The sequence below is a fragment of the Chenopodium quinoa genome, unplaced genomic scaffold, assembly GCF_001683475.1.
Source record: "Chenopodium quinoa cultivar QQ74 unplaced genomic scaffold, ASM168347v1, whole genome shotgun sequence".
NCBI lineage: Eukaryota > Viridiplantae > Streptophyta > Magnoliopsida > Caryophyllales > Amaranthaceae > Chenopodium > Chenopodium quinoa.
The window spans coordinates 355,681-427,119 of NW_018743555.1; the positions used below are offsets into that span (position 1 = coordinate 355,681).

The window sequence follows — 71,439 nt, forward strand, 5'->3', positions numbered from 1 at the left end:
CTTTCTAGTTGATAACACATCAAACCATGCACTCCTATCGTTCATGGAGGGCTACGCTGGATATAATCAAGTATTAATGGCCGAGGAAGATATGGAGAAAACAACATTCATCACACAATGGGGTACATATTGCTATACGGTAATGCCATTCGGGTTGAAAAACGAGGGTGCCACCTGAAGGAGTTATGTCTTCGTCGTGTGCAATTACTAGATATATAAATGGATCAAATTATGGAGATAATTAAGTTCGTACATTTGGGTCGTTGTTTTTCCATAGCTAGAGGTACTAACGATCTTTGGACTAGTAAAATAGCCCAATTGGTCGGATCCTATAAGGCCACACAAAGGGGCTAGATCAAGCAGTACAGGACAAGGCCCATCATGGGCCTCATCATTGATCGTGGGTAAAAGTAGGTCGTTGGGACTACTAACCCTAACCAAATTAGAAATTTATAATAATTAAACTTACACTAAACTAGTTAGTGGCAAGTAAAGGGTCGAACCTAGAAGGACTAAGTGTATTAATTTGTGCTAACTAGACTACTAGGAAAGGTTGTGAGATAGAGAGAGGTTAAACTAAACACGACTAAGAACAAACAACTAAAACTAGGGGAAGTGGAATCCAATCACATCAATGTATTAAACAACATCATACAAATAGATGAAAATGACCTCGATTAGGAACATCAACACATTTAACTCACTCTCGCACAATTAAGCATGTTAATTATCCTACTAAACTAATTCACTCTCGTGCAACTAGCCTAACAAAGGTATGGAAGAATTTAGGGCTCTCAACCAACTCACTCTCGCACAATTGATTGAAAGCACAATTAAGAGCATGGAATCGATTAGCTAGAAAGATTCTATTCCATAAAAGCATCACCCATACACAATAATTAAGAAACAATTTCATACTAATCACAATCAATCATTCAATTCATTAATATAACCTTCATCTAATTCCCTAGAACAAGACCTAAGCTATCATAATGAAGAAAGACTTGGAAAACAAGGTAAAATAAGAATACAAACAAGATTAAACAAACAAACTAATTAATCTACTCAAATCAACAAACAAAAAGCAAAAACTAAGAATTAAGAAAAGAAATAAAGATGAGATAAAGTTAGAAAATGCTCATTGAATAGATCAGATGAAGTTCCACAAAGTTGTTTCTTCAACATCTCAAAAACTCCATGGAAATCAAAGCTTTCTCTCTCTACAACTACTCCTAAAACTAGAGAGAGAAAATCCTAATCTAACCCTAAGGAAGAGAAAAAATTCTAAAACTACTCTAAAACTAGGTAAAATAATGTTGGAGAAAATAATCCCAAAGTATAATACAAGTTAAACAAAATAAAATAAAAATAAATAAAACTAATTAAAACTAAATTAAGAAAAACGAAACTAAAATCCCTAACCCCTAAAATGTAAGAAGTTCGTCTACTGTTCATTTCCAGTTACTGTAGCTTAGTAACAGTAAAATTCCTGATATGCCCTCGCGGATAATAACGCATTAGAGTAAAATACCCGATATGTCCTCGCGCATATGGAAGTGTTTTAGTAACAGTAAAATACCCGCTGTACCCTCGCGCAAAAGCCACTTGTTTGAGTTTGTCAGCTATTTTGGTCCACGTGTTTTTCCATTGTCTTCTCCGTTTTACTGGTTATTAGCTTGCGTTTTGGTAGTTAATTGCCAGCCTCTTTTTATTGTGGTTTGCAGAGTTTATTGAAAATTACTGTGATATTCGTTTGTGATTTTGATATTAGTGGTTATTTGTTATTGTTTAGGATGGTTTTGGGGGTGGTGTTGTTCCAGGTTACTGTTGTAATGACGGCTGCCGATGACCGCATAGGCGACGGCGGCATTATTGTTCGAGTAGGTGATTATTACCGTTATTACATTGTTGATTCTTGATATTATTATTATTAGTGTTTATTTTGCTCTGGTTTTTGTTATTAGGATTATTGCATTTCTCATTATTTTAAAAAAATTTCTTGGTTTTGGTTTAGTTGCTGTGGTGTTTTTAGCTGCTAAAGGTTGTATTTCTTTTTTGCTGTCATGTTTTGTGATGCTAAAGGTTGTATTTCTTTTTTTTTTGGCTGCATTTAGAGTTGAATTAGGAGGGATATTGTTTGCCTTTGTTAGTGAAGGTTATTTTGAGTTGCACAGTAAATTTATATATAGGTACAATAAGTGTTCAATTAAGAGGGGTAAACTTATGTATTGTTGCTTAAAGTTATTTTAATATTGGATGGGTTTTTGTGTGGGTTTGAGGTGGTAGTGGGGGTAGTTAAACTGTACTTTGTAATTCCTTATTATGGGGGCTAGAAATGTGGTACTTTAGTTGATGGTTTCAAGAATTTGTCTTTTATGAGGAAGGCTTTAACTCTGGGATTTGGAGGTTATATTATATACAAGTGTTGTATATATATGTGCTATTTCTTTGGAGTTTCATTTTATGGTTGTTTTGTCTTAGAGAAGTTTGGTTAAGGTATTCAGAACTTAATGGTTGTTAAATGGTTGTTTTCATTGGACTTGAACTTAATATTGCTGAATTTAAAAACGCTTTTGCCTAATACAACGTGTACCTTTTTGATAAATGTTATATTCAGACGTACTGTTGATTTAGAATTTCATTTTTTGGAGTTGTTTGAAAGCTCCATTATGTTGGGTGATTTTTTGGCGGGCTTAAACTTAATATTAAACGATTCTTTTATGTTCTGTGTTTTTTAAAGTGTGTCTGTTGTAGTTTTGTGCAGGATAAGATGGCACATCAATTTGAGTGTACTGTGTGGTGCTATTTATGTTAAGATTATGCCTTTGTAATGTGGAGGATTATAATGGTGTTGTGTGGGAATTTTATGTTTTTAATGGTGGCTGCAAATTGGTTTTATAGTGTATTCATTGTTGGGTTGTTGGGGTGCGGGATTGCTTATTGGATTGTGCTTTTGATGATATTTTGATCACTGAATTAAATTGTATCCTGATCTTGCACAGGTTATTTGGTTGCTTTTGTTGGACTGTTTTTGCTGTTGCTGTCTGCACAAGGTGCCTAATGTTTTTATTCTGATTGTGTTTTTTTATAAAAAATATTGTATGTGGTTGGATATTTACTGATGTTTGGATATTGCTCTGATGGTTGTGTGGCCTGTGTTCCTTGTTTTTGCTGTTTTGTTGAACTGTTTGTTTGTTGTTTGATTTAGCTGGTTAAAGTTACAGGTCATGGATTGTGATGCGACCACTATCTTTATTCCCTTTGTTCCGTTGTTGGAGCGTGTAACTGAATGCTTGCGATTTCCAAAGCCTGTCTATGGTGTAAGCCCTGGAGGGAGAAATAGCGTCTATGTGCGTGTCCGGTTGGAAACTGGACCTGGATGTATTTATTATTTGGGGGGGGGGGAAGAGACTACTATGGAGGCATCGCGTGAAAAAGCGGCTCAGAAAGCTGTTCAAGGTTTGATGAAGCGGTATGGGGTTTGTGTTGATGATTTTACGTTTGAGAAAGTAAAGATGTATGAGCTTTGTGGGAGTTTATTTGCTCGTAAGTGTGGTGTCCTTGACCATGACGAGAAAACCACATTTAAGTGTTTTAGGGAGGAAATTATTTATGGGGAAGCTTTAAATGGAGTTGTTCATGTGTCAATGGACTATGTTAGTTTCTTAACTGATGTTGTTAAGAAGACTGCTGCTTTGATTGTGTCTTTTGAAACTGTTTCAGTTGAGTGCAAGGGTTTTATGTGTTGGATCATGATAAGTTTCTGTTGCAATGGAGGAGATATTGAGTGTATTTTTAGTGACACTTGTTATGAGGTTGGTGTTGCTGAGCTGCAGGCTGCTAAGAAGGCTATTTGTTTTCTAGCTCACCGGTTCAACTTAGTGATTATTGATGCGAATTATGGTAATGAAATGGCTGCTCATGTTGGTGATGTTATGTGGAGTGAGAGATGTTTGTATGCAAGAGCATCATTGATGGTTGAGGAAAATATTAGATCAGATGTGTCTGCAGAAAGCAGCTGTGAGTGTTTTACTCCGATAGCTGATTGATCACAAATTCCAGTTTTAGATGTTCCTCCTCCACCTCCAGTGAAGCAGAGGGGGAATGGCAATGGACAATTTTCAGCACCTGTTATTTCTTCATGCACCAGAGTTTCAGCTGATGATTTGGAGGGTTTTTTCAAGCGTGCAAGGATTTCTTAGCTGCTGTGCTCGGATGTTTTTTGCTGTGAACTTTTATTAGGAGGATTTTGGACTAACTTTTGTCGTTTCAGGAATTTATGTTTGTATTCTTGACTTGACTTGCTTTGATGTAGCAATACTTTCTTTATCAGATTTTGCTTTGTCACTCTAGGAATATTAGAGAGTATAATTGCAGTGGCAATTGTTTTGTTCATTGTACCTGATGAAGTTAGTGTAACTATCACCTATTCTATATCTATGTATATAAATATTATTTGTTGATATTATTTTCTTTGCTACATTGTATTTATTGTGGAAATATTTGGCTGTTGTCATTGTCTGCGGAACAGGTGCTTGTTTATGGGTTAGCAATCACTTAGTTTGGAATTTGGTTTTGAAAGAGATTGTTTATGTGGCCTTTTGTTTGTGCTTTGTTTTTGGGTTTGCCTTTTACAGATTGTGTGCCAGGTGATTATATCAACTGGAATATATGGTAATATCCATTTTTGGAGATGGATGATGTATGGACACGTATGTGAGCTAGGTGTTGGGATCATTTGGATTTTGCTTGTTCAGGCTGCTTTGTTGTTTAAAGTATGGCGAATTTAATCTTATGATGGGTAAGTTGTCTAACCTCTTTTTTTTTTTCTTTGGGGGGTGTTGGTTATTGTTGTGTTGGTTGTTTGTTTTTTTTTAAGCTCGAACAGTGAGTACGTTTTGTGTTTTATCAGATAAACAGAGCCCAGTACAACGATGTCCTCAAACTAGAGTGACGAAAAAAAAGCAACTTATGAATGGGATGCCCGAGCTTACAGTTGTTAGGTACGAAGTTATCTCATTACTATGTTATAGCCAATATTCTTTGAATGTTTCTAAATAAGAGGCCCTTTTGCCAGTGATTTGGGGAACTGTCGGCGGAAGAAGCCTGCATGTGAAGGTAAATGTTTGGTTTGGCAGATGCGCTTGTTTTTTTTCTTTTGGTTATGCGGCGAAAGTTTTTAGTAATTTAGTAGTTTAGTGGAGTTTGTGATATAGTATTCGTTAATTAAGTATGGCTTTGCTGTTTGTGACGGAAAATTTTAGTTATTTGGTGGTTTAGTGGAGTTTGTGATATAGTTTTTGTTAATTAAGTATGCCTTTGCTGTTTTGGGGTGTTAACTAGTGTTTGTGTATTAGCTGTGCAGAGTCAGACTACTAAAAGGCGTCGTGCTTTTGGTGCGGTTCGTCAGTCTGCAACAAAGAGGTTTTTGCTTGTTTAACTGTCATTCTGTGGTTGTATCCATTGTAAATTTCACTGAGTGTTCTGGTGTTTTTGCAGTGTTGTGGGTAGTGTTTCGGGGTTTTCTGATGTCCTGCGGAAGAGTTACAATTTCGAGACTGGAACCGGACGCCTGTACCTGCAAAACAACGGAGACTCCTGGTGGTGGGAGCTCCGCCTCCAACGGTCAAGTTAGTACTTGATTAAGGAGTAATTAATGCGGAAATTAAAGTGATTGGGTCTCTCTAGGTGAGAGTGTTTAATGTATGTAATCTGCTTTTTTAGCGTGATCAGCATGTAAATCATGTAATCTCCCTTAATGAGGATTAAGGGAGGTATTTATAACCTTGGGAAACGTGCCAATCCTAGGTTTAGGTTAACCTAGGGCTGATTGGGCTTCCCTCGGAAGTTGGGCCTGGGTGGCCGGTTTCTCCATTAGGCATGGAGTATGCCACGTGTCATGACATAATAGGTCCAAGGTGGACGAATAAGCGTGTGCCACATGGCAAGCCCTGACAGTTCCAACTGGGGGACACTTGGCAGGACCTGATTGGCCCACGTGGCGCATTCCGATTGGTGGGAGCAAAATCCCCTAATCATTTGCCCCTCACAGGTGGCACGTGACTGGTCACGTGTGACCTGTGACAGGTGTCGCACAGGCGACACCTGCTACAGGTGTCACTCGGCGAAAGGCCGAGAGATTCTCCCGCCCAAATTATGAATTCTGGAAGTGACCCTTCGCCTTCTCACTTTGCCTATATAAAGGAGTGTTGACTTCAGTCATTTTCACACTTGAGAACTTTGTGAGAGAACATTCGGACCCCTGAACTTGCTCTGACATTTTGGACCCTTTCTGCCTACCGCCTGCTCTGACAAGCCGACTGCACAGGATTTTCAGAACTTCATCAATCGTCACTCGTTCAGGTAACCGTCGGTTCTCTTACTCTTAATTTTCTCTTTACTTTATTCTTTTTTGAAATGGCACCACGGAAGCACACGACACGACCTAGGTTAGTGACCAGCCGGTCACCGGGGACGGCTGAATCTAGGACTAGGAGTGCCGCCTGCCCTTTTCTGGACCCATCTTTTCCCTTTATACAAAGTCCGACTGTATCTGTGTCTATGCAGAACATGATGGCCAGAACAAAAAAGACTGCCAGGATCTCAAATTCAGACGGCTCCTCCCACAGGGTGCCGATTAGTGAAACATCTGACCAGGCGCCAGATGTGGAAGTGAAACAAAGCGGCTTGAAAGCCGGCAGTTCTGAGGGAGGAGTCAAAGTGACCCCTTCCCATTTTACAGTTGACAATTCTTCATTCTCTCCGGCTCCTTTTAAAGGAGAGGAGGCGGGCCCCTCCGGGAGAGGGGAGGAGTCGTCTTCTTCGGACTCGTCAGAGGACGATTCCGAGTCTAGCTCTTCTGGCCATGCTTCTCTGGACACAGAAGAGAAAAACAGTCGCCTGCAAGAGGCGAGGCTTTCTCACGCAGTTGAGAAGGGGGACGATTGGGCGGAGCCATCCGCCTCTCACCGAGAGCAAAATACCCCCTACTACTGCACGGTACCTCGGGGCCGGATCACAGCCATGCAAGAGAAAGTGGAGAGCTTTATCGCAAACCACACAATGGGCCCCAGCTTTTTAGTGTTCGTGCCGGATCCAGAAGACACAGTCGTCTGGCCGGCTGGTACCAGTTATGATAGCGCCTGCTTTGGCTGCTACGAGGCGGCCATCAAGGCTGGGCTGCGCTTCCCACTACATCCGGTTGTCCAACGGATCTTGGATGGGTATGAGTTGGGGTTATGGCAGTTGGCCCCGAACTCCTGGGTCAACGTACTCGGCTATGTGGCCGGGTGCGAACTGCACGGGGTGGAGCCGAGCTTCGAGGCTTTCGCCCACATGAACTACCTCAGCCGGACCCCTAACCGGCTGGTATCAATTGACGAGCCACAGGGGCTACCTCATGACGAGAGGTAAAGCAAATAAATGGAAGGACTGGCGGAGCACCTTCCTCATCATCGAGAGTTCAGACACAGAGCTGAACAAGCGCTTCAACAGGTGGAACAGTAATCTGCCCCTTCTTGCAGGCGGCCGCAGCATGCCGCCTGTTCCCCCCAAGGCTAAGAAAGAGATCCTAGATAAAGGACTCTTCAAAGTAGAGGCGAAGGTGAACTCTACTTCAGGGGTACGAGAGCAAGTACCCCTGCACTGCGTCCCGAGCTTCAAATGGCTCTACGACGAGTACTTTTTGGCCGCCTGTGGCCTCAGCAGTCGGTGCTCAAGAGGTAGCCGGCCTGTCGAATACTCTGTTGTTCCATGCATTTCTTGTTATGACTTATTAACTTTGCTATTTGTTTTTGCAGCGGACGCTATGAGCAAAATTACCGCCTCCAAGACTGCGGCGGCCATGTTGCGGGCCTCCATCATGCAACAGTCTTCAACCGACTCCCCCAACAAGGGGGCACCCTTGGTGGGCTTCGAACCTTTCACCCTCCTTTTGGAGTTGTGTTTATGCATATACTGACTTCTTCTTTTTTAGACGGGCGCTCCAAGAGCTTCTTCTTCCCAACAGCCGGACCCCAAGGCCCGGAGGACGACTGTTGCGAGCTCTCCTGGTTCTGCCAGGAAACATGCGGCGGCTGAGAAACAGCCGGCCACTTCTTCTAAAACTCCAGCTGGGCCGCCTAGAAGTATGAAGTTGTCTTTGTAAATTTTAGACTTGCTCCCTTTTTTACTAGGTCTAATCCGTTTGTTTATGCTTGATGCAGCCGGCCCTCAGGAGCCTGACTTGGTCGAGGTGGCCAAGTCTATGATCAAGGCCGTTCCTCCAGCTGAAAGAGAGGCGGTCAGACACCCCCTTGACCTAGACGGGATTGCAGGGGTCCTTGCTGAGGTATACTTAGCATATTTTTGAGTATTTGAATTCCAGGACGCCTGTTTTCTTTTTTGTTTGGAAACTGACGCCTGTTCCCCTTTTTACTTAGGCCCTGCTCCGAGTGAACGGCCTTCGCAAGCCGCTTGACCGGAAGAACAAAGAGGTAAAGGCTGCAAAAGCTATGGCCGCCTCTGACTGTGATAAGGCAATGTTTCAAATTGCCCAAAATGAAGTTCTGACCATTGATATTCTTTATTATCAGGCGCAGGCTACCGCCGCTATCCGGGCTCAGTTAGAGGCGGCCCAGAAGAGGAATAGCGAGCTGGAGGCGACCATCAACAGCCTCAAGGCCGAGCTGAGACCTCTTCGCCAAAAGATGTCCTCATACGAAACCTTGGAGAAATCCTTGGTGAGTGTAAAGGTACGCCTGGTGACCCAGGAGAAGAGTCTTACTCAGGAGCTCTCGGAAAAGGCCGAGCAAGAAAAGAAAGAGCTGGTCCGGGAGATGATGGAAGACTCTGCTCAAATCCAGCGCATGACTTGGGGCCGCCTCTTCCCCAATGCCGACTTTGCCTCATGGGAAAAAACGTACCGCCAGTGTTCTGATAGATATAATCAAGAGATCCTGGCGGCTGCTAAGGAAGAGGCGTTGGAGGAGGCGTTGGAGGAGGAGGAGCAGCCGGTAGTGGCGCTTGTGCCGCTTGGGGGTAATGCATCAAAAAAGGATGCAGCTGAAGCCGAGTCCAGCAAGAAGAGTGCTGACCAGGCGGCAGCTGCTAATATTGAAGATCTGCCCCCTTCTTAAGCTTTATGTCTTCTTTCCACGGCCTGCGTGCCGTTTGTTTTGTATTTACCCGGCCAGGGGGCCGGGGCTCTGAATATTTTGCCGGTCTTTGATGACCGGCTTCTTTTTAATGAATTTTTTTGTTTTGCTTCAAATTTGTTTAAGTATTGAATATTCTGATATCCAATTGTACACTATACCGACTGTTTTACATGGCCGATAGTTGCAGACAGGTACGGATAGTTAGTCACGCCGCCTATGCCCCTGGACGACTGGTTGTCTGTTTCCAGGCTAGACGATCAGTCGGCCATTTATCCAATCGGTATTCGAACCATTTTAAAGACTAGATCCCCTTTAGGCAGGCGGTCCTGTCATTTGTAAAATTAACCAAGTAGGAAAGTGGTTTGACCAAGTAAACATGATTGTTACCTAGTCGCCAAGTAACTGAGTAGTAGAGGTATCAAGCGGTTGGTACCCGTTGTTCCCCTTTATTCGCCAATGTTCGTTGGCTTTTAACTCATAGGTTGTTAACCTAGCAGGAGTAGTGGTTGAGAGCCCCTGTTTGCTAAAAACAGGCGGACGACTCATACCTTTTAGGCTCCATACTAAGTTTGAGAGAGTGACTATGAGTTAACTTTGGAGTTACTCAGTCGCCGTCACTCCTGCTTGAGTAGTAAAGGTACCAGGCGGCGGAGACCGGCTGATCCTTTTGATTCGCCAATGTTTGTTGGCTATTAACTCAAGAGGTACCCCCTGCATTTATCCCAAGTAATACAGGCGGTCATCTGACTCAGATTTCAACTGCTACCACTGGTTTGGTTAGTGATAGAGTTATCCTTGTCTCAAAAACGGCTACGTGGTTGCCCTTGGGGACAGTCGTATAGGTGCCGTGTAATTAGTTTATAGAGCAATGTTCCACCCAAAAGGGAGCTGCTCTCTGCGACGAATTTCATCTGGAGGGATGCCGCCGGACGCCTGCTATGATGTTGGGACAGGTTGTATTAGTTTTGAAGATTTGATCAGTTGGCTTGGCGCCTGGTCTGATCATTCGACCTGTGGCCTTGGTTAGTTCTTGGTGAACGTAGGTGCTAAGTAAAAGGAGGGTAGCCGCCTGTTAGGCACAGGGTCGGCCAGGCCCTGATCATTTTTAGTTAAGTATAAGGGGGGTGGCCGTGTGTTTGGAACCAGTCGGCCCTCTTTTATGGAGAGTAGCCGACTATATGTCCAGACAGCATGCCCCTATGGTGAGTAAAATACTCAATGGAGAGTAGCCGACTGTAAAGGTACAGAGGGCATGCCCCTCTGAAGATAGAGTAAAATACTCAATGGAGAGTAGCCGACTGTAAAGGTACAGACGGCATGCCCCTCTGAAGATAGAGTAAAATACTCAATGGAGAGTAGCCGACTGTAAAGGTACAGACGGCATGCCCCTCTGAAGAGAAAATAAAACATGGAGAGTAGCCGACTGTTTGTTAGTAGGCGTGCCCCTCTTAGTACAAAATTGAATATTAAGTACGCAAACTTTTATTAAGTAGCCCTTGACTATTTACATCATTCAAAAGAAATATTTCTTAAAATTATCTACATTCCAAGTTCGAGGCAACGGTTGTCCGGTGTTCCCAGACGGTAGGTACCGTCCCTGACCTCTTCACAGATTCGGTAGGGTCCTTCCCAGTTGGGAGTTAGTTTGCCAGACTCATTAGCCCTACCAACTGCTTCCATTTTTCTAAGTACAAAGTCCCCCACTTTGAGTGGACGCCTGTGTACTTTTTTGTTGTATGATCTAGTCATTCTCAGGCGGTAAATTTCATGGCGCAAGACAGCATTGCCCCTCCTTTCAGGAAGTGAGTCTAATGCCAGGCGCATGGCTTCCCAGTTTGCCTCTTCGTCATATAGCATTACTCGAAGAGTCGGCTCGTAGTGTTCTATTGGAAGAACAGCTTCCGCACCATAAGTTAGGAGGAATGGAGTTTCTCCAGTCGCCCCTTTTTCAGTCGTCCTAATGGCCCAGAGAACATGTGGTAATTCATCCGCCCATAGGCCGCCTGCTCGTTCAATCTTTTTCTTGAGACCGTCTGAGATGATTTTATTAAAGGCTTCTACCTGGCCGTTTGCTTGTGGACGGCCGACAAATGCAAAGTAGTGTGCAATTCCTTGGTCACCCAACCAGCTTTTGAGAACAGGCGTCTCAAATTGGGGACCGTTGTCAAAAACCATAGACATGGGAACCCCGAACCGAGTGATGACATTTTTCCAAATGAATGAAATTACATCCTTCGTCTTGATTCCCTTTACAGCCTCCGCCTCTACCCATTTAGTGAAGTAGTCGACGGCAACAAGTATGTACCTCCTTCCGCCTGTAGCAGGCGTATATGGACCCAGAATATCCATGCCCCACTTAGCAAACGGTAGTGGGCTATGAATGGTAGTGAGGTCAGTAGCCGGACGGTGAATTAGTTTGCCAAACCTTTGGCACTTGTCACATTTTTTCACCATCACCATCGCATCTGCTTCTAAAGTAGGCCAAAAGTAGCCCTGCCGCCTTGCCCGTTGAGCAAGCGTCCTACCTCCTATATGGGAAGCACAGTAACCAGAGTGAAGATCTTCTAGTATCTCTCGCCCCTTTTCTGGAGTAACACACTTTAAGAAGGGTTGAAGGTACCCCCTTTTGTGAAGTTCTCCCTTTATTATTTCAAAATTGGTTGCTCGTTTTTTCAGTGCTGCCGCCTGTTGATGATCATCTGGCAGGGTACCATTTGTCAGATATGCCCTGATTGGATCCATCCAGGTTGAGCTTCTGTCTAAGATTCCAATAGGTTCTTCCTTAATGCTTCTCCTCTCCATTACTTCCCAAAAAACAGTTCGAGGAGTATCACAGGAGGCGGATGATGCTAATTTTGAAAGTGCATCCGCCTGGTTGTTTTCTGATCTCGGCACTTGGGTCAGATGGAAATCCTCAAGGGAGCCGACTGCTTGTCGGACCGCCTGTAAATACTTGATCATGGCCGGATGGGTTGCTTCGTATTCGCCATTGTACTGACTCACTATCAATTGTGAATCGGAACAGGCGTCTATTTTTCTTGCCCCTGCCGCCTTGCACATGCGGATTCCGGCTAGTAAAGCTTCATATTCTGCCTCATTGTTTGAGGCCTGAAAACTGAAGCGTAGAGCATACTCGTACCTGTCGCCCTCTGGCGACTGACATATGACGCCTGCTCCACAACCATTTGAAGTAGAGCTTCCATCCACATATACCTTCCAGACTTGGTCTGGAACTTGAGAGTCAGGAGGACGAGTCATCTCAACAATAAAGTCAGCAAAGGCTTGCCCCTTCACTGCTTTTCTAGGCTCGAAAGTAACTTCGAGGCTCTGTATTTCTATGGCCCATTTGATCATTCGGCCTGACGACTCCATGATGGTCAGTGGCCGCTTGATAGGTTGGTCTGTATACACGACGACTGCATGTGCCAAAAAGTAGGGCTTCAATTTTTTAACAGCCATGAAGAGTGTAAGACCAAATTTCTCCACTAAGGGATACCTCAACTCGGCATTTTTCAGTACGTGACTGACAAAGTAGACCGGGAGCTGACAGCCGTCTCTTTCAGCAAGGAGAACAGCGCTTAACGCATGATCAGAGACGGCCAAGTACATGTAGAGTACTTCTTTGGGCAAAGGGCTGACCAGCCTCGGCAAGGAATGCAAGTGAACTTTCAATTTCTGGAAGGCCGTCTCAGCATCCGGCCCCCATTCAAACCTTGCCTTTTTCTTAATTGCCTGGAAAACGTATAGGCATTTGTCGCCTGATCGGCTTAAAAATCTTCCCAAGGCCGCCAGACAACCTGTTAACTTCTGAACCTCTCGGATGGTACGAGGCGACTGCATGTCCATGACCGCCTGCACCTTCTCAGGGTTCGCCTCTATTCCTCTCTGATTGATAAGGAATCCGAGAAATTTCCCAGACTCAACTCCAAAGACACATTTCTTGGGATTGAGCATGACATGGTGCCGCCTGAGTGTGGCGAAAGTTTCTCGGAGGTCCGACAGATGATCTTTCTGAAGTTTAGACTTGACAATCATATCATCAATATATGCCTCGACATTTCTCCCAATTTGATCAAAGAACACAGTGTTTATCATTCGCTGGAAAGTGGCTGGGGCATTCTTAAGACCAAACGGCATGACCGTGTAACAGTATAACCCCTGATCAGTGACGAAGGCCGTCTTTTCCTGATCTTTCTTCCATAAAGGAATTTGATGGAAACCAGAGTAGGCGTCCATAAAGCTCATCAAAGCATGGCCGGCCGTTGAGTCGACCAGGTTATCAATTTTAGGCAGAGGGTAACTGTCTTTGGGGCACGCCTTGTTTAAGTCTGTGTAGTCTACACACATTCGCCAGGTGCCATTCGGCTTTTTAACAAGCACCACATTTGCAACCCAGTCTGGGAAGTAACATTGCCGAATGAACCCTGCATCAAGTAATTTTTTAACTTCGGCGGCTGCCGCCTGACTTCTTTCTTCGCCATGGTTCCGCTTCTTCTGCCGTACCGGCTTCTTTTTCGGATCCACGGCCAGTTTATGTACCGCCAGATCAGGACTAATGCCTGGCATTTCATGGACTTCGAATGCAAAGATGTCCTTGTATTCTTTCAATAGTTTGTGAAAGTCGTCACCCAGGACTCTCAGAGCAGTCGTCCCAACTTTGACTGTTCACTCAGGACGTGAGTCGTCTAAGATCAAGTCCGTATGCTCACCAGCCGGCTGAGGGCGGAATTCATCCGACCGCTCCTCTGCCAATGATTGCTATTTTCTGTCTTTTCTTGCGGCCCCCGTCTGGGATGCCTTTCTCTTCTTGCCGCCTGCTTCTTGAACAGGCGCACTCTCCTTGACATTGTCAAGGTCTATTTTTCCACCACTCGACCCAGTGGCCATAACAGTGGGCTTGACATCCGAGAGATAGCACTCTCGGGCCATCCTCTGATCTCCCCTTAGTGAAGACAATCTCAGGAAATGAATATTTGGAGGGCCGTTCTTGGTGAACGGAATGTACATCTAACCGCCTGATATTGTCTTTGTTGCCCCTAATAGTGGGGCCGCCTCCTGAGAAGCCGCCTGCAATGGTGTAGACGACTGCATCATCTGTATCAGAGCTGTCGGCCTGTTGATTCTTTTTGGTCGACTGCTTTTTTGAGGAAGTGTTCCCCGTAGATTTCTTGACATAAGTGTCAAGATCACCTTACTCAGCCAGGTCCAGATACCGCATGAGACTGATGCATTCATTGGTGTGATGACCAACATCTTCATGATAAGCACATAATTTTTCTTGGTTCCGGTTGTTTGCAGAACCCTTCATGGGGACCGGCTTCTCAATTGAGATCCGTCCCTTGATTTCCTTTAGGATAAACTGGCTATCCTTGTTAAACGCATACTTTGGGGAGTATGGTTTGAATTCTTTTTTCTTTTTCTGGGCCGGCTGTTTAGAGGAATCAGCCGCCCAGACCTCTTTTCTCTTCTCGTCTTTGTTTGACGACTGTTTCTGTCGTCCTTCTCTTTTGTCGGACCTTCTCCCGTCTGACTGTTTTACCGTACTACAAAGATCAGTCGCCTGTATATAGGCTTCCGCTTCAATCAAGGCCTCTTGAAGAGTTGCCACCCTCTTTCGGACCAAATCAAATTTGAAGGACGACCCGTCTTTGAGACCTCTGAAAAAGTCAGTATAGGCTACTTCATCCGGTAACCCTTGAATCTGTATTCTCATCAGGTTAAACCGCCTGATGTAAGAACGAAGCCCCTCCTTCTCGCCCTGCTGAATTGTTCCTAAATCAAGGGTCGTCTTCTTCGCAGGGATGTTCATGGCGAAATTGGAGGTGAATAAGTAAGCAAGCGTCTTGAAGTTATTTACACAACCAGTAGGCAGGTTGCCGAACCATTGTTGTGCGATTCCTTTGAGAGTCGCTGGGAAACACTTGCACCAAGTGGGATCATCCAACCCTTGAAGATACATCAGGTTGGTGAATGCCATCAGATGGTCTTCTGGGTTAGTAGTGCCGTCATAGGCGCCTACTAATACATTTTTCACTTTGGCCGGCTGAGCGGCTTCAGTAATTTCCTTGGAGAAGGCCGACGGCTGTTCACCAAGTCTAAGCAACCGTAGCTGCAAGTCCATAGGTTGGACATTTTTTGCTGTTTGTCCACCAAACGGAGGTGGCTGTAAAAAATACTGTTGTTGCGGTACAAACGGTAAGTTTGGTACCGCCTGGTCGCTATGAAAGCCGGACTGGCGGGAGGTGCCGCCTGACTGACTCTCATGATACGATTGAGTATGCCTCATTGAGGTATTTCGCAGACTATCTTGGAAGTTTGAAGTAGAGGCCGACTCTGACAATCGGTCACTCTTCTTCTGCTCTAGCAGTAGCCGAGCGTCCGTGTATGTTTTCCTCGACCCGTCCGCCTGAATATGACGAACAGGTTTCCTAGTTCCTGGAGTAGGAAAACGGTATTTTGTGAAATCAAGGGCAGTCGGCTCCCGCTTCCTAGATTTAGGATGAGGAGTCGCCTCTCGCCCTTGAACTGGCTTCCTCTTCTGTGAAGTGGAGGGTTTCTTAGCCGACTGCTCCTTGTCCAGAGCAGGCAGCTTCTTGTTGATCAACTCTTGAATTTCTCCCTTGAAGTCCCTCATGAAGGTCATGAGTTCGTTCCATGTGATGGGAGCAGACCCATCAGTCGGCTGTTGCCGAACAGGCGGTGCGCCTGCTGGCTCACTTCCAGTTTGAAGATGTTCCCGTTCCCTCTTTTCGGTATGACGGGTACGTCGGGCCCTTAGGGTCCCGTCTGAAGCTGTGTGAGCTTCTACTTCAAATTCATTCTCAGTATCGTGGTCCGACTGAACTTGAGGGTCGTCTAGGGGACGCCTCTCTTCAGGAGTCGGTACAAACGTGGATGCCATCTCAGAAGTACTCTCCCCACTGACGGCGCCAAATGTTTCGGGGTTTTCTGATCTCCTGCGGGAGAGTTACAATTCCGAGACTGGAACCGGACGCCTGTACCTGCAAAACAACGGAGACTCCTGGTGGTGGGAGCTCCGCCTCCAACGGTTAAGTTAGTACTTGATTAAGGAGTAATTAATGCGGAAATTAAAGTGATTGGGTTTCTCTAGGTGAGAGTGTTTAATGTATGTAATCTGCTGTTTTAGCGTGATCAGCATGTAAATCATGTAATCTCCCTTAATGAGGATTAAGGGAGGTATTTATAACCTTGGGAAACGTGCCAATCCTAGGTTTAGGTTAACCTAGGGCTGATTGGGCTTCCCTCGGAAGTTGGGCCTGGGTGGCCGGTTTCTCCATTAGGCATGGAGTATGCCACGTGTCATGACATAATAGGTCCAAGGTGGACGAATAAGCGTGTGCCACGTGGCAAGCCCTGACAGTTCCAACTGGGGGACACTTGGCAGGACCTGATTGGCCCACGTGGCGCATTCCGATTGGTGGGAGCAAAATCCCCTAATCAGGTAGTACTTCTCGGAAGAAAGCACGAAAGTGCAACGGTATTGATCTGTTTAAAAAAACATTGTCATTTATACTGTATTGTGCTTTCTTTTTTGACCTGACTGATCTTTGGTTCTGCAATATATCAGCTTGTCCTAAGGCAACAATTGGTTTGCCACTGCCTCTAGGCCCTTTGACTTTGGGGCCTTCACATTATTGCAATCACTGTGGTGCCAAGAAATTTGCAACAGAAACTGTCAAATTTTGTTGTCGAGATGGAGAAATTGAGATTGCTGTTAATGAGTATCCCCCAGAACTTGTTCGTTTGCTTACATCTGAAGAAGAAGATGCTGTACATTTTAGAACATATGCTCGCTTGTATAATAATTTGTTCGCATTTAGTTCAATTGGAGGGAATTTTGATGCTAGCACTTACATAGGAATATATGTGTTTAAGTTGCATGGACAACTATATCACTTTTTACCTGATTTGCTACCTGGAGATGATACACCAAAATATTTGCAGTTATATTTTTATGATGGCCAGCAAGAAGCATCTAAGCGTTCAGGTTGTTTCCCAGAATTGCGAGAAGATATCATTGCTATTCTTATGCGTGTGTCGGAACTAAATCCATATGCTCGCTTTTTCCGATCTTTAAAGGGGATTGATGTTTCTGAAGATACACGGATTATTCTTAACCAGCACACTGTACGTGACCAGCGTGTTTACAATGCTCCCACAAGTGATGAAGTGGCTGTAACCTGGCCTGAGACGACATCATCAAGTGAGAGCTTTGGCCCTCACATTCTTGTTTATGGTAAATCTGCTACGTCTCATCGGATTTATCACCACTATGGATGTTATGACCCATTGCAATACCCACTACTTTTCCCATATGGAGAGTGTGGGTGGAATCAGGGCCTTAAGAAGAAGTCTTGTAATGGGCGTGGACAAGCTGCTGTCCAAACAGAACCAGTAATGACTTGTGCTGTGCAGAATGTTGATGATTTACTTCAACAAGAGGCTTCAAGTATGTATTTTTTAAGGAAATGTTGTTCAAATTTGGTATTTGATGATGTTTTTTTCCTTTTCCAATTTGTTTGCAGTAAATGTCTTCAATTAGATTATACTGAAATCATTCTCGAATTTGTTTTGGATGGCACCGTATTTTGTATACTTGATTAGGTAATTGAATTGTCTAATTGGTTATCAGTAGTGTTTGTTGAATTTGTGGCTGTTTATGTAACTACAGGAGCATCTAACAGACGGACTAGAGCAGATAATCTCATATCTCCAAGAGAGTACTATGCATACAAGCTGCAGATACGTACTAACAATATGTTGCTACGTGGTGGGAAGTGTTTTCAGCAATACATAGTTGATATGTATGTAAAGGTTGAAAATACCCGGCTTGATTTTTTCCGCAACAATCAAGATAGTATAAGAGCTGATTAATATCAAGGCATTCTGGATTCTGTACAGACTGGAGAAACTCTTGCATGCAATGTTGGAAAGAAGGTCATTTTGCCTCCAACATTTATTGGTGGGCCTCGTGATATGAAAAAAAGATATTTAAATGCAATGGCTTTGGTGCAGCGATATGGGAAACCAGATTTATTTATAACCATTACTTGCAATGCAAATTGGCCTGAAATTAAAAGTGAGTTGGCTCCTGGAGAAGTTGCTCAAGATCGTCCTGATATAGTTGCTCGGATTTTTCGTGCTAAATTATTGGCTCTTAAGAAAGAAATAATGGATAATATGATTTTTGGTGCTGTAGCTGCATTGATCTATGTTATAGAGTTTCAGAAGAGAGGCTTGCCACATGCACATTTTCTCATTATTCTTAAGGGTGAATCAAAACTCAAATGTCCAGCAGACTATGACAAGTTTGTTTGTGCTGAGATTCCTTCATTGGATAATCCATTGTTGCGGAAAATTGTGATTCGTCATATGATGCATGGCCCTTGTGGTTTGTTGAATCCAGAGTGTTCTTGTATGCGTAAAAATGGTAAGACGACATCATGTAAGTATGGCTACCCAAAACAATATTCAGGAGAAACAACTACTAATGATGAAGGGTATCCTACTTACAGGAGAAGAAACACCGGTGAGAGGTTAAAAGTAAGAGGCGCTATGCTTGACAACAGGTGGGTTATCCCATATAATCCATACCTTTCTCTGCTGTTTGATTGCCATGTTAATGTAGAAGTTTGTTCTACGATTAAAGCTGTTAAGTATCTGTATAAATATGTTTACAAGGGCCATGACAAGATATCGTATAATGTGGTACCTGCTGATGGAGATGTTGTTGATGAGATTCAACAATATCAGTCTGGGAGATGGGTTTCTCCATGTGAGGCTGCTTGGAGACTATTTGCATTTGATTTGTTTGAGATGCATCCTCCTGTGCTTCTTCTCCAAGTGCACTTACCTAACCAGCAGACACTTCACTTGCATTCACATGAACGATTAAATGCTGTTGTGGCGAATTCAAAGCGGCATCGAACTCAGCTAACTGAATTTTTTGCTATGAATGCTGCAGTTCCAGGAGGGCTTGGTTATCTATACAGTGAATTCTGTGAGCACTATACTTGGGATGCGTCTGGTAAAAAATGGAATAAACGTTCTATTGATAGATTTCAGGTTGGACGTTTGGCATTTGTTTTTCCCGCTGAAGGAGAGCGATTTTATTTAAGGTTGTTACTTCTGAACATCAGAAGTCCTACATCATTTGAATCTCTCAGAACTGTCAATGGTGTCTTATGCAAAATCTTCAAAGAAGCAGCTGTTAAGCTTGGTTTATTAGAGTAGGATGATTTACCAACTCTATGTATGGCAGAGGCTTGCGTAGTGCAAATGCCAGATGCATTAAGACGGCTTTTTGCAACGCTACTTGTTTTTGCTCAGTCAAGTGACCCCTGTACATTATGGTCTGCATTTTAATCCGACTTGTCTGAGGATTACAGGCACGAGTTCCCACATGACTCGGTTAAGGTTCTGAGATTGACTACAAGGTCAGTTGAGCAACATTTAGAAGCACTTGGTAAATCTCTTTCTGAATATGGATTAGACAACATGAATGAGGAACTTGATTCTGAGTTTCAACGGACCAAGGATATTGTAGATGCTTTGGATGCTCCTATTCCCGAAGAATGTTTACATTGTCGAGGGCAGTTAAATTCTGCACAACAAGCTGCATTTGATGATATCATGCAGCATGTTCATGAAAATAAGCCAGGAGCTTTTTTCATCGATGGGCCTGGTGGGACTGGTAAAACCCTTCTGTATAACGCTTTGTACGCAGAGATTCGTCTTATGCAAAATATTGTTTTGCCAACCGCTACATCTGGAATTGCAGCAGCCAACATCCCCTCAGGTCGCACAGCACACTCTAGGTTCAAAATCCCAATTGATTCAGAAGCATCACTAGCATGTTCAGTGCCAAAACAAGGTAGTTTGGCTGCGTTATTGAGAGAAACAACTTCGATTATTTGGGATGAAGCTTCGATGGCAAAAAAAGAAAATATCGAATCATTGGATTTGTTGCTGCAGGATTTATGTGAGTGTAAGTCTTTGTTTGGTGGCAAACTTGTGGTATTTGGTGGTGACTTTAGGCAGGTTTTGCCAATAGTACCACGGAAGACACAGCGAGAGGCAGTTGAAACGAGCATTGTTAGTTCATATCTATGGCCTAAGCTTAAGAAGTTTAGGCTAACGGAAAACATCAGAGCTAGAGAGGATCCTGATTATTGTTCTTTCTTGTTGGCTCTGGGAAATGGTGAGTTACAACAAGCAGAAGTAGGTTATGTGCCATTGCCTCAGGAAATTGTGCGGACTATATCTGTAAATGGTGATCCTGTGAAAGAACTTATAACTAGCACATTTCCAGAAATCGGCAGTAAGAGTTTTACCACGGAAATTTTTACTGAGCGTGCTATTCTTACTCCTACAAATGATGATGTTGATTCTATTAACACGTTTTTGATTAACTCTTTTCCTGGTAGTCCTTTTGTGTACAAAAGTTTTGACACCATTTTGGATGACATGTGCACTGTTTATCCTACTGAATTTCTTAATAAGCTGTGCCCTGGAGGAATGAGTCCTCATGAGCTTGTTCTTAAGAAAAATTGTCCTGTGATTTTGCTTAGAAACATTTTGCCATCTTCAGGTTTATGCAATGGTACAAGACTCATTTGCATGATCTTTTATCGAAATGTCATTGAGTGTCAAATAGCTGTTGGTCATTATAAAGGGAAGACTCATTTTATACATAGAGTTAATCTGAGGCCCTCGAATTCAGCAGGATATCCTTTCCAATTTGAGCGAAAACAGTTCCCTTTAAAGCTTAGTTTTGCTATGACAATTAACAAGTCACAAGGTCAGACTCTTAGTCAAGTAAGTGTGCATCTTCAGCGACCTTGTTTTTCTCATGGACAACTTTATGTGGCTTTGTCTCGTGCAAAAAAGGCAAGCAAAGTAAGTGTTCACACAGTGATTCCTCCTATACCATATGCAATTGGCCATACTAAAAATGTTGTCTCATATGATGTTTTGCGTTTGGCTGGCATAATTTTGGGACGGTAATTTATAGTGGCTGGTATATAATTTCTTGCTTAATCACTTAGAATGTTTTGGACAAATGTCTGTTGGCAAGAGAATCATTAATGAGCTTGTTTTGTGTTATAATTATTGGATTGATTAAGTGAGTTCATTAGTTGATGAAGCAAGTTTTTTTAAAGAATTGATTGTCGAAGAAATGTTTTCCAGTTTTGAAACAAACTGTGATTTATTTAGAATTAGTTAGACAGAATAATGGTTAGTTGTTTTAAATTTCATTTTATGAGTATCTATGCCTTTCTTGATTGTTCGCTTTTGTATGTTGTAGTTTAGGAACTAAACAATTGTGTTTTTTGCACCACTGTTCGATCTTTTCCTCTTTTTGAGTTGTAAGTTCCTATTTGTTGATGGAATAGCTGCAGCTACTATGTTTGTGTATTTGGGGTTATCGCGGGATTTGTTTAGACAAGCTTTACTCGACAAAAAGACCTCTTTCGCCTTAAAACTTAAAGGCACTGTGTTTTATAGTTTCGCTAACCTACATTTGATGTCTTAATAAAGGGAAAAAACGTAATAATAGTTGTATATTTAAAATTCTAGCTAATTACATTCCTTTACATTTAGACTTAGATTTGGGTTAGTATAATAAGTGGGCTAAGTAAAGGGAAACAATATCGTGCTGACAAGTGTTTTTTTGTAACCTTAGTAAGTAAAATAGTACAAATAGTACATGAGAAATCTAAATGGCCATTCCTGTTAACTTGTAAGATCCTGTAAAATGGATGCTTCCTTGCAGCAGTATAGGAGTAAGCTTACTCTTGCTAGCAACTAATAGTGTAGTCTATTATGTCATTTCTGTAACAGTAGCTCTCTGTAGTTATTACCTACTACTGCATTAAACGACAAATAATTTCCCTATATATAAATATCCAAGTTCCTTACAGTAAATTGATGCTTCTTTGCAAAAAGTGATTACTCTTCTAAAAGGTGCTTGCTGTTGTAAAAGGTATGAAACTCTCAAAATTCTTGGATCTTTTTTCTGTTTTTCCCCTTTTCCATTCGTGTGCTACTATTGTTTTGTCGAAATTATTCTTCTAGAAAGGTTTGAATTTACTATTTTTGTTTTCCTACTATGTCTGTCAACACTAAAATATTGCTAGATTCTACATATGATATAAGTACCAGGTATATTGAGATTCATAGTAAAAGTGTTTTTTTCTTTGAAGGTCTTGTCATGGGTGTATAATTTATGTATTTTATTGTTGCTAGGAATTTTCTTAGAATGCATAAATTCAGAAATTTTAATTAAATAGGCCACTGCTTTAAACTCAATTTATAATTTAATATACAAATTTGTAGAGTTTTAGTTATTATGTACCTTTGTCTCATAATTTTCTACATTGTACACACTCTGTATTTGCTAATGTTGCCTAATTTATGATGTTAATGTTCAGGAGTCTTACAGAGATGGAGCCTCCATGTATGTGTTTGGAAGAGTTAACTCCAGAAACTAAATTCTACAAGATAAATGTGATAGTAGCTCATAAAGGGAGGCCTCAAGTGGATCGGAAAAAAAGAATTGTGTTCCAAAATTTTATTTTGGAGGATGCTAAGGTAAGCAGTGTTTGTAAATTATATTTATTGAATTTTACATCATTATATATAAAATTTTAAAACATAATCTATTTGTGTGCAATATTAGTTTAGGCCACTTTTCAGGTTAAAACACTACACTGAATAAAGATTTTAACTTGATGCCTTATAATTATTAAATGGATTATTTAGCCCTTCCACCTTTTAATTTAAATTTCGAAAATATATAGTGTAATTGGATTGCTGATTTGTGTAGTATGTGTGTACCTTTTGTCTTATATAAGAACAATATTTTATTATAGTATTAATTGATGTGATTTAGATTACTATAGATACATAAATAAGGAGCATTGTTAAAAATTTTGTGAAATTTCGCTAGAATGGCAGGTGCTGTATATCATATTATACAATAGAATGAAACTCTGTGAATAAGCTATCTGGTAATATTATATATATGATTTTTGTTATAAAATGATTTGATTAATTTGCTATGTTAATAGCTAATTTAAGTTTCACGCATTGTTTTTTTATAATTATTGTTTAATTGGGGTTTAATAGAACAACAAAATCCGTTGCACTTTGTTTGGGGGAGATCAAGTGGAGGCCTTTGAAGATATAATAGAGCTTAAAGGCCAATACGAAATTACCAATGGTCCTTTAAATGTGTTAGAGGAGCCATGGGACAGCAACTATGGTGAGTTGCCGTTGCAGCTAACTATTGATCAGGGAACTACTGTACGGTGACTAGATGCAGCGGGTGGTCAAGTTCTGCCAAATTATCAACCGCTTGGGGATATTCCACGCGACATTGATGCTGTTGGAAAATATGGTTTTTCCTTGCTTCTTGATTCAATTGTAGTTCTGGTTAAAAGCTTATTCTTTATGAATTAATTTTTTCTGGTGTTTGTTATTAGATGTTGTTGCTGTGGTCTTATTTGTTGAAGAGCAGCCTCGCGAAATTATTTCTTCGAATGGCAGACGGAACTATGTTCGTGAGATAGTTATTATTGATCAGAGGTTTGTTGCATTTTCACTAATCTTTTGTCCTGCATCAAGATGTTAGTCTGAGTTAGTTAGCTTTTTAATCTGTTATTTCGCCAATGTATGCAGCAATGTGCAACCTGTTACAGTCTCTGTCTGGAATGAACTAACAGAAGGAGATTGTGAACAATTGCGCAATTGGGCTGGAACATTCCAAGTTGTAGGATTTACATCACTGAGGCCTGTTACTCGAAGAGGTGATTTTACATTGCAGTTATATTTCGTGTGTTTACGATATTATGATCAACAACTTTGCTTGTATAAAAAATTGTATTTTGCAGGTTTTTCACTGACATCTGGAATGTCTACAAGGATCATCCATAATCCTAAGGGTGATAGAGCTAATGTCCTTCGGGAATGGTAAAGCACTAATAATTGTTACTGGAAAATTAGGTTTAACTAAATTTATTAGTAACTGAACTGTTTGTTACTTTACTCAGGGCATATTTATATATGACTATGCTCATGGATAAACAAGCTAGAGTTCTTCAAGTGAAATATCCATCTAACAACAAATTGCTTTTAACAATTGCTGAGGTTGGACTTAAAAAGGTGGTTATCCTTGTACACTTGTGTTTCTGACCTTTTTAAAATGCTTTGTATGTGTATAATACAGCTGTTTAATACTGGGTACTTTCCGTAGGCATGCAATGCTGTGCAAGACGAGCGTTTTTGGTTAAGAGTGACAATTCCTTATCCTAGCTTAGATAAGCTTCATACATATGTAGGTTGCAACACTTGCTCAGCTCCCTGTGACATTCCAGGTGGAGCACATTACCAATGTTCAATCTGTAAAAAAATTGATCGCACAGCATCTTACAGGTATATATGTGTAATGGTAGGATATTAGATTTAATAATTTAGTAAGATTGTAATTATTAAAAATCAGATTTTGACTTCCGAATCATATAATATTAAGCTAGCATATGCTGTGCTAAATGAAGGTCTTTTTGGTATTAGTGGTTATCATTTTGGTGTGGGTAATTTACAGGTTAATAAAGGCTTACGATCTTTTTCAAAGTAATGTCTAATTGTATTAGTTGTATTTGATTAATAGGGTCTATTTTGAGTTCGAAGCTGCAGATGGAACAGGGACCATGTCATTTACAGCCTTAAACGATGACACTGAAAAGCTATTTGGAATGACTGCTTCAGAAATTAATTCTTGTAAAACCACTGTAAGTGTAAGCATTATTCTGTTTTATTATTTTAGCTGATGTTGTTTTGCTAAGGTAAATTTTTATACCGAAAAGTTAGTAAAAATGTTACTGATTATTCAACTGAATAAATTGAGGTTTTATTACTTAAGTCACAGGTGTTCTAAATTTCACATTATTCTGTACACTTAAATCCATTTGATAGAGCCATTATAATTTGTCAAGCATTTTTTTTTTCCTTACTTTCATTTGCATCTCTTCAGAAGAGTACGTGGAACAATTATTTAGTTCTTGTTTAGTCTCAGACGAGTTTAATAACATATATATGTATACATTTATTTTCTAAATCTAATAAATAAAAGTTGTTACTTGATAGGGAAATCTGGCAGTAGCCGACCACATACAATTTTTGGTTGAGACCAAATCAGTGCTGATCAAAATAGGGCCAACTACAGAGTTGTCACGGTATAATGTATTAAACTGGCAAGTTAAAGGTCTGGAGGTTGAAAGAACAACACCGGATTCCATTGTGAAAGCCACATTAAAGAAGTTAGATGAAGAGCTCAATGATCTACTTGACAGGTCTGAAGAAATCAAGTATTCAGACAACAACGAGCTTACTGTGTTCTACTCTGAAGATGCAGCTTTTGCATCTGTGGCATCAGTTGCCCAGCCTACATTATTTAGTAGATATTTTGGTGTTCACATGTCTTTCCCAGAACATGAAACAAAAGGAGAACACTCTGGTGCCTCTACAAATATTGCTCTCGAGGAAGAAGATAACAAGATGGGTGTTGCTACTCCTCATAAGTGAAAAGCAACTGTTGGTGGTACCTTTATACCAAATCTTGATCAACCTTGAAGTATTTTGGTTTTTGCAATGGTGCCTTTTGGTTAAATAGAGTAGACAAGTATGCAGCATTAGTACAAACACTTTTTATGCAGCTGTTTTATTAGCCTTTTGCTTTTTGTTGGAGTCTGTGAGAATTCTAATATTATGATTCTCGTTTATGTGCTTGGGGGTGTTTTTAAAAAGCGTATACATTGAGATGCGTTTTAATCAAACATCCTTGTATAAAACGTTAATTAAATCTTTTGAGGTGTTCAAAAAGAATATAAACTTAAGGGTGTGTACCTAAGAAACGCTTGTTGTATTTTTATTGTTATATATGCAGTTTCCTTTGATCATTATGTATTTTGAAACTTGATTTGTCACGATATATGTTTTAATGACATTTATGTCTTGAGTTATGAAGATATTTTGTAAATTTAGAGTCTATTAAATTAGTTCAACCGCTAACATAATTGCATTAGATTATAATGTGAATATCGATATAAGCATTTGAAACTTACAATGAAGGTGAGAAGATTATTTTATTAGTTATTATAATAGAAAAATAAGCTCTTAGAATATTTGTCAATCGAAAATCTAAACATAATGAACAATTAAAATCAAAATTGTAATAAATATTAGCATTATTTAATTTAATAAAAAGTTAAGCTACCATTTACATGTTATAAAATGCAATGAACTATAAATTTTTGAATTTGTGTATATAAGTATTTTAACTTTCACCAAAACATGTAGAAAGCAACTTTTGCAACTTATAAAGTGCCTTTGGATAATAATTGATCTCTAATATAGTAAAGTAGTGACAAAATAATTAATTAAAACTCGACTAAGAGGGGTAAACTTATGTATTATTGATTAGAGTTATTTTTATATTGAATGGGTTTTTTTGTGGGTTTGAGCTGGTAGTGGGGGTAGTTAAACTGTACATTGTAAATACTATTACTTAAATTAGTGAAAGATCACAAGTCATAACCTTTGAACATATTTTGGAAAGTAAAGAAAAATAACATTCATAATGATAGTTGTAATAGTACAAAGTATAAGTTATGTCAATTGAAGAGTAGTCACTTCCCTTGCCATACTTTGATATTTATTGTACCATAACTAAAGTACCAAAGGTCCTTTATTGAAGATGGGAAAATTATATTATTAGTTATTCTAATAGAAAAATAAGTTGTTAGAATATTTCTCAACCGAAAATTTAAACATAATGAACAGTTCCAATCAAAATTGTAATAAATGTTAGCATTTTTAAATTAAATAAAAAGTTTGAGTACCATTTACATATTATAAAATGCAATGAACTATAATTTTATGAATTTGTGTATATAAGCATTTAAATTTTCACCAAAACATGTAGAAAGCAACTGTTGCAACTTAAAGTGACATAGGATTATAATTGATCTCTAATATACTATCTTCGTTTCTTTTTAGTTGACACGTATTCCTTTTTAGGAAGTTTCTTTTTAGTTGACACGTTTCCTTTTTGGGTAAATTTGTTATCTTGCATTTACAAGCTACCTTACTTGCTTTTTCATTCTCTATTACTTTCTCTCTTCTCCTTAGTGATAAAACAATTAATTAAAACTCAATTAAGAGGAGTAAACTTATGTATTGTTGGTTAAAGTTATTTTATTACAAATTCTTAAATGGACCTGGTTCACACTAATTTATTGTGGACCACTAACATTAGAGAAAGTATGATTGTTTTATTTATAAAAAAAAAGGGTCACTATAATTAAAAAAAAAAAGGTCACTATATTGAAATAAAAATCATTTTGGTAATATATAGGCCTAAGTGGTTATTTTTGTAATGAAATATTTTATGTACTGATCAATATGAATAATAAAGGCCACTATGTTAAAATTAGGGTAATAGCGTCGTATTTCAAGTTCACAATATTATTAAACGTTGTAGTAGTTTTAATAAAGGTTACTAGATTAAAAATAAGGTTACTATGTTGAAAATAATGGTCACTATGTTCAATATAAAGTCAGTTGCGTGTGTATAGACCTCGGGTTCACAATAATATTATTGTGGACCAGGTCCACACAAGTCTTTTTGTTTTAATATTGGATGGGTTTTTGTGTAGGCATGAGGTGGTAGTGGGGGTAGTTAAATTGTACTTTGTAAGTACTATTACTTAAATTAGCGAAATATCACAACCTCTGAAAAATTACATTCATAATGATAGTTGTAATAGTACAAAGTACAAGTTATGTCAATTAAAGAATAGTCAATTTCCTTGCCATACTTTGATTTTGGTTGTACTAATAATTAAAGTACCAAAGGTCCTTTTTTTACTTCTCATTGAAGCAAAAATATTTCTATAGCTAAGAAATTGTCTCAAAAAAACAAAAACAGGGAGCCTTTATTTGATAAAAAATCATTTATTTTAATAAAGCTATTTACATGTGATAATTTACTTATCTATTTTCATTTACAAGATGTTTAATATGTTAAATTATATATTATAATTAAGAAAGGGAAAAAAAAGGATTTACATTCTTTTCCTCAAAATTCCCTATTTTGTTATAGATTTAATATAGTATCATTCTACCGTTGCTTTATTTTAATATTAGTATGATTTTCTTTCCTTTTTTGGGTTTTTCCCAAAAAAACAAATAGTATAATTTAATAATATATATATATATATATATATATATATATATATATATATATTTTTAAGACTGCCTATTGCGATAACAAAGTACATGACCTTACTCATTTCAATTCAAAAATCATACAAATCACTATTCCTGAATTGCCTATAACTTGTAAGTAAGGTATTAATTTTCCTTGTTTTTAGGAAAGTAACTTTGCTTAAGCAAGTAATTAATAATGTTAAAGTGGAGAGTAGTTATGAACTATCAATCAATCGAGAGTATGGTTCTGAGTTGTCCTAAGTGGTAGGATTGAGTGTGTAGGTTATGATCCTAAGATTACTAGATCTTACTTCCCTGTTCTATAAATATAGCTTTTGAATAAATGCAACACCCTATTTTACTCTATCTACTGCAAGAACTAAAGGTACACATCTTCTTAACTGCTAAGCTTCTCTCGTTTTATTACTTGTAAGTTTTGTTAATTAATTCTTTTGATTTTGTTCATTGCTATTAATCTTACTGCATTCAATACTTCTTACAAATGTATACTTTTTGTGATTCTGTTCTTTTTGTGATGTGATGAATTCAGAATGAAAGTTGTTAATTCTTTTCCATTAATTATAATAAGTACATCGTATTCAATGCTCAGAATCTTCGTGTTTTGGTTCTTTATGTGTGATAAATGTAGCTTCGGACTGGATTATTCCCGTTGATAGTAATAAATATGGTGTACTGCATTTGGTTTGTTGTATTTGTACTAGAAAGTATAAATAAATTTGATGCAGAATCTGTTAGTTATGTATTAAATTTGCAGTAAAAATACATGCTTATGGTCAGTGAATCACTAACCCAAAAAAAAAAAAAAATGCTTGTGTAGTTTAATTTGATTATCAATACTGTTGTTTGACTATACTGTAGACTAATTAGAAATGCATTTTGTATATTTTCTTGCATATATTTTCAAATAATATCTTAGTATTCTTATAACTTAGCTTGCACTCTTTATTCAATATCATCCTTTAAAAAGTACTGTATATGATGCTAATTAGATATTTTACATGCATAAAATTATGCTGATACTCTGAAGTGTTGGTGTAAAAAGCATATTACATTTCTCTGACTAATAAGATAAGTTATAAAAATGCTGAGATATTATTTACAGAAGAGTTTTACTAATAATATCTAATTATCTAATATCTTTAAAATGTACGTAGATAACTTGACAGCAGCAATCATGAAGTTGGAAAACATGACACTAGATGAGCTTAGTCCACAAGAAAAATCTTACAAGGTCAAGGTCACTGTTATTAAGAAGGGTAGGCCTACTACTTCACCTAAGAAAGGAGTCAGATTCCAAACTTTCTATCTTGCTGATGATAAGGTACATTGATTCAAACTTGTATTAGTTTGTTCAGGTTCTGTTGCTGCTTGTAGCCCTCAGATTTTCAGTGGTGTTTGTTTCCATATTGATGTTTAAGATTTAAACATATGCACTTGATCCTAAATAGCATATTAGGTCTTTATAATGGACTAAAGAAAAATATTATTGTATTTATTGTACTTTCTTTACGTTCTTGTAATAATGCTTAACTTTATGCTTTAATTTTAACTACAAATAATGAAAGCAGCATTCAAAAGTATTCAAAAAACCAACTACAATATTTTGACCTGTTCCTAATATTGTGATTTTTCAATATGTTGTTTGCTAATATAGTTCTCTGCTTGTCAGATATAATTACAATGACTAGGCCATGCATAAATTTCTACCTGTATTTTGATTAAATCCTTCTTATTTATCTTTAGGTTTACATATGTGAAAATGAAAATTGTCAAAACTAACTATTACTAAACCTGTTAATAGTCTAGCTTTGTATTCTTATTTGTTTTTCTTCTGCATATTATATAGGTTCTGTAAGTACATCAAAATCATGTCTTAAATTTATAGGGCAAGAATTGATTAACATATGTGCATAATTGGAATTTGACCCTTTCCATACTTATTTACTTTTGGTGAAATTATTAACACAGAACAATAAAATGCGCTGTACCTTGTTTGGGGAACAAGTTGAAGGTTTCGAACATGTCATAGAGCACAAAGGACAGTATGAAATCTCCAATGCTCCTATAGCTTTTGTGGAGGACCATTATAAGACTTATCCAGATGAACTCTCTCTACAGATGACTTTTGATCAGCGAACTGTTATACAGCGATTAGATCCTGAAGCTGGACCTGTTGTGCCTAGCTACTAGCCACTTGGTTCCATTCCGCGTGCTATAGATGCAGGGCAAATATGGTAACAACTTTCTCATAAAATGCATCCTTATAATTCACTATTACAACATGCTTATTGTCTAAGTTACCTATTATATTGGATTTCAATCAGATGTTGTTGCTGTGGTGCTATTTGTTGAAGAACATTCACTTGAGATTATTTCTCAGACTGGAAGGAAGAATTATGTTCGTGAGATAGTAATTACTGATCAGAGGTTCGCATAAAACATCACTTTAATTTTTATTGTTGTTCAAACATTGAACATAGATGCAAAGTTTTATATAATTTTTTATATTTGTGTTGTTTTTACAGCAATGAACAGCCCGTAACAGTCTCTGTCTGGAATGACCTGAGTGAGCATGATTGTGATCGTTTAAACAATTGGGCAGCGAAATTTCAAGTTGTGGGATTTACATCTCTAAGGACTGTCACTCGTAGAGGTTACTCCTATTCCACTATTTAAATATACTATCTTAGTTTACAATAAATATGGGCATTTAGTACTGCGAAATGTATGCAGGTTTTGCCTTAAGCTCTTGGATGTCAACTAGAATCATTCATGATCCAATAGGAGACCGAGCTAATGTGCTCAAAGAATGGTACATTTTCTAGCATAAATGCCTAACTTTATGATAATATTTGGTTGATTTATTTTTCACACTACTTAATATTGTTCTATAAAAGGACAAAAACAACTTTGTCTACACTGATGGATAGACAAGCTAGAGTGCTGAAAGTAAGGTATCCAACTAATGACAAGGTGCTTTTAACAATAGCTAAATTGCAGCTTAGAAAGGTAATTTTGTTTAACAGAATACCATTTGTAATTTAAAATTTGTAAACACGACAAACCTTAAACCCGTAATTTTTTCCCATATTGTACAGGCTGCCATGCTCTTCAAAATTGAACGTTTCTGGATAAGGATCACTATTCCTAATGGTGAGTTAGATAAGGTCAATGCTTATACTGGTTGCAGCATTTGCTCGAAGCGTACCACTGTCCCTGTTGGTACTCCTTTTTACTGCAACGTGTGTAGGAAATCAGACTGTGTTTCTGCAGACAGGTAAACTTGATTGAAACTTTCTAAGATTTATTAAATGAAAGTACTAGTTACTAATATTCTACATTACTGATGCTTTACAGAGTCACTTTCAAATTTGAAGCTACGGATGACACTGGAACTATGTCATTCACAACTTTTAATGATGACACAGAAAAACTCTTTGGGAAGTCTGCTTCTGAGATTTGCTCCATCAAAAACACTGTAAACTTACCTTTCTTATAATAATGTTACTGTATTGTTTCCCATATTGATTCAGTTACTAATAAAGCACACTTAACATTAAGTATTTGGAAAATAAAACAAGAATTACAACTTAATATATTTATAAATTCCAGTGCAATAGCTTTTGTTTCAAAAGATACTTGATGAATTTATATTTTTCGACAGCCTGCATATGGATAACTAATTTATTTAATTTAATTAGACATATAATGCCTTTTCCTTTAGAATATATTTAACAATTAAATGTACATGACATCACTGAATTCAAATTGGTTACAATATTGAGTTTATAATAATACAGTGTGCGTAGTAATTTAATATCTATTTCATATCTTCTTACGTAACATCCAATCAACATAAGCTAATTATTGGTGAAAAAATGATATGGTTTAAGTGCTTAATTCACTTCGTATTTACCCTGAACAGGAAGACTATGAAGCTTTTCAGTATATTCGTTACTTGCTGCAAACCAAACCAGTACTGGTGAAAGTTGGCCCAACACTGACTTTGTCAAGAAATAATGTGTTGCAGTGGCAGTTTAAAGGCTTGGAGATAGAACAAACAACTCCTGATACCAATGAGAAGGCTTCATTGCAAAAGATGGATGATGAGCTACATGAGCTGCTTGATGCCTCTGAAGAAATCAAATATTCACATAACAATGAACTTGCTGTATTCTACTCTGAAAGTGAAAGCTTATCCCAGGCTGCAGAAATAGCAAACTCTCCAAAGAAGAAGCTGCGCAGAAAGCTTGTTTGCGTAATGATGATGGTACTGAGAAATCGATTGATGTTTCTCCACCGGGTCAAACAAGTGCTGCAGTTGCTGAACCTGATGTTGCTAAGGCTGTTGTAAATACACCAGTGAAGTCTCAAAGGAAAAAAGAAACTTCCCTGGGCAGCTCTTCTGCAGCTATTCCAGATCAACCGTGAAGTATTTCAGAATTCCTCGTAGTCCCATTTGCTAAATATAAGTTAAACTACATGTCCACGAGCACCTGTGGTTTTATTGCAGTTGATTTTATGAATTTGCTCCCTAATAGTTGAACTTTTGTATTAGCTCAGATTTTGGAACATGAGCAATTGCTTTTGGGTGTTTTGTTGGTTCTTAGATAGTATTGCACTGTTTTATTAAGCACCATGGTTTATGATATTTCTAACATCTTTTGAGGAGTTTCTAAAGTATGTGGACCACATTTTGTGAATCTTAAAAACTCTTGGAATGATTGTGGTTAGTTGATAATGAAAATTGGTTGTATGAAGCTTATGATCACATAGACATATAAATATTATCTTCTGTTTTTTCTGTTTTAGATTTACAGTGTTCCATTTTTTCAATATCTTGTTTTTGAAAAAAAGAATAAAGCTAGATTATTTCAACAAGCATACATGTCTAAATCCTATATCAAACAACATACATATAATGTTTCTGTGTTGTTCTCTACAGCAACATCACACTTCATTAAAATTTGAGATTGTCTGAACATCTTGAATATGTAAATTTATTCTGCACAACATAGAATTCTATACAGAATGTTTTTGTTTTATTTTCCTTCAAATGCAATGCTGAAATGTAGCATCCCGAAGCAAAATTCAAAACAAAGACTAATGATAGTACCATTACAACCAAAATCTGCACACGAGTGCACGCACTTGAGCAATTTATAAGTACAAAAACAAAACATCTGCAATGAATACGAATAAAGCATACAAGGCAAACAAAAATGTTATTGCTGAATAACTTATATATTAAAATACTTAAATGATCTTCTAAGATCATTACATCATGCTTAGCTATTAAGTGCATTACTTAAATTAGAACATCCACACCAAAATAGATAATCAGCAATTTTTCAAACAACAAAATAGCCCTTGAATTCAGATCTACTTAGAGTTTAAATCACCTAATTAATTTAATTAGTAAAAATTAAATAGTGGTATGGATAATCATTATCCTCCTCAGAATTATCATACCATGAATCAAATTCCTCTTCAGTTTCTTCTTCTTGACCTTCTTCCTCCTCATTGGAGTATGTCCCTTGATTTATCTCCACCTGTTGTTGCACTTGCTGCATCATACTACCATCATTTTCCCCAGTTGCAGGTTGGTCTTGCAATGCTTCATCCTGAACAACTACTGATGAATCAATCAAGTGTTTCACTTCACCCTCATCTTCACTGATCTCCATATCAGCTTCCCCGCCTTCAACACCAACACCAAGAACTTCAGGAGCACCACTACTTTGCCCTGTACTTTTAGATGAATCACCTTTAAAGCCAACAATTCTTCTTTTTCTCATCGGTTCTTCATCACTTTCAGTATCAACTTCAATAGGAGTATCAAACGTGCTTCCAATTTTACTTTTCATAACCTCACTTTTGCTTTCGCCAACCTCATCATACTTTGCCAATAGTGCATCAATTTCTTTCATTTCTTCCATCAACGAATCCAATTTCTTTGTGGCTTGCAAACGGACTTCGGTATTTGCTACAAACTGACCCCAAAGATTGTCTTTCCTCTTTTGTAGAAATTTCCAATACCACAGTGTGAATGGAGTATCATTGTCATTTCCTGACATGATGATTCTTCAGTTTACAAGTCTGACTGTGTAAAAAGAGATGAAAGGGAAAAGCTCCACAAATTCCCTGGAAATTATACAAAAAAACCTTTAGGGATGCGTGATGAAGATTAGTTTCTTTTTTCTTATTGCAAAATCAAGATGCCTGTTATAATCTTTGTGTCTTTTCGAATATCCATCATAACACGCAAAAGATAAGTTGCGCTATTTCACAAGACTAATACAAAGTACAAATTTGTTTTGTACATGCAAAACACAACTTATGTTAACATTGAGTGATAATTTGACATCAATATTTATAATAATCAACTTAGTTTAAATTTTTTTAAAATATATGATAATATAGGCTAGGAGGAAAATAACACTTTATGTCATTGCGTAAATTGTTTATGCTCAAATGATTGACAAACTATACGTTTAAACTTGTATTATTAATATTAAATCGACTTTTAACATCATTATCAAATTATTCGATACCACTAAATATTTACCATTATTATCACATTATTTTATGACATAATTCATATACTTCATTCATTGACCTTATATTATGTATTATTATAAATACTACGCATTGTTTCCTAAGCAATTCGGTTGTTTATTATTGAGACCTAATTTATGAAATCAAACCTAAGGAAGAGTGTGATATATGCAAGTATTGTCATTAACAAAGCTAATAAATTTATTGCACAATCCAGCTACTATTTTAAGTTCATATTATGTTAAAAATACTAATGCATTGTAAAGTAGATAATAACTACTTGTAACTTTGTTTTAACAATCTTCATTTAACTTAATGTCATTTAAATGAGTCATGGCTAAATTTTTTTTCAATTTATTTAGCAGGGGGGGAGGAGGGGGAACTGGATCATAGAAAGGATAGTACAAGTACCAAAGAATAATAAAGTAATAGTCATTTCATCCATTAGAATAGATAAACTTGCTAAAAGAATATAATATATAATTAGTAAAGAATATAATGTTGATAAACTTGCTAAAAATAGTTTCGAAAAAATTGATTATCATCAATTCGTAAACAAGTAATATAATATTGAATTATTATATTTGACTAACAATACCAACTTTACCAAATATATTCGTTTTGTTCCTTACCATTTTAAACACCTGTATAATTACAATCAATTTAAACAAAATATGTTTATAGTAACATATCTTATTAAAATACATACAACAATACAAGTTAAATCAACATTATACATTTATATATATATTAAAAAAATATTTAATTAGTTCTTGTGTACATATAAATTTTACAACAACAAAAATAAGTTTTAAAATTATATACTAACATAGTATTGTCATTTCAAGAAAGGTACTTTAAAATTAAACTTCTATAACTTGTCATATACACCAACCTTACTTATACCAAATCTTCTAATTCTTCCACACGTAAGTCAGTGAGAAATTATTTCACTGTACTTTGAATTTCCAGATTAACAAATTATAAATTCCAACTTCACACTCATCTTCTTTCTTTCTTCAATGTAGTAAAATTGAGCCCGAGGGAAGGTCAGTATATAACTGGTTCTTAGTTTATTGTTCTTATTCATATATATAAGGTGTTTGCAAAATTCATAATTAAATATTTTGATTTTGATTTTGACTTAAATACAAGTATCCTCAAATTGCATGCTTGTTATTTCACAACTAAATGCTTGCATATCTTAAATTCAAATATATAAACATTTGTGATGCATAACTCATAGGCAATCTGCCCCTGAAAATAGCTAATTGTTTTCACAACTTTGATTTTTCAAGGGTTTGAGATTGAAGGGTGTCCTGTATTGGCTCAAGCCATACTTATGAAGATCAAGGTAGATTAAAAAGTAGTTATTTGATTACACTATCATCAACACATCCGAAACGCAACAAAGGAATTCGTAAGTTAATTCTCTTGGAAGCTATTTACATTTGTGTGCTCCATTTATGTGTTTTTTACAAGATATTTTTCAAGTGAATTGAAATTTTGGTATACTACTCAAGAGTTCAAACAACTGAGCTGAACTTAAAGTTATGATTTTAGAATTGCAATTCTTTCATACTTGAATCATTATTATCCTTAATTTTGTTTTAAGAAAACCCCAAAATCTTGAAACCTGACTTTGCTACTTGAATGAAAGCTCTAAGTTTTGTTTTAATAGTTCGTAGCTACATAAAGTAGTAAGTAGAGGAGTTCATTTATTCAGTAAGTAAAGAAGTTCATAGCTACAAAATATAAGTGGACATATTCAGTAACTAGTGAAGTTCATTTATACTTTTGCTGATGAACAACCAAGTTTTATAAATTATCTGAACAATTTAATCTTTGTGTATGGTTATAAAAACAGAAATGAATACACAGCCTATCAGAGTGTATATTGCATTCAGGCCACTATTAGAGCAAATCACTGATTACCTACATTTTCCTAAACCAAAATATGCCACCGTAGTAAATTCAAGGAACAATGCTTATGTAACAATTTATATTGGAACTGGAAGGGGGCAATTTGTGTTCTTCGGTGGAGAGGCGCTTACAGCAGAGCATTCTTGTGAAATAGCAGCTCGGAAGGCAAATCATAAGTTAAAGACGTATTACAAACTTCGTATAGCTGATTACACATCAGATCAAGTTAAAAAGTATGAGCTTTTTGCAAAATTAATCTGTCACAAGTGCTCAGCCTTGATCAGTGAAACTCAAACAAAGCTAAGACCAAAATTCCAAAGCGCTGTGGGTCAAAAACCATCACAGGGTCAATATCATGTTTCGCTTGAATGGGTGCATTTTTTGCGTATCGTTGTAAGCAAAGTATCTGGTTACACTACTCCATTAGAAACAGTTTGGGTACGAGGGCATGGTCATGTTGCATGGATATCAGTTTTTGGTGGTGACAGAGGATGTGACATGGAATGCATTTCCAGTGGCCCTCACACAGAAGCTTCAGGAGCAGCATAAGAAGCAGCTAAGAAAGCAATTTTTTTCTTGGCAACCCTTTATAATTTGGAGATAATGGATGTCAATTATGGAGATGCATATGGTATAGACCAAGAATGTGCTCAACTTGAGGATGCATACTTAACGTTCAAATCAAAAGTAACTCAAACAAAGAAACCTCTTCTAAAGCGTAAAAGGCACACTAATCGCAGTCCTTTTGTCACAGGAACGTCTTCTAATGCAGCAACATCAATGCCTTCAACGGCAAATTACAAGACATGGACACATCCATCAAATAGGTAAATCCCTTTAACAAATGTTCTTAGCTACTACATAAGTGCTTCCACCTTTTGTTATATATAACTGTCTAAAATTAGTATAGACACTTTCCTTTTGTATACTAAGAAAACTGAAGCTGTACTATCATTACAATGGATATGCCTTCTAAAGGTTATTGCTCATAGTTATTACTCCATTATATGATCATTTTGTGGAGGTATATATTATATGATCATTTTCTGGAGGTACTTCTTAATTAAACTGTTTTCCCTTCCTAAAATTCATTATATAAAACATCCATTTCTATTATATAAAACATCCATTTCTATGGAGCTTATCTCAGAATACAAGTTTAAATTGCAGCTTACATCATTTAATGTAGGGTTTATAACCATAACATGATATTCCAAGAAATAGATTCCTACTGATAGAAGAAGAGTCAAACAAAAAGAAGACTAAAATTAATTACATATTGAAAGTTGCAACAATGCATTAGCATTTTTAACATTATATGAACAACTGCATGCAGCTCAGAGCCACAGCTCCCCACATTCATCATTCTAAACAGCGTGGCACATAGCAAAACTCTTTTATTGATTCTAATTACAAACAAACTTCCATCACTCGGAAATTTATACATGCTTACTAAACTTATATTAGTTATACATGTAATATAACAGACTACAGCTGGCACTTTACTTTAAATTAAGTTGATTAGTGTGCCTAACTACTTTAAAAAAATTCATGTATAAAAGTAACCAATATTTCCTCCTATGCTTCTGCAACACAGTTACCATACCCCTACTGTTGTTGTGCTTCTTGTGTTTGTAGATTAAGATATGTCCTACAACTATCTAACATTATACAGAAAAGGAATATGGACAATTTAATCTAATTTTAAATAACTCAAAGATTAGTAAGTTTATATGAAATTGAAAACAAAATATTGCAGAAGATTTAATCTAATTTTAAATAACTCAAAGAGTAACTCAAAGATTAGTAACTCAAAGATTAGTAAGTTTAATTTTAAATATGGACAATTTAATCTAATTTTAAATAACTCAAAGATTAGCAACTTAATAACTCAACTCAGTGTTTCATTATTGCAACTCAACAAAGAGCTCTTATAAGGAATTGAAAACAAAAAAGATGATATTAGTGTTAAATTACATTAGGTTGTTTTGTCCAGTTCATACCTTCTTTGATTTAGATATTAAAAAGAAATTAACAGACTACAAAATCTACAATCAGTATAACCATGATAATTACTTTATCCTTCATCAAGTTGCTAATTAAACATGAGTACCTGAAATACCTGTATTTAACCCTCTTACACTATTAATCTACAATTAACAACGAACAGGATGAATATCAGGCTTTGTAGAACTTTGAAGCAAAGAATAAAACAGTATAGTGCCTAAACAAAACATAAAATTCAAAATATCTTCATAGACAGAGGGGAAAGCAAATGATAGTAGAACACATAGATAGTAAACGCATTGATACATCAACTTTTATCAAACAACTCACTGATCATAATCCCAAAGAATCTTAAAAAAGCACACAGTGGAACTTAACAACAACAAAACTATGCCTCTAAACTATTACAAACTACAACATGAACAGATTAAAAATTCTGCAATACCATGTGTCCATAAAGAATCTTTCAACGATGTGGCCTCAACTATACTTTTATAAATTCAACAACTCACTACTACAACTTTCACCTACACATTACCAAGCAATAGCCAAACACATCTACAAATGCAGAAAGAAAAACACATTCAACGCTCCTCCTAATTATTCAACTCAAAAATGTTCCTAGAATCCCATCCACAAATCCAAGCTTCTTTCTTCCCTATTATCAAACATGAAACAATACTCTCTCATGATAAATTATGTTTCTTGAAGCAAACACCTTGATCATCGGTAGCATAGTTCCTACTAAAGCATGGATTCGGTAGCATAGTTTCTGCTAATGTATTTAGATAATAAACACATTAGTATATATATGTTACTTTCCATATTAATTATTTAGGTGTAATGTCAACAACTAATGTTATGATGTTGTTGACATTAAAACACCTCTACAACTCCCAAGTCCGATAATTCCTCCATATTATGATACGCTCTACCAAAGGACTTGGGAAAATATACATAATTTTTCTCTGCTAAGGGGCTAAGGTCCGTGGCAGATGAAATCGCTGGTGGTACAAACCACTAAAAAAATTTAGTAAGTATTTTTATTTTCAAGATTTGAGAAAATGTTTGAAGGTATGTTTACTACAAATCGACCCGAATTTCTTTTTGAAGTCCCTTGCCCTCCTCCTCTCCCCGCTCTGTTTACTAAAGTGTAACATGACTATATTAACTTTGTTTTATTAAACTATAACTATTTCCTCTTATAAGGTTACTGGTCCAAAGAAACTAACTTATAAAATAATCGAATTTATGTTATTATTTATTTAGCTATATTAGATTATAATTGTATCCTACAATTATAAAACTTCTCCACTTAAGACTTGGAAGAGTTGTTAGCATATTTTTTCCGATTTTAGCTCGGAAAACAAATGCCAAGCATGTTGAGCTGTCCATCCATTAAGTTTGAGGGATTTACATTAACTACTACTCTGCTATTCTAAGCAATTAGATTGCTATTGTAATAATGTTGTAGATCTTTTGTAACAACTATTGATTCTAATATATTCTGCTGTTTTATTTTTCTATCCTTAAATTCTCACTGAGTAGATAATATTTATTATTTTATGCTTCAGTCCACTATATAATGATCAAAAAATGCATTTCTGCTTAAGCTTATTCATTTGTTTCTAGAGCTACAAACAAAAAGCTAAAAGAATGGATTTCTATTCATTAACCCACAGATTAGACGTTAATCTTTTTGATTTTGTTCCCGCATACTATATTTAAAACAATGAACAAAACAATTGCCACTGGAATTATGATTGTTAATATTCCTAGAGTGGGAAAGCAAAATCTGAGAATTAAATCAAGAATACAAACATAAATTCCTGCAACGACAAAAGTTAATCCAAAATCCTCTTAATAAAACTTCACAGCAAAAAACATCCAAGCACAGCAGGTAAGAAATCCTTGTACGCTTGAGAAAGTTCAAAAGTTGCTCAACATATTGTTAATATAATAGCTCGGATTTTTCGTGCTAACTTATTAGCTGTTTTGATCTATGTAATTAGCCAGATCAAACATTAATTGGCCAAACTATATGCACGCTACTAAACAGATATAGAACTATAACGTAAATTATGCTTTTACAGAAAGCATTATTACCAAAGATTATATGAAATTCATTTATTAATAATTTTAAATAACTAAATCAGGAATCGTTATTAAGTTGCAGATAAACGTCAAATATAATAACCTTCCCCTTCCTAAGCTTCAGCACAGCTCCTTCATCAATTTGCACTTCATAATAATCAATCAATTTATCAACGCCTTTCCTGATAAAACACTTCCCAATTTTATTTTCAGAAATATGAACCTTCATCTCAGCCTCAAAACTTGTATCATAAAGACGCAGAAGAACCTTAGTTGTTTCTGTAAGATTTTGAAAATGCTTTCAGGCAAACTCTACCGGGACATTCTACATAAAAAAAACGAGAAATCAAAAAAAATATTAAAAAGCCAAAAAAATATATTCCACAAAAAAAGACATTCTTCATCTAAATAAATCAACACAAATACACATACTATGATTCCTTGTGAATGATACGATTCAGAGAATACAAATTGAAAATTACGCCCTCCCAATTTTGATGAAATAGTATTTGCCCAAGAATTTGCTTCAATCATCATTGTTGAACACCCTTCAATCATAGGCTTTTGACCACGTTTCTTCCTAACATTACTATCTATATTTGCCATATATATGAAGCTCACTGACACAATAAGAAAATCTCATTCCAGGTATTAATTTATAGGCAATAATTCAACTACAGTTACTAATTCTATAATTAAGTCAAACATACACTTAATTACAATTACAAGTTTCACAATAATATTTGACTAAAGTAATAGCTTAGACCATGAAAAACATACTAGCTTTTACGATTATGACTTGAAATATGAATACGAATCATGCTTTTTCCATTTGGTTTTTGTCACAAATTACAATAGAGATTCCCAACATAGTTGTACCATAAATTTAGATTGTATCACCAATAATATTTCAATTAGAACAACAAACGCATTCATAATAGCCATTTCAAAATTTATGATGAAATATAATTAACGATAAATTAACGCATAATTACTACCAAAAAAAATAACACAAAATTGAGAGGGCACCCGCGTTGCGGGTGCACTCACAACTAGTAAAATAAAATAAAAGAAAATGAAATGGAAAAAGAAACCCCAAAACCCCCGAAATTCCCACCAGACCCACGAAATCCCACCACTTTCTCCATTCACTTGCTGCTTTCATTTCCTTCATCACCATCACCACGCATCATCACCCTCCATCAACCATCAACAACAATCATCAACGGTAATCATCAAGCATCATCCTTCACCTTCAATATCAACTGTTCGATCTCATTAATTATCATGTGCGAGGCTCGTGAAGTTGTTCGGTCGAACCATGGGTTGGTGCGGCCGAACTACGGGGTTGGTTCGGTCGAACCATGGGTGTGTTCGACCACACCTCTTCAATTTACAAAACTTTGAAAGTTTCTGACTAGTACATCAACCAACTCTTATTGGTTTGCTCGAACTTGATTAATTTGCTATTTGCTCTGATTTTGCTTTATTTCTTGCGCGAATTGGTAGGATGATGGCCGGAATTGAGTGGCTGCGGTGGTTGATTGGAGGTGGTAATTGCTGTTGCGGATTGGTGGCGAAATGGGAAGCGCAGCAAGTGGTTTTCGGTTTAGGAGGTTGAAGATGGTAGGTGACGGTGGCTGTGGCGCTGTGGGAGCAGGGGAAGAGTGCTTGACTGGTGTTAACGGTGGTATTGTGAGTGGAGTTGTGTTTGTGAGGTGAGGGAGCAGGGGAATTGACGAGTTGTTGTTGTTGCAGATTGTTGTTGGGGGAAAGTAGGGAGCAGGGCAGTGAGGTTGAGTTGTGGCGTAGGATAGGTGGTTGTGTGGTGGAGCTGGTGGTTGTTACGGGGGTGATTGGTGGTTCAGGTGGTTTGGGTGGCTGTTGTGGCTGTGTGGTGGTTGATTGGAGTTGCGGGTCAGTAAGAAGAGGAGAGGGAAATCAGGGGAGTGCGGTGGTGATTTGCTGCGGCTGGTTGTTGTTGGTGGTTCAGGGCGGTAGATTAGAGGTGAGTGGTGGCTGCTATTTTGTGTGGTGAAGGGGAAAACAGTGGTGAGCTGGTGGTTGTTCTTGATGTGCTTGGTTGCGTGGCAGCAGGATATGGGCCAGTAGCAAGTAGCAGTTTGGGGCAGCAACTTGCTTAGTTCAATTTTGTGCCTCGAACCTCGGACCTTGAACTCGAATATGACTTTGAAACTTGACCAAGAATCCGAAAACAACTACAACCGAAAACAAACACGAGGGTAGGATCGAGAACAAAATAAAAATAAAATAAAGTAAAGTAAAATACTAAAACTAAAAGAAATTAAATAAAATCAAAAGAAAATAAATAAAATAAAATAAAGAAAACAAACTTGAAAATAAAAGAAAAATAAGAGGAAAACGAGAAGAAAAATATTAACAAGAATTTAGACTAAGAACATAAGAGAATAAGAAACATAAATAAATTACAAAATTAAACTAAAAACTACAAAATACTCAAATAAAAAGATAAAAGACGAGAATAAGCAAATAATAGAAATAAAGGATAAAATGAGCTTAATTATTGAAATAAGCCGGAAAAGTATTCAATAAACACCCCTAAAAGTGACATAAAAGTCACTTATCAAATCACTCTAGGTGGTCGGCCATGTAGAGGATTAGAAGGAGTTTTGGGCTTCTTGCCCTAGTCTAATTATAATGAGATTATAAATAGACTAGGTGCCTAGGTTTGCATGTAAGCAATTAACTGATCATTTGATCAAACCCTAATTAGCAAACACGAAACCCAACCCCTCTCATATTCCTCTCTCTCTCTCACGGCTCTCTCCTCGTCCTCATGCAGGTGGTGGTTTGTGGTGGTGGTGGTGGTTTGCGCGGTGGTCGGTTGTCCATAAAGGTGGTGATCACGGTTTTCCTCAATCACTCGACCAATCTAGTATTGGTGGAAGGCTCGTTCGAAGCTCGTGGACTAAGTAGAGGAGCAACGCTTGGGGTTCTATTCTCTCCTTGATTTGTCAATCAAATTGCTACGTGGAATTCACGCTTCAAAGGTATGATTATGTGTCTTGTGTATTATGCATGTGATCTTGAGAATGGTACTAGTTTGAATATGATTCATGTTATTTCCGCTGCATAGTACCTATAAACTCCTACAGTGGTATCAATTAGCCTCTTGCATGAACGCGCTAGATTATAATAATACGATTATTTGATGTCCATGTTAATTTTGTAATCAATTAAGAGGGAGAAATTAATTTAATTATGGTTCAATTATTATTATAATGTGATTAAACTTTTGGAATCAATTAAATGTGATTTAATTATGCTCAAATAGCCATGAAGATGACTGAATTTAGCCCTAATATGTTCGAAATTTTCGAACCCCCTAACCCCAATTTTTCGAATTTTTCGAAATTATTAGCCCTAAAATATGTTTTTGTGCTTGATTTTGTTTTAATTCGATTTATTTTATAATTCATAATTTTAATCGGATTGATTTATACATAAAAATGTTTTGTGTATAATAATTGATTTAATTTTAAAAGTTAGAATTAAATTGTGATTGATTTTATGATGAATTCTAATTTTAAGATTGAATGTTGATTTAATTTTAATTTTTGGACTCATTTAATTTAATTTTAATAAATGTTATTTTAATTAAATTGAAAAAAAAAAATTTGGTCGGCAACCGCGGCTGGGTGGCGCAGCCACGGCGGCTGTCGACCAGGTGGCAGTCTGAGAGGGAGAGAGGGAGGGCAGACGATCGATGGCGGCTGTGGGCAGTAGCGTGCAAGTGTTGCACGGCTGCTGGCGCTATTGTCGCGCTGCTGCCCTTGCGGCAGTGGCTGCCGTCAAGGCAGCCAGCCACCGTGGCTAACTTTGGCTAGCCAACCACGGTGGCCGACAGTGGTGGCTCACGGTTTTAAAAAAAAAAGAAAAATTTTAATTATCTTATTTTAAAAATTATTTCAAGATAAATATGATTTATTTTGGATAAGTTAAAATATTTTGAAAATATGATATTTTATTTTAAAAGATAAAATCGGTTTTATTTGGATAAAATCTTTTATTGTAGGATAAAATCAAATATTCAAAAGTTGTTATATTTGATATTATCCATATTTAAAGTTGTTCAATTGGTAATTATCCTAATTAAAGTGGTTAATTTTTGATAAGATTGATTAGGATATTCTGAGCATATATATTCTAAAAGGATAATAATTGATTTAAATAATGTGATCATCCCATAATTAGATTAGGATATAATTGATTTTAAAATTATTTGATTGGCTAGTAATTAGGATAGAATCTCCTAAATTTGTTAGGATAATCATGGAAGATTAAATATGATTTATCTTTCTAGATTAAAATATGATTTGATTTTATCTCATGACTAAATTAAGTGAATTCCTAAACACCGCCAACAAAAATGATCATCACCGCCAACATTCGGTGTGAATGGACAATCGTACCCTTATTAATTCACCACCCCTTATCCTCCCGGCGACCCACAACTTTTTCTGATCGGCGATGACCACCACCACCCTGATCGGCGACCCTCCATACCCTCCTCTATGACGACCCACCACCTTCCCTCGCCGGTAGGAAGGTGGTTGATTAATATATATATATTTATTTCAGGCAACCGCGGTAACCGAAGTCCAAAACCGGTTACCGTGGGCGATATTCAGAGCCCAAAACCGGTTATTGTCACGATAATCGGTTTAGGGTTCCGGTTATCGCGCACGGTAACCGGTTTTGGGCTTCGTTTACCACGCACAGTAACCGGTTTTGGGCTCCGGTTATCGTGCACCTTAACCGATTCCATGGTAACCGGAGCCCAAAACCGATTATCGTGCCCGGTAATCGTTTTTGAGCTCCGGTTGGTACAGTTGTAAAAAAAAAAACCACCACCTTTCCGCCAAATAGGGAAGGTGGTGGGTCATCTTTGAGGGGGATGTTGTAGGTCGCCGGTCAGGGTGGTTGTGGTGGTGGTTGTCGTCGCAGATCAGTGTGGTGGTGGTGTTAGTCATCAATTGGGGTGGTGGTGTCAAGGTGTTAGTGATTGGTGGCAAGAGGGAAGATAGTCATGAAGTAATAAGGGTATGGTTGTCATTTTATACTAAATGTTGGCGGTTTTGATCATTTTAGATGGCGGTATGTAACACCCCCCTAAATTAAATATATGATATTTTATAAACGGTCATGAATAATATATGATATTATCTAATTATGATTAAAATATGGTATATTTTAGGAAATGCGTTGACTTTATTATGAACATTCGATGTTGTAGTTTAGACAAGCATGTTGAGTGATTTATTATATGACACTTTTATAATATATGATATTATGTTGCTGTATATAGATTAGTGTGGCCCATAGATTCGTAAATACGATCTGTGCATCATGAAGTATTTTTGTAATCTAAATACGGTCTGCGTACCGTTGAGTATTTTTGTAACTTTTATTTAAATTAAATAAAATAGTTATTTAAATAGTGTTAGTCCAAAGAAGCCCTTGAAGTGAAGGCCCAAAGGAGCAAGGTGGAAGGAGATCCATGACGATTCAAGTGGGAACATTTTCATTTCTAGTTTTCTTAGGACTAAGGGGCTACACTATGTCATGATTTATTTTATTGCATTAGTAGATTATGCACGTTAGATTTTATTTATGTTGATTGATGATGCGCTAGAGTTAACTAAATAATCACAACATAATAAATCTAGGTCCCAGTAATATTGAGATTGCTTTTCCAATTAAAAATCCGATGAAACCTTTGATATTTATGATGGGTCATGCCAAAGATGGGTGTCATATTATATCTTAGGGGAGTGGGGGTAAAACAAATTTTACAATTTTAATTGGTTATGCTCAACAAGGTTACCTAAAGAGTTTAGAACCTTGAAGCAAAGGGAAATAATTAAACATGTGATGATTAATTATTCAACCAAGAATTGCAAGAGATGTAATCAGTAAAGAGTTTACTCACCTTGAAAATGTAATGGTTGATGGTAGGGCCAAAGTCCGGTCAATTATTGCACGAATAAAGGGTCTTGGAATCACTTAAAATTCAATTGGGATCAATTAATTATTGAATAAAGTGTTTTAAAGTTACCAAATGAATGCGTTTATGGTACTTTAATTTTAATTAAACATAAATATTAAACTTTACCCTATTTTGACATAGATGGGTAGCCGTTATCACAATGACAACAACGTTTACAACCTTCGACCATTCCTTGAGAAGGATAGATTGACAGGGGATAACTTTTCGAACTGGGAAAGAATGCTAAGGTTTGTTCTGAAATCTGAAGATAGAGAGAATGTCATTGACACTCCATTGCCAGGACCTCTGCTAGAAAATCCAACTGCGGCAGAGATCAAGAAGCACAAGGAAGCTCATGATAGAGCTATACCTATCACTTTCTTAATGATTGCTACCATGGAGCCTAGTCTTCAAAAGCGTTTTGAGGATCAGGATGCCTACTCAATCATGCAAGAACTCAAAGCTTTGTTTAAGAAACAAGCTAGAGTTGAAAGGTATGAGCTCCATTGTGAGATTCTTGATTGTAGGATGGAGAAGGGCACCACAGTTCATGATCATGTTTTCAAAATGATCGGCCTAATTCAAAGTATGGAGAAACTGGGGCACCCACAAAGTGATGATTTGGCAACAGACATCATTCTCCATTCACTACCATAAAGTTTCAACCAGTTTATCATGAATTTTAACATGACTGCCACTTCAAAGACTATGAATCAATTGCATGCAATGCTGGTTAGTGCTGAGAAACAAATCCCTAAGGAACCTAAGAAGGAAATTCATATGATTCAAAAGGGAAAGAGGTTCAAGAAGAAGGGGAAAAAGGCTAGTGCCAAGAGCAAGGGCAAGCAAGTTGCCAAGGCTCCTGAAAAGTCTAAGACGAATCCAAAGCCCAAGGCTGCAAGTGAAAGTGAATGCTTTTACTGCAAGAAGAAGGGGCATTGGAAGCAAAATTGCCAGAAATACCTTGACTTCCTCAAGAAGAATGGAGCATCAACCTCCGGTATTATGTTATAAACATTTTAACATTCACTTAGGTATGTGATACCATGTTGTACTGCTTAACATTATGAATGTTGCGCATGAACTGCAAACAAGTGAAGCTTGCATGGAAATGGAGCTTGAAGGTGCACTAGAAGTATTTGAGTGGCCAGAGATAGCTTCATAGTTTTAAATTTTTATCATGATTTTAGAATAATTTTCAATTTTGATGAGACAATATTTTGGTTTTCTTGTTTTGAATACTGAATTTGGTTTACTTGTCTTGGACAAGTGTTGATCCATGACCAAGGTAATAAATTGTTTTTCATTTTGCTATATATGAGTTAATTTTGTTTTATGACATTGATATAAGTAGATCACAAAAGTAAATTTAGATGATTCAATGTACACTTATTTATAACAAGTAAGGTTAGGTCAGATTAACCTTTTGCACATCCAAAGTTATGGATGGACTCTTATTCCTATATAATTATGAATCACTTGAGAATTAGAAGTCATGCTTAATAAGTTAGAATGACCAAGTTGCCTTTTAGTAGAAAGGGTAAAAGAAGCTAAAATGACCTTTTGATACTCATACATATGATGTATGTGGACCAATAAGTTCAAAATTAGCAAAGAGATTTAACTATTTCATTGCTTTTACTAACGATTTAAGTAAATATATCGATAATTACTTAATGAAGTAAAGTTTGGAAACATTGAAATGTTCAAAATTCCAAAATAAAATGTAAAATCAGTTTGAGACAAACAATTTAACACCACAATATGATTGTTATGATAAATATTTAACTCAAAAGGAATGATCATCTAAAGGCATTTGTTTAATTAATTCACAATCCAAAAACACTACAATTAAAATGTATGTTTATGAAGAAGGAATCAAACTTTGCTTGCCATTGTTCGATCCAAGTTTTTAATGAATCACAAATATCATTTTGAGGATATGCATTAGAACAACAACAATTGCAAATACACTAAACATGAAACTTAACGAAAGCAGTAGAAAAGATGTCATAAGAGTTATGATTTGGAAATGTTCCAAAAGTTGTTTTTTCTAAACAGGATTAAGGGTTATGAAATCAATGTAAAATGTTTACTAAGATAACATAATGCACCTTAAATCAGAAAAATAGTTCTTCATGGGTTTTCTCATGGAAACTAAGAGGTATTATTCCTACAATTGCGTAGAAACAAAGTGTTTGTTGCTCGCGATAGTGTCTTTATAGAAAAAATGTCTTTCTAAAAATCCAAGTGGGAGTCAAGTTATATCTTGATGAGATTCGAGACGAGAAACAAATGGATGTGGATAACACTACATCAGAGACGAATTCGCATGAAATCAGCTAATTTGATAAAAACATGTGTCGAAGCAAGCTAATTCAACTAGCGAGGCTTCTATCGTCCTACTAGAATGAAAGGCTTCAAAGAGTTGAAGAGAATAATTCTATTGTCGCTCATACCTATCGTAGGTTACTTGGGATCAAAACAAAAATTTGTTGAAATTCTGAGAAAAGGTGGATTCTAAAATTTTCTTATTAAAAGGGTTAGAATCCATGCCCTACAAGCAAGCTTTGGATGCCAACTCAGGAAATAGCTTAAAGCCATGAAATCCAATATGGACTCCATGTTTGTAAAGATGTGTTTGTCCATAATACTCTTACAAATAGGGTCAAACTTATTAGTTGGGTAAGCCTATTCGGATTATTCTAGTTATGGATATCAAAATCACCTTCATGAAACGTTCTTGGTGGTGAGCATGAATATGATACAACCTAAGAGTTTTGAAATCCAAAAAAAAAAAAATCCTAGAAAGTTTTGCATACTTCAGATATTCATTTATGGATTGAAGTAAGCATTAAGGAGTTGGAACATTCGTTTTTGATTAGGCAATCAAACAGTTTGATTTCCTTAATAGAACGAAAAGGGAATCTTGTAGAGACAAGAAGTTTAGTGGGAGTAATTGGTCTTCTTAGTCTAGTATGTAGTTGACATACAGTTCATATGATATGATATATCAATGCTTGAATAAGTCAAGCAGTGGTTAGAAAGATTATTTAAATATGATAGACTTAGGAGATGTTGAGTACATATTGGGAATTAAGATCCATGAAGTGAATCTTGAAGAATGATTGGAATGAATCGAGAGACTTATGTTGATAAGGATCTTGACAAGTTCATGAAGCATGACTCTAAGAGAGGATGTCTTCCCATGTTTCATGATATTACACTCAGTAAAACTCAGTGCCCTCAAAAGCTAATAGAGTTGAGTTGTATGGATAATGTACCTCATGCTTTTGCAAAAGGGTCCATTACTTGTGCCATGAAATGTACAAAGAAAGATGTTGCATATGACTTGTGCATGTGTAGTAGGTTTCAAGCAAATTTAGAATAAGCATATGGAGAATTACCAAGAACAAATCCTTGAGTACTTGAGAAGCACTAAGAGGAATTCTTCTAGCTATTGTGTTAAATGGTAATTTAAGCAAGTTGTCAAAAGGTTACACGAATGCAAGTTTTCCAAACAAGCAAGATGATTCTAGATGGTGATCTAAATGCATATTTGTGTCTGGATGGAGAAGGACAGTGAGCTTGAAGAGTTCAAAGCAGAGCACTGTTGCATACTCAATGTCAGAATATGTGTATTAAACTATAGTCAGATAGTTAGAGAGGAAGTTCGAACTAAAATTTCATGTGACTAACAGGTCACCTTTGCCCAAGAACAAAGGAGCCAGAGTCACATCACAAATTCAAACTTAAGGATATGACATATCACCTCAAATATGAGATCATTGACAAGCGGAAGGTCGGGTTCTGCAAAGTTTTATTATGAATGAGAAATCACTAAAACCCTTCCATAAACTAAGGTATGAGAGTAATAATAAAGTCTTAGGATTGAAGCAAGTTATGTAATTTAAGTTGTATATGTTTTGAGAAACATATTACATGAGAAATGCATCAATTTGCAGAATTATGTTTAAAATAGAAATTATTATTTCTCTTATTTAATTATGGTTTTGGAAATTAAATAAAATGTCCAAAATAATTATGAATTGATGGGCTCATCAAGTTGATGACCTGGTGAATGAAACCCCACAGGTGAACAAAATTCATATATTATTTGAGTTCCTAGTTTGAGATCATTAAAGTGGACATAAATGATTTCAATAAATGGACTAGCATATAAGATTGATTGGATAGCGCAGTTTCATGGGCTATAGGGGGCATAGTGATGCTCGGTCAATCACTTGGATATTCATGAATGATGCATGATCGAACTATTGACCTACTTTGAAGTTCAAGTATAGAGCTTCCGTATATATTAGTGGGTTCCTTTGACATGGGTGGAACATTGATTTCATTCAATGGATGTTGTGACTATGGTACACTCAAACGTCTAGCCGTAACTGGAGATTATAAAGTGTGTTTCCTGGTTATTTCAGAAGTTGAGTGGGAGTCATGTTACCACAAGATTGGATAGAGTCTACCTATTAAATTAGGAAATGCGTCATGGCCGCTTGAAGAGGGAGAATTCAGAAAATACGTGGCCGCGTTCTAATGCATTACACAGTAATCATTTGGTTTTGTAATTCTAACTTAGATTTCAAGAAACAATTTGTAGATTAATATGATCTCGACATGTGATCAATCATATTATCAAATCGACACATATATTGACTTAAGGAATTTGAATATTGCACCCTTGTCACAGACAAGTGGGAGATTGAAGGAGTTATGTCTTCGTCGTGTGCCATTACTAGATATATATATGGATCAAATTATGGAGATAATTTAGTTCGTACATTTGGGTTGTCGTTTTGCCATACCTAGAGGTACTAACGATCTTTGGACTAGTAAAATAGCCCAAAGCTCAATTGGACGGATCCTATAAGGTCACATAAAGGGGCTAGATCGAGCATTGGAGGACAAGGCCCATCATGGGCCTCATCAATCTAGGTGGCCGGCCACGTAGAGGATTAGAAGGAGTTTTGGGCTTCGTGCCCTAGTCTAATTATAATGAGATTATAAATAGACTAGGTGCCTAGGTTTGCATGTAAGTAATTAACTGATCATTTGATCAAACCCTAATTAGCAAACACGAAACCCAACCCCTCTCATATTCCTCTCTCTCTCATGGCTCTCTCCTCCTCCTCACGCCGGTGGTGGTTCGTGGTGGTGGTGGTGGTTCATGCGGTGGTCGGTTGTCCATAAAGGTGGTGATCGCGGTTCTCCTCAATCACTCGACCAATCTAGTATTGGTGAACGACTCATTCAAATCTCATGGACTAAGTAGAGGAGCAACGCTTGGGGCTCTATTCTCTCCCTGATTTGCTTGTCGAATAGCTTCGTGGAATTCACGCGTCAAAGGTATGATTATGTGTCTTGTGTGTTATGCATGTGATCTTCGGAATGGTACTAGTTTGAATATGATTCATGTCATTTCCTCTGCGTAGTACCTATAAACTCCTACACCACCTACCAAAGAGCAGCCACAACATTGTTACATGATATGATGCACAAAGAGGTGGAGGTCTATGTCGATGATATGATCGTTAAGTCAAAAGATCGCCCAGGCCATATCATTGCACTTCCCAAGTTATTTGAAAGACTCCACAAATACAACATGAGATTAAATCCAGCAAAGTGCGCATTCGGAGTCACGTCAGGAAAACTACTTGGATATGTGATTAGTTCTAGAGGGATTGAAATAGATCCCACAAAAGTCAAAGAGATCATGGCCATGCCACCGCCTAAGAATGAGAAAGAAATTAGAGGCTTCAATATATAAGTAGGTTCATATCAAAAATCACAGCGATATGTGAACCTATATTCAAGAAGCTTAAGAAAAATGTCCCAGTCACATAGGATGATGATTTCCAAAAAGCATTCGACAAAATCAAAGAGTACCTGGCAAACCCACCCGTGCTAGCACCAGCAATGCCTGACTTTCCTCTTTGACTCTACCTTACGGACACAAGAGAAACGATGGGAGCAATGCTAGCACAAGAAATGAAAAGCAAGGAGAATGAAATTTACTATTTGAGAAAGAAGTTTCAAGGATATGAGACACGATATACACCACTTGAAAATTTGTGCCTCGCACTTGTGTGGGCCGCACAAAAATTAAGACATTACATGCTCACTCATACAGTGCATGTCGTGTCCAAGATGGATCCTCTCAAGTACTTGTTCGAAAAAACAACACTCAATGGCAGATTATCAACGTGGATAGTCTACCTTGCTCAGTTTGACTTGAAATTTGTACCACAAAAAGCCATCAAAGGTTCTGCGGTTTCTGACTTCCTAGCAGATTTTCCGCTAGAAGAAGTTGAAAAAGAAGAAGATGAGTATGATTTCCCTAACGAAGATCTACTCATGACTGAAGATGATAGCTGGACGCTCTATTTCGACGGAGCTTCAAACCAAAAGGGTTGTGGTGTAGGGTCTTGCTTGTATCACCCAATGAAGAGCATATCCAAATTTCCATGAAGCTCAACTTTGATGTCACCAACAACGCCGCAGGATACGAGGCACAAATCTTGGGACTAGAAATAGTTGTGGCCTTGGGAATTAAGAAGCTCAGAATCTACGATGATTCGTCACTAATCATTAACCGTACCAGATCTCCAAGAGATGGAAGGTGAGAAGCGAAAGTCTCGCTACGTATCAAGCTCATTTGGAAACTCTCACGGAGCAACTAGATGAAGTGGAATATACGTACTTTCCTAGAGAAGAAAACCAGTTTGCCGACGCACTAGCGAAATTAGCATCAATGGTGCGAATTCCAACATGCACAATCAGAATGCCATTGACTATAGAAAGAAGATATGAGCCCGCTTATGTTCACACACTTGATGATGAACAAGAATCACAAGAAGAAGATTAAGAGCCACGGTATACAGATATCCTTAACTACGTGACAAAAGGAGAATACCCTCCTAATACTGATAAAAGGGCACGCCGTGCTTTGAGGCTCCTGGCCTCACAGTATGTGCTCATCAGGGGAGAACTCCGCAAGAGGACTGCATTAGGGAGAAATCTCTTATTCTAGGGAATATTTCAAGCATTACCCAAAACTTGAACCCCACTGTGATCATACACTAAAGTACGGTGGCGTCCAAAGGGAAGGAAGCTAGAGCAAAAGAGTCGCCAAAAAGTTCTAGGAACTGGTAAACCGTTCACAAGGTGAAGGTTACACCCCTTAACGATCCAGAAGATCGTTAATTCCAATAGGTGTGGAACCACGACTGGTAGTTCGGGGATGAAGGTACAAATCCAACTTAAAAGAGATTGAACCTGCCCTAATAATAGGCCTCTACTTTATTCTGATTGTATTCATGTGTGGTTTCTGACTAACATGCAATCAATAGGATCAACCCTAAACCTTTTTATCTATGTTGATTGAATATTAATGCACAAATAAACCTATTATTGGCGATCACTTGAATTATAATCATATTAACCCTAAATAAGATTAATTATCTTATTAGGCGTGATTACAAGTACCAATTCCCTTTAAGCATGCATAAAAGGCATGATCAAGCAATAGAAATGAATATAAAGCAAGATAATAATAATAATAAATAATAATAATAATAATAATAATAATAATAAAATAATAATAATAATAATAATAATAATAATAATAATAATAATAATAATAATAATAATATAATAATAATAATAATAATAATAATAATAATAATTATAATAATAATCATGTTAAAGCATAATAACAAGATCCTAGGCATGATACTAACAAGATTAATAACAAACCCTAAAATGTCACTAAGAAATAAAGATCAAAGCTTTAACCCTAACATGATACTATTATGATATTGGGAAAGAAAATAGGAAGAATCGCAGGAATCATAATAAGCATATTTGATATTATAACCTTTTCCCTTAACATAATACTAGGAATCATAATAACAACCTAGACATGATACTAAGAATCAAAATAATAACCTAGACATGATGTCTAAAATCATAATATCAATAAATAAATTAAAGCACTTACTTGGATGCCTCATACCTCTTTCTAATAAAAAAAAATACACGTGTTAATAACTTCAAGGAAAATAATAATGAAACAATTAAGTTAAATAATTGAAATAAAGATTAGGGACCAAACCATCAGAAATTAAAACCTTTCACGTCTAGGGCGAAGGCAACTTCGAACTTGGCTAGGTGTGTCTAGTGCTAATGTATGAGGAATTGTGTTTGTAAAAAGGTTGGTTTATAAAGAGAGAGAGAATCAAGAAATTCTTAATGAGAAGAAAGAATTAGAAAGAATAAGAATTGATGATATTTGATGATTAAAAACAGAATTTTAGGAGGCTATTTATAGAGAAAATCAGTCCGATGTATAAAAAAAGGAATCAAAGTTTCAACGAGAATAAAACAAGATTAGTGCTAGACGCTGGTCATTAGCGCTAGACGCTGAAGGTTAGCGCCAAGCGCCAAGTCTTAGCGCCAGGCGCTAATGCTTGTCGTCAGGCGCTAATAATATGCTTCACGCGTTTTTGTTTTTATTATATCTTTTGATCCAGAAGTCCAAATAAGGCATATAATATGTCGTTCGAAATATCTTGAAGTCTACTTTTCAACCCAATTAGAATCAGATTTAAACCTTTTGTAGAAAAAACGATATAGCCGAAATAGTTGGAGGGTGTTAGTTTTGGATAGAGTTTCATATCTCATTCATATCTTTTTCGTTAAAATTTGGATTTAATATTATAATATATCATTGGAAAGATAATTTCAAGATCTATCCAACCATATAAAGTTTGGATAAATATTATAAGGCAAGAAATTAATATCTGAATAAATTCCACTTCGTACAAAACAAGGATTCTAAAAAGGAGTAGTTTTATTCAATTTCAAACTCTTTAAAACATAATTATCAATCCTAACTCCATTAGGATTTAAGATAAACTTCTAGAGTATTATAGAAGACTATAATCAATACTAATAACTTTAGGAATGATAATTAATAATAGGCCCTCCTCTAGATCATTGGGCCGCATATAAAAACCAAATCGGACCCAATTTAGTATTTTGGCCATAACTTCCTCATTATTCATCGGAATTGGGCTTATAATATATCCTTGGAAAGGTATTTTCAAACCCCATTCAATTAAACTATTATTGGACCCTTATTATGGACCAAACTAAACTGTAATGAATGTTTTTCATAAATAAGGTAAGAAAAGATATATTTTCAAAAACAGATAGAAGAGATATTTTAATAAAAACATCCTCATCACTAGGCTTTTCACACTTTCGCTTTGCTCGATAATCAAATGAAATGAAAGATATTCATCAATGGGTTTGGTTTTGGGGAGACACATTTGGGTATCTATAGAAGCCCCCACTTTGATTGAGTTTGGAGAAACACAGGTTTCGAAAACGAAAGTCAAAGTATCGATAGGGACGGAGAATGATTCAGAACATTCTGCGATCCTAAACCATTCTTGGAATTCCGATACCTGCAAACTAGTGTTAGTTAAAGAGATAAGGGAGTTAAAAAACACGTATCTTGCACGTCGAGCACACGTCTCTGGGTGTAACCGATTAGTTGCTGCATTTGTTATTGTGACAACTTTTCACAATCTAGGGAACGCCATCCTGCTGTTTTAATGTTCACTCGTCTCTGAACAATAGAGCTTTTTTTTTGAAGAAATGTCCACGCGTCTCTGAAAAAAAGGAGCTTCTTTTTAGGATTGTTCACTTGTCTCTAAACAAAAGATCTTTAATAGGATGCCCACACGTCTCTGAGCAGGAGAGCTTGAAATACATGTCCACGCGTCTCTAAACAAAAAAGCTTGAAAGAAATGTCCACGCGTCTCTGAACAAAAGAGCTTGAAAGAAATGTCCACGTGTCTCTGAAAAAAAGAGCTTGAAAGAAATGTCCACGTGTCTCTGAACAAAAGAGCTTGATGATACGTCCACGCGTCTCTGAACAAAAGAGCTTTGATGATATGAATGTTTGTTATGATAATATTCCGAAGAAAACTTCTTAAGACCAACGCTTTTCGATCTTTAAAGCTCGCTTAAACTTTGCTCCCTCTATGCCAGTACGTCGGCGCTTTTGCAGCTTGTGAACCATTATGTTAGTTGGTGCCTCTGCTGTTTATGAACCAGTATGTCGGTGTCTTGTGATGAGCCAATGTTTAGGCGCTTTAAGCTAAGTGAGACGATCTTTTGTCAAGTCGATCACTTATTGCGATTGTAATCAAGCCGATTACTAATCATGTCAAATTTCTTATAGGGGCTAACTGGCGTACCAAGGAACCCGAATTTGGTGAAAGAGGTTGAAATAACTGCTCTGAGTGTTCTGTCGTCGCTGCAATGCCTCTGTCGCCTCGATTTGGCTCTGACGCCAGACGCTGGGATCTAGCGCCAGGCACTGAAATATGTTGCCAGACGCTAGATGTTTTCGTCTGGCACTGGAGTCAGGTCTTCCCTATTCTGCTCTTGCTGCCGCTGGGATGCACCTGTATTTATCTTTGACTGTAGGAATTTGCCAATTTCTTTAATTATTTTAGGGTTGACCTAAGGTTTATTGTTGCTTGTCTCATTAACTTGACATGACTTAAGGTATAAACTTGACTCGCTGTGATTGACTTGAGGTTGACTCGACTCGAAGTGAAATGACACGTGTGACTCATGACCCGTGTGTGCATTGTATTGTGATCGTGCGACTCGAAAATGCAAAAAAGCAAAAAATTTCTGTCATTTTTGTGGAGGGTACCGACTTTCTCCCGAAAAAGAAAGATGCAAAAAAAAAGAAAGAAGCGAAGTTTTGAAGGTGCATGTTGAATGAGCTTAATCAAATGTCATTTGATACTATCTCTCAAGGTGAAAGGATTAACCCATCCTAGGCTATCTCAATTATTGACTCAATGATGAAAGCATTTGGGTAACTTAGGCACGGAGGCTAAGTACTTCATACTTTGTGATGCAATGATGAGTGATGTTGATATGACAAGGCATGCTTCAGCGTTGTGTTAAGATTCCATGACAAAGGGTTCCTAAGGGAAGTATATTTGGTTATGTATATGTACGATGTGTGAAAATGATACTAAAGTTAGGCCGCAAGGGCTAAGTGTATGGAAAAAGATTATTTCAAGAAGAGTCAAATGATGGTGACTCTTAGGCTAAGTAAGCTAATGATGCAAGGATCAAGCCTCCAAGTCTAGCTCTAAGTGAAAAGGGATGAGCATAGGAGACCCCTTGATATGATCATGGTGTGAGTGTGTTAATGTGAATATGAATGCATTTTTATTACAACTTCACCTCGACGTGAGGTTGCCTACGTATCCGTTAGGAATCAGGCCGAACGCAGCTCTAGCCGAACCTCGCACAAGTGTGTGTATACCTCAAAAAGGTCTTTTTAAGGGTTGTAACGTGGTTAGGGTAAAGGTTGAAGAAGAAGGGGATAAAAGGCTCAAGACCCTAGATAAGCCCCGAAGGTGTGTAACCTTGCTTTTGAATCTTTATATTTTTATGCTTCTACTCTTTTTTAGCTCTTTTTTTTTTGGCATTTTTTTTATAAGTGTGGGCAATCCCGATCATGCGGTCTATCACTCACTTGGTATTAATGTTTCTCAGGCACGGTACCGAGCACTCGATAAGAAACACAATCTGAGACGTGTTCATATCAAAGACATGTTCATGTCAAAGACATTGGAACACTTTCCCTTTTGTACTCTTTATTTATTTTTTATTATTTTTTACTTTTTGCTATTTTAATCTTTTGAAGTCACTCAAGCTTTTTATGAAATTGAAAATTGCATACCATCCCATCTCAAGGTTAGGTAGATATTGGTTGAAAAATGAAAGATCTATCGTTAGACGAGGCTCAAAGTGGTTTGCCAAAAAAGGATTGCATATTTGAAGGGTGAAAAGCAATATGATGTGGCTACAAGGGGTGCCTTAAATCATTAGTATACCTTGTGCTCATTTTATTAAATGATCACATGCAATTTTTTTTTTTTTGCACTGCAATGCAATGATCACATGCAAGGAAATAAATGCTCATTTTATTAAGGTTAATTTTTAAATTACCACCCAAAAATGTAACCATTTTCGAACTAACCACCCGTTTAACTTTTTATTTTAAATTACCACCCCTTAAATTAAATAAATGGTCAAATTACCACCCATTTCAAAAATCCGGTGGATTTTTCGTCTGTAAGCCCCACCTAACACTTATTTTGACCCTTTCACTGATTTTTCCCCAATTTTTCTCTTTAAAAACGCTCTCTATACTTTAATTCACATTTCCTTCACCAAATTCTACCAAATTTCAAAGAAAAAAAATGTGAATTGAAGTTAGGAGAGTGTTTTTTAAGAGAAAAATCGGGGAAAAAATTAGTCAAAAGGGTCAAATAAACGTTAGGTGGGGCCCACAACTGGAAAATCCACCGGATTTTTGAAATGGGTGGTAATCTGAGCATTTATTTAATTCAAGGGGTGGTATTTTAAAATAAAAAATTAAACGGGTGGTTAGTTCAAAAGTGGTTACATTTTTGGGTGGTAATTTAAAAAATTTTCTTTTATTAAAGGAAAAGATATAATGATTATATGCAAGGAAATAAATTATCATCTTATTCAAGGAAAAGAAATAATGATCCTACAAAATTAATCTAAGGGAATAAAGGTGCCTATGCTAGACTTATTGGGGAAAGGAAAAAATAAATAAAAAAAAAAATCGAAAAAATATCATGAAATCTTGTCGTTGAAGCTTGCCTCTTGTCCCTTGGCTTATCATCACTTAGTGTTCTTGCCGACTGGAGGTATTGGAAGCCCGTTATTGTCGATCAAATATTGGATTTCTTCCTTTAGCTTCCAACAACTCTAAGTAGTATGACCCCTACTTTGATGTTACTTGCAGCGTTGTAGGGAATATTTCAAGCATTACCCCTAGCTTGAACCCCACTGTGATCATACACTTAATCATGGTGGCGTCCAAAGGGAGAGAAGATAGAGCAAAAGAGTCGCCAACAAGTTTTAGGAACTTGTAAACCGTTCACGAGGTGAAGATTACACCCATTAACGATCCAAGAGATCGTTAACTCCAATAGGTATGGAACCATGACTAGTAGTTCGGGGATGAAGGTACAAATCCAACCTAAAAGAGATTGAACCTGCCCTAATAATAGGCCTCTACTTTATTCTAATCGTATTCATGTGCGCTTTCTGACTAATATGCAATCAGTAGGATTACCCTAAACCCGTTAATCTATGTTGGTTGAATATTAATGCACAAACAAAACTATTATTGGCGATCACTTGAATTATATTTAAATTAACCCTAAACAAGATTATTAATTATCTTATTAAGCGTGGTTACAAGTACAAATTCCCTTTAAGCATGCATAAAAGGTGTGATCAAGCAATAACAATAAATATCAATATCAAGCTACATAATAATAATCAACATAATCAATCATCATAATAATAATCATAATAACAATCATAATTAAAATAATCATATTTATCATAATCATGTTGTAGCATAATAATAGCAAGATCTTAGGCATGATACTAACAAGATTAATAACAAACCCTATCATGTCACTAAACAATAAAAATCAAAGCTTTAACCCTAACATGATACTAACATGAATATTAGGAAAGAAAAAAGGAAGCATTGCAGGAAACACAATTGTCATATTTGATAATAAAAATTATAGTTATTACCCTAATCATGATACTAGGAAAATCAAAACACCCTAACATGACGCTAGGAATCACAATAAAAACCTAGACATGATTTATAGGAATCAAAATATCAATAAATCAGTAAAGCACTTACTTGGATGCCTCGTATCTCATTCTAATAACCAAATACACACGCGTTAGTAACTTCAAGAAAAGTAATAAACGAAACAATTAAATTAAATAATGAAAAGAGAGATTTGGGACCAAACCCTCAGAAATTAAAACCTTTCACGTCTAGGGAAAAGACAACTTAGAATTATGCTAGGTACTTCTAGGTCTTGTGAATGCGAAATTTTGTATGTAAAAAGGCTAGTTTTGAAAAAAGAGAGAGAGAGCTTAGAGAGAAGAGAATTAGAGAGTTGTTGATTTTTGATGAGAATTGGTGATGAAAGACGGAGATTTTAGGAGGCTATTTATAGAGAAAATCAACCAAACGGATAGAAAAACAAATCAGAGTTTCGACGAGGAAAAAAGAAGTTAGCGTCAGGCGCTAATGTCTGTCGTCAGGCGCTAATTGATATATTCACGCGTTTTCTTAATTCAGATAAAATCTAGCCGTACAGAAGGAATGAAAACACTCTTTTATTTTGATTAAATCTCTAAAAAGTCAAACAAAGTCAATTTATCAATAATAATTGAATTAGGAAAGAAAAGAACCTTCTAGAAGAAAATAAAAGAATAAAATCAGTTCTAATTGCATTAGGAATGATAAATCCATATTAGGCCCTCCTCTAGATCATTGGGCCGAATATAAGTATCAAACCGGGCCAAGTTTAGTAATTTGGCCATAACTTCCTCATTATTCATCGGAATTGGGCTTATAATATATCGTTGAAAAGCTTTTTTCAAGCCCCATCCAACTACACCATTATTGAACCCTTGATATGGACAAAAAAAAACTAGATTGGCTGTTTTTCTTAAAATAGGTTTTCAAAAACAAAGAGAAGAGAAAAGAAAACTATCCGCAACACTAGACTTTCCACACTTTCACTTCATTCGATTATGATTCGACGTGAAAAGTACTCATCACCGGGTTTGGTTTTGGGGAGACACAAATGGGTGTCTACAGAAGCCCCCACTTTGACTATGTTTGGAGAAACGCAAGTTTCGAAAACAAAAGTCAAAGTATCGATAGGGACGGAGAATGATTCAGAACGTTCAGCGATCCTAAATCACTCTTGTAACGCCGATACCTGCAAACTAGATTTAGTTAAATAGATAAGAGAGTTAAGAAACGCGTATCTTGCACCGTCGAGCACACGTCTCTGAAGGTAACCGATTTGCTGCTGCATTGCTGTATTTTTGTATTCTTGACGACCTGCTGCAAGCTAGAGAATGCTGCCTGAAGATTGCTACGCTTGTAACTGCCTCCAATTCTGCCATGCTAGACTTCTGCAAACTAGAGAACCCCATCGAAGATTCCTTCGCTTGAAACCACCTTCTAGCACTTTGTGACCATCTTCCGTAAACCAGGGAACACGATCGAAGACAACTTCGCTTGAAATCACCTCCAATTGTTTGTGACAACTCTCCGCAAGCTAGGGAACGTTGCCGAAGATATCCTCGCCTGAAGCTATCCTCATTTGTGGCGATAATATTCCGAGGAAAATTACCGAAGACCCATGCTTGTCGATCTTGAAAGCTCGCTTGAACTTTGCTTCCGCTATGCCAGTGCGTCGGTGCTTTTGCTGCTTTTGAACCTATACATTGGTGCCTCTGCTGAATTATAAACCAGTATGTCTGTGCCTTCTACTGTATGAACCAATATGTCGGTGTCTTGTGATGAGCCAATGGTTAGGCGCTTTAAGATAAGTGAGACGATCATTCATCAGGTCGATCACTTTATGCAATCGTAATCGAGCCGACTACTAAATCATGTGAAATTGCTCAAAGGGGCTAACTGGCGTGACAAGGAACCAAAAAATTGTGCAAGAGGTCGAAATAACCATACTAAGTGGCTAAACATTCTGTCGCCACTAAAATATTGCTGGTGCCGCATATTTGGCTCTAGCGCCAGACGCTGGCACTAGCGTCAGGTGCTAAGCCTTATCGTCTGGCCCCAAGGCCTGTCGCTTGGCGCTAGAGTTGGGATTTCCATATATACCCCTTTCTTCTTCATTTTCGCTGTTGTTGTGCATTTTGCTCGAGAAATTGCCCGGAACTTCAATTTATCGGTTCTTTCTCGTTTCTCAACCGAATTTGCTCAAATTTGTTGCAAATAAAATCTTATTCCATCCATTTTCCCGATCTATGTAAGTTTTCTCCAAACTCACTCCGATTTTAATAAATTATACATGTATTTGTTCACGAATTTCTTAAAAATTCGAAACTTGAATTGCTTAATTTAGTTTGTTTGTCAAATTTTATGCCATGAAATGGCTTGATTATGTTTATATATTGGCTTGGGAGTAATTTGAGACTTGTTTGACTCAATTTGGTGAAGAAACGAACAAATCACCATTGTTGGACCTCTTAAGGTCCAATGTGGCTTGTTCTTGATGTTTTTGCTAGCAATTCTTGTCCAATTTGTCACAATAATTACCATAGTATTGCAAGAAATTGTTTGGATGCTTGAAAAATGTCGTATATGCTCAATTTGAAATTGTGCTCTGTTTTAGTACTACGTACTCTGTTTTTTTGCAAACATAGTATCATGCGGCTAGGCGAACCTTAGATACTATAGAATCTTAATTTATGATGAGTTTGCACAATGTAGCATGGCTAGACAACGAGGTTAGGGTTTACGGTCCCGAGACGTACGATAGGAGCATGAGCTTGTAGAGGAGGACGCCGACCCGTCCACTTCTCTCGGTCCTCTCCCTGAGTGGGATGAGCGGACTCTGTACTTCTCCCCAGTCCACCACATTTCTAAGAGGGTGCAATATGGGATCATAGTTGGTAGGACGCGCTACCACGACTCAGGTTCCGACACCTTGGGCGACCTGTACAAGATGTACATCGGCATTGAAAGAGAGGTGAGAGTTCTCTGGGAGTCTTGCGGGTTGACTACGCTGTTTGAGACCTCAGAGTCTATGATTGCCTCTATCAGGGGTCAGCACGTGGCTCGTGCCCTGGTGGAGTTCTTTTGGAACACCACCAACACCTTCCACTTTCCTTGGGGTGAGATGATGGTCACCCTGACTGACTTCAGTCTTATTACGGGACTGGAGTTTAGTTTTGTTGCGCCGCCGTTCGACAACGAGATCAACGTCTATTCTCTTGAGGTCGAGGAGCTGTTGGGTCCGATTGCTGTTCGGGCTCTTGTAGAGGTAGAGTCAACTCAGTTCAGCGCCAAGGGGATTTGTCGTTTGACTTTAGCGGCGGCTTTCGAGGATGATGCGACCACCCGAGAGCAGCGGGGTGCGCATCTTTGTGCTCATCTTGCTGTCAGGGACGTTCTCCCCTGACAAGGGTAGTAGAGTGCTGCTTTACTATCTACCTGCACTCCGTGATCGGGACTTATGACTGGGCCAGCTTGGCCTATGCTGACTTTGTTTGAGCGTTACGAGACTCGTGTCGACACCGGTCTTTCACGGGGAATGTCTCTCTATCCAGCTTCTGGAGAGTCGTAGAGGTATACTTTATCGCCCATAAAGTTTAGCTCTAATGCTTTGGTTAGCACTTGATGATGCTTTTTTGTCTCTTATAGATCTGGTTCTACGAGTACTTTCCCTCGGTTGCGCCGGCGAGACCGTCGCCACGCAGATTTCCAATGAGAGCCTGTTGAGGAGGCCGCCGTGTTGGGATTTCTACTGCTTATGTCCGAGATCAGATCATCTCGGTATGGTTCTTTGCATAATTGAACACTTTCGTATTACATTTGATGGATTCTTATGTGGTAGGAGTTCTTCGCAGGAGCCTAACGTGCAGTACCGGCCGTGGATCCGCTTGGTTGTCCCTGGGTTAGCCGCGTAGTATACTACTGAGCGTCGCTATTTCTTAAGGACATATGGAGCAGTTGCATATCTTGGAGAGAGGGTTGCTATTCAGCATTCCTCAGACACTTTTGTCGTTCCTGCTCCTCTACCGCGTCACATGTTCAACACCGCGAGGTTGGTAAGCATGTCAGAGAGAGCTGGTACCCCTTGGAGATCTTATACGATCCCTGGGCGGTGCTATGACGAGGAGCTACTGCCGTTGTTAACTCCAGTCCTTTTACTAGCTAAGGAGGTGGCGGTATGATACTCATCTTTTACCTTCCGTTAAGTAGCCCCCAAGTAATGTTTTACTAACTTTGATTTTCTTTCGTCAAGCTAGACCTACTGAGTTCGTGCCACCTTGTATGTCCATCCATTATTAAGGGACATACGGGCCGATCGAGGAGATGATTCCTCCGGCTCTTGAGGGTGAGCGCTTCATGGAGCGGTCGATTCCTCGTTACCAGACTCAGTAAACTTTATTTATTTGCAATTTTTGTTCATATATGTTATGCATCATCACTGAGTTTATTTCCTTGACAGTTATCGTGCGAGGTGGTCACGGCGATGGCACGGTGCATAGATGCCTTCCAGAGCCAGCTTGTTCGGATGAGGAATGTGGCTACATGTCGTCGCGACGACGCTTTTCAGGAGGTAGTTTCCCTTCTTATTTTTGCATGACTGCTTCTATTTTGATTATTATTGACTTAGTTTCTTTTTGCAAGGTCAGCCCCTTTCTTCTCGTACCCAGACGAGACTTGAGGTGCAGAGAGAACCGACGAGGTCTAGCTCGAGACGTCGTCGTACTGGTTCTGGCGGTCGGGGTGGTCGTTCTGAGGCTGCCCGTACTGAGGCGGTTGAGGGCTCGGGCTCTTCATCTGAGGGTGCACATTCTGTGCGGGTAGGCCAGAGAGAGGCTACCTCGGCTCTTAGAGATGGTGGGATGTACGAGATTGGCTCGACATCGCAGCAGCCTCCGCAGCCTCAGCCTCAGGTTGATCTTGGGTGGACGGTTTCTGAGCTGAGTTTCCACCTCCCGAGGAGACTGGAGCTAGAGCTGGAGCTGGTGGAGAGGTTACTCCTTGTACTGCGCAGTTTTATGACTTGATGGGCGTAAGTCCCCCGGCGCCGTAGTTTATTCCTGTGCTTTTTTATTATTTTGACTTTATATAGTACTTTGCCTTTATTTAAACTCACTTTGCCTTTATTTAAACTCATTATTTAGACATATTTGTATATACATACTTATGAGTTTATTTAATTAACGTTTATTTATCATCTTTTCATTTTTATGTGTATGTTTGTGTGTGCAAAGAATTGTGATAATTACTAATTTTGAACAAAAATTCCGTCATTTTTATTTTGGATGGAGGAGTATCCGAATTTCTCCCCCAAAAATAAAAATGAAAAAATAAAAATATTAGATTTACAAAAACTTAAAAGTTAAGTCTAAATAGAATCCAAAAATATAATATAGTTAATATGATTGATATATTAATTAAGAAAAAAGGGAAAATATAATTAGAAAAAGGGTATAAAAAGAATAAAAGATCGTAAAGTCATTGGTCAGACTCGAATTAGGCAAAAAAACGCGGTGTTTTGAAAAGCTCGTATGATAAGACACGTCAGCGCCATCTGGCGCCACGCGTTTTAAGCTAGCACCAGACGCTAACCCTTAGCGTTTGACGCCAGGCTCTGGCGTCAGGCGCCAATGTATGGCGTCTGGCGCTGATGAGCGCTGACTCCGAATCCTTCCCTGATTGAAACTGTGCCAATTTTGTGCATAAATAGCCCCTGCCCAGCCGATTTTATTCATAATTTCAGCAGATTAAATATAACCTTAACTTTTGAAAAAATAATAATCATGTCTCTAGTCTATAAAAGTTTTACCAACTTCACTCATAAATGGTGTCGGTCTCTAACTGTCAAGGAGAGAAAAGAGTTAGACTTTTTCATATGGGGGTATTAATGGTGTCAAGGGGTATATCTTGATGTAGATTTTATTCATACCGCCTTAGAATATTGGGATGTGGATATCCATTGTTTTAGACTAGCGTGTGATGAAATTAGCCCTTTGCCGGAAGAATTTGGTGCTATCTTAGGCTTCCCTGCATTAGATCTTGCAATAATCCCTAAAATAAATGAATATTATTATAAGGATTTTGAGCGCTTCTTTAATTTAAAAGACAAAGATCTAACAAATATAGTAGATGGTAGCATAGTTAAGTTGAAAGAATTTGCTCACCATTATTTTGATAGACCTTATTCAGAGTCTTTTCATGTTTATAGAAGAAAGGCTTTTCTTTTCTACATGCTTAATCAATATCTTCTCACTAGTGGTAGAGCTAATAAGGGTCAAGCCTTCATATCAACTGTTTTGGAGCAGATCGAATCTTGGAGAAATCCAATGCCATTAATTGTTGGAGAGACTATGCGTAGTCTTGATGAGTTAAAGAAAAATCCAAAAGCACCTTTTCGAGGCTCTCTAATTTTATTATAGGTAGAAAATAATATTTTAAATTACAGAAATCAAAAACATATTTTTGTATAGTAATATTAATTTATTTGCATTGAATTTTTTTTTACAGATGTGGCTAATGGAAAGACTAGAATTAATTAGTCCTCCAGACAATGTTGAAAAATATACTCCAAAATGCTTGGTGAGAAGGAAGAATCGCTTCTCTAAGATGGGACGCCATGAGTTGAAGAAGGTCTTTGGCTCTTGCAATTTTACCATCAAGTGGGTCATCCCTTGGTGGAAAATAGAAAAGATGATTGATGTCAACAAGAAACCCTTCAGCCGTCTTCCAAGCTTGTCCAGGATGACTTTTTATTATCCCTGCAGGGTAAAAAGACAGTAAGGCCTACTTCAAACAATTCCTTCCGGGGATCTTTGTCGTCCATATGAATTTCCTGTCTCTCAAGAAGTAGACAAAATTGATGCTTATTGGAGCGCTAGACCTTTATGGGAAGTGATTACCCAAAAGGTTCCTCCTTCTTTGCCCAATAATTTGAAGAAGTGGCTTCTAAAGAAACCTTCAAAGGACATGAAGAAAAATCAGAGTAAAACTGATGTGAAGAGTCGTCTAGGTGACAAAGTGATTCCCGTTAAGGAACGCTTGGGTAAAAGGGTTGAGTTCAAAATACCAAGAATGCCTAGAAAGAAAAGCTGTACGAAGGATAAAGGAAAGAGAAAAGCTGACACTTTAGAGAAGAAGGCTTGGGTAAAGAAGAAACATGGGGTCCTAGCTAAGGGAGAAACTATTTACTCCAAAATTTAATTTAGGTCCTCTAAAGGATGCCTACTAGCTAAAGTTATGGATGAAGAAGAGGAGACAGACAAAAATTGGAAGAGAGCAAAGAAAGAGCAAAAGGATTAAAGCACTGCTTAACTTTCAATTATTAGACTTAGTTTTAAATTTAAAGTTAATTTATTTAAGCTTTATTTAAATTCCATCATTAATGTAACTGCTAATTTATTTTATTACTGAAATTGCAGCTTTTTTTTTCAATTAAATCATCTCCTTTAAATTTAATTTATTAAAGCAATGAAAACTGAAAATTTAATTTTCCAGAAATTTTTTCGAGTACGGAAGTCGAAAATTTTCCGAAAAACAACGAAATATTCCCAGGGTCTTTGCAGAAAAATGACGTCACGCTTTTACGACTGGCGCCAGCTGCGGCAGTCTGGCGTCAGGCAGCAGGCGTTGTCGTCTGGTGCTAAGGTTCATCGTCTGGCGCTCGGATTTTTTCTGTGACGCCGATGTTTTGTCGATTTTCTGTCGAATTTATTTTTAAGTCTGGGATGCGAGGTTTGAAAAAAAATAAAGTGGCGGCACCCGTAAAGGGTTCGTATCCTTTCTTAAGGAATCAGGCCAAACATAGCTCTCTTGAGTATCCTACACAAGTTATTATAGGTAGTACTTTTTAAGATGGTCAAGATTTGTCATGTTTAAGAGCTCATTGCCATCCATATCAGTTAATTTTTTTGCACCTCATGATAGGATTGTTTTGACAATATAGGGTCCATACCAACTACGCCTAAATTTTCCCCTTGGATCTAAAACATTTTTCCTTAATGCTTTTAACACCAAGTCTCCTACTTTGATGTTTCTTGTCTTGACCTTCTTATTAAAATGTCTATCCATACGAGTTTGAAAGCATTGAGTATGATGTAGAGCTTTTAGTCGTTTTTCATCAAGCAGAATTAGCTCCTCATATCTCGTCCTAGTCCATTCAACTTCATCGAGTTTGCTTTCTAATGTAATGCGTAGAGATAATATCTCTAGCTCTATAGGTTATACGTCATCCATTCCATAAACCAAGGAAAATGGCGTATTTCCTGTTAATGTGCGAATTGACGTGCGATAACCCCACAATGCGAAGTGGAGTTTGTCAGGCCAATCCTTGTAATTTTCTGTCATTTTCTCGATAATAGTCCTTAAATTTTTATTAGCCGCCTCGACTGCTCCGTTTGCCTGAGGTCTATAAGGAGAAGAATGATTATGTTGAATGCCATATTTTTGTAACAATTCTTCACACTCAGCTTGAAAGTGAGTTCCATTGTCACTTATCATTTCATGTGGGACTCCATATCGACAAATAATATTTCTTTCGATAAAGAGTGCTACATGTTTTGCAGTGAGTTTAGCGTATGATTGCGCTTCAACCCACTTCGTGAAGTAATCAATTGCTACTAAAATATATTTGTGACCTCCTGTTCCCGGGGGAGTGATTTTACCTATAATGTCAATTCCCCATGTAGAGAATGGCCATGGCAAAGTGTAGGTGTAGAGTAGAGATGGAAGAACATGTTGTAAATTGGCGTAAATTTGGCACTTATGGCATCTTTTTACGTATTGATGACAATCCCTATTCATGGTAGTCCAATAGTATCCTTCTCGCATTATCTTTTGGACTAGCATCTTGCCGTTTACGTGAGTTTCAAAAATTCCTTCGTGGACTATTGTAGACACCCATTTGTGTCTCCCCAAAACCAAACCCAGTGATGAGTACCTTTCGCGTCGAATCCGAATGAAGCGAAAGTGTGGAAAGTCTAGTGTTACGGATAGTTTTAATTTCATTTCTCTTCTCTCTGTTTTTGAAAACTTATTTTAAGAAAACAGCCAATCTAGTTTTGTTGGTCCATGATACGGGTCCAATAGTAGTGTAGTTGGATGGGGCTTGACAAGAGCTTTCCAACGATATATTATAAGCCTAATTCCGATGAATATTGAGGAAGTTATGGCCAATTTACTAAACTGGGCCCGGTTTTAGCCTTATATGCGGCCCAATGATCTAGGGGAGGGCCTAATATAGATTTATCATTCTTAATGCAATTAGGAATGGTTTTAGTTTTCTAGATTTTTCTAGAAGGTTCTTTTCATTCCTAATTCAATTAGCATTGATAAATTGACTTTTGTTGACTTTTCAGAGTTTTAATTAAAATCAAAGAACCTTTTGAGGAAAAGATACGATTTTATCCTCCTGTACGGAAAAATTTATCTGATTTTAGAAAACGCGTCAAAAACAGGATTTTGGCGCCTGGCGCTAATGTTGGCGCCTGGCGCCAATAAGCCATCGTTGGCGCCAGCTCTGTTTCAGGTGCGCCAATGCTATGTTTTTATATTTTATCTTTTTGGCTGATTTTCTCTATAAATAACGTCGTAAAAACTCCACTTTCATTCACCTACAACCAGTTTTCATTCGCAATCATCAATTTTCGCATTCTAATCCATCCCTCTCTCTTTTTCTAAACTTGCTTTTTACATACAAAATTCCGCATTCACAAGATCTAGAAACACCTAGCCATATTCGAAGTTGCCTTCGCCCTAGACGTGAAAGGTTTACTTTCTGAGGGTTTGGTCCCAAATCTCTATTTCAATTATTTAATTTAATTTAATTCTTTGATTATTATTTTCCTTGAAGTTACTAACGTGTGTATTTTGTTATTAGAAAGAGGTACGAGGCATCAAAGTAAGTACTTTAATGGTTTTCATTGATATTATGATATATAAATCATGCTTAGATTGTTATTATGATATTCCTAGTATCATGTCTAGGGTAATTTTAATATTAAATATGATTGTTATGATGCTTCCTATGTTCTTCCTAATATTTATGATTATTAGTATCATGTTAGGGTTAAAACTTTGATTTTTATTGCTTAGTGACATGCTAGGATTTGTTATTAATCTTGTTAGTATCATGCCTAGGATCTTGCTATTTTTTATTATGCTTTAACATGATTTATGATTATAATTTTATTATTGCTATAATTATTATTATTATTAACATGATTATTATTATGATTAATATGATTGTTATTATGGTGATTATTATTATTATTATGATTATTATTTTGATTATTGTTATGATGATTGTTATTATCATGATATTTATTATGATTATTATGTTGCTTGATATTTATTGTTATTGCTTGATCACACCTTTTATGCATGTTTAAAGGGAATTGGTACTTGTAATCACGCTTAATGAGATAATTAATAATCTTGTTTAGGGTTAATTGTGATTATAATTCAAGTGATCGCCAATAATAGATTTATTTGTGCATTAAATTCAACCAACATAGATAAACAGGTTTAGGGTTAATCCTATTAATTGTATGTTAATTAGAAAGCGCACATGAATACGATCAGAATAAAGTAGAGGCCTATTATTAGGGCAGGTTCAATCTCTTTTAGGTTGGATTTGTACCTTCATCCCCGAACCC

The 71,439-nt window shown here is 37.3% G+C and overlaps 6 protein-coding genes across 11 annotated transcripts; all 6 read left to right on the top strand.

Moving 5' to 3' along the window:
* Nucleotides 1-1,624: 1,624 nt before the first annotated feature.
* Nucleotides 1,625-5,580, top strand: LOC110740281. Of its 5 annotated transcripts, XR_002515015.1 has the most exons (6): nt 1,625-1,880; nt 3,003-3,053; nt 4,638-5,003; nt 5,078-5,118; nt 5,366-5,424; nt 5,500-5,539. XR_002515015.1 is itself a non-coding variant. In XM_021920760.1 (3 exons), exons 1-3 carry the CDS (start codon nt 1,794-1,796, stop codon nt 4,047-4,049), a joined length of 963 nt encoding a protein of 320 aa, XP_021776452.1. In that variant the 5' UTR covers nt 1,626-1,793; the 3' UTR covers nt 4,050-4,631. The 5 variants fall into 5 exon arrangements, 1 of the variants encoding a protein (XP_021776452.1); XR_002515013.1 differs by having other exon boundaries at nt 1,627-1,880; nt 5,366-5,580; XR_002515012.1 differs by having other exon boundaries at nt 1,629-1,880; nt 5,078-5,580.
* Nucleotides 5,581-16,525: 10,945 nt separating this feature from the next.
* LOC110740285 lies at nt 16,526-18,043 on the top strand. Of its 2 annotated transcripts, XM_021920764.1 has the most exons (3): nt 16,526-16,635; nt 16,726-17,607; nt 17,830-18,043. In XM_021920764.1, exons 2-3 carry the CDS (start codon nt 17,187-17,189, stop codon nt 18,030-18,032), a joined length of 624 nt encoding a protein of 207 aa, XP_021776456.1. In that variant the 5' UTR covers nt 16,526-16,635; nt 16,726-17,186; the 3' UTR covers nt 18,033-18,043. The 2 variants fall into 2 exon arrangements, with proteins under 2 accessions (XP_021776456.1, XP_021776455.1); XM_021920763.1 differs by having other exon boundaries at nt 16,526-17,607.
* A 115-nt stretch (nt 18,044-18,158) lies between these two features.
* LOC110681600 lies at nt 18,159-19,391 on the top strand. Its single transcript, XM_021857754.1, has one exon. The coding sequence runs from the start codon at nt 18,159-18,161 to the stop codon at nt 19,389-19,391; it is 1,233 nt and encodes a 410-aa protein (XP_021713446.1).
* A 240-nt stretch (nt 19,392-19,631) lies between these two features.
* Nucleotides 19,632-22,751, top strand: LOC110740282 (ATP-dependent DNA helicase PIF1-like). Its single transcript, XM_021920761.1, has 2 exons — nt 19,632-21,056; nt 22,592-22,751. Exons 1-2 carry the CDS (start codon nt 19,656-19,658, stop codon nt 22,649-22,651), a joined length of 1,461 nt encoding a protein of 486 aa, XP_021776453.1. The 5' UTR covers nt 19,632-19,655; the 3' UTR covers nt 22,652-22,751.
* Nucleotides 22,752-23,292: 541 nt separating this feature from the next.
* Nucleotides 23,293-26,113, top strand: LOC110740284. The gene is made up of 8 exons (XM_021920762.1): nt 23,293-23,559; nt 23,645-23,747; nt 23,841-23,968; nt 24,053-24,131; nt 24,212-24,323; nt 24,415-24,593; nt 24,829-24,949; nt 25,305-26,113. Exons 4-8 carry the CDS (start codon nt 24,073-24,075, stop codon nt 25,740-25,742), a joined length of 909 nt encoding a protein of 302 aa, XP_021776454.1. The 5' UTR covers nt 23,293-23,559; nt 23,645-23,747; nt 23,841-23,968; nt 24,053-24,072; the 3' UTR covers nt 25,743-26,113.
* Nucleotides 26,114-47,748: 21,635 nt separating this feature from the next.
* Nucleotides 47,749-48,075, top strand: LOC110681601 (uncharacterized protein K02A2.6-like). Its single transcript, XM_021857755.1, has one exon. The coding sequence runs from the start codon at nt 47,749-47,751 to the stop codon at nt 48,073-48,075; it is 327 nt and encodes a 108-aa protein (XP_021713447.1).
* The last annotated feature ends 23,364 nt before the right edge of the window (nt 48,076-71,439 follow it).

Bases quoted from the DNA above. Each gene is read 5' to 3' on its own strand.
- LOC110740281 (XM_021920760.1), top strand. From the start codon at position 1,794: ATGGTTTTGGGGGTGGTGTTGTTCCAGGTTACTGTTGTAATGACGGCT. The intron at 1,881-3,002 runs GTAGGTGATTAT...GATCTTGCACAG, and splicing joins ACGGCGGCATTATTGTTCGA to GTTATTTGGTTGCTTTTGTT. The intron at 3,054-3,224 runs GTGCCTAATGTT...TTAAAGTTACAG, and splicing joins GCTGTTGCTGTCTGCACAAG to GTCATGGATTGTGATGCGAC.
- LOC110681601 (XM_021857755.1), top strand. From the start codon at position 47,749: ATGACTGCCACTTCAAAGACTATGAATCAATTGCATGCAATGCTGGTT.
- LOC110740282 (XM_021920761.1), top strand. From the start codon at position 19,656: ATGAATGAGGAACTTGATTCTGAGTTTCAACGGACCAAGGATATTGTA. The intron at 21,057-22,591 runs GTAAGTGTTCAC...GTTAATGTTCAG, and splicing joins GTGCAAAAAAGGCAAGCAAA to GAGTCTTACAGAGATGGAGC.
- LOC110740285 (XM_021920763.1), top strand. From the start codon at position 17,187: ATGCGTGTGTCGGAACTAAATCCATATGCTCGCTTTTTCCGATCTTTA. The intron at 17,608-17,829 runs GTATGTATTTTT...ATGTAACTACAG, and splicing joins ACTTCAACAAGAGGCTTCAA to GAGCATCTAACAGACGGACT.
- LOC110681600 (XM_021857754.1), top strand. From the start codon at position 18,159: ATGGCTTTGGTGCAGCGATATGGGAAACCAGATTTATTTATAACCATT.
- LOC110740284 (XM_021920762.1), top strand. From the start codon at position 24,073: ATGTCTACAAGGATCATCCATAATCCTAAGGGTGATAGAGCTAATGTC. The intron at 24,132-24,211 runs GTAAAGCACTAA...TACTTTACTCAG, and splicing joins GCTAATGTCCTTCGGGAATG to GGCATATTTATATATGACTA. The intron at 24,950-25,304 runs GTAAGTGTAAGC...GTTACTTGATAG, and splicing joins TTAATTCTTGTAAAACCACT to GGAAATCTGGCAGTAGCCGA.